Source organism: Trematomus bernacchii, unplaced genomic scaffold (assembly GCF_902827165.1).
Source record: "Trematomus bernacchii unplaced genomic scaffold, fTreBer1.1, whole genome shotgun sequence".
Taxonomy (NCBI): domain Eukaryota; kingdom Metazoa; phylum Chordata; class Actinopteri; order Perciformes; family Nototheniidae; genus Trematomus; species Trematomus bernacchii.
The window spans coordinates 11348184-11420272 of record NW_022987851.1 but is presented as its reverse complement, the minus strand read 5'-3'; the positions used below and the strand labels follow the sequence as shown (position 1 = coordinate 11420272).

General features: G+C 41.4%; 4 protein-coding genes and 1 pseudogene across 4 annotated transcripts; 3 read left to right on the top strand and 2 right to left on the bottom strand.

The window, feature by feature from the left end:
• Window positions 1-10475: 10475 nt before the first annotated feature.
• On the bottom strand, window positions 10476-15575 carry LOC117468915 (extracellular calcium-sensing receptor-like). The gene is made up of 8 exons (XM_034113287.1): window positions 15532-15575; window positions 14771-15065; window positions 14394-14683; window positions 13868-14163; window positions 12511-12716; window positions 12169-12390; window positions 11538-11661; window positions 10476-11461 (listed from the first exon to the last, which is right to left on the bottom strand). Exons 1-8 carry the CDS (start codon window positions 15558-15560, stop codon window positions 10560-10562), a joined length of 2364 nt encoding a protein of 787 aa, XP_033969178.1. The 5' UTR covers window positions 15561-15575; the 3' UTR covers window positions 10476-10559.
• Window positions 15576-18152: 2577 nt separating this feature from the next.
• On the bottom strand, window positions 18153-32656 carry LOC117469035 (annotated as a pseudogene).
• Window positions 32657-38215: 5559 nt separating this feature from the next.
• Window positions 38216-45913, top strand: LOC117468885 (extracellular calcium-sensing receptor-like). The gene is given in 10 exon segments (XM_034113252.1): window positions 38216-38340; window positions 38432-38726; window positions 38958-39044; window positions 39248-39517; window positions 39676-39778; window positions 39781-39883; window positions 39968-40238; window positions 40587-40814; window positions 40923-41046; window positions 45213-45913. Coding segments are annotated over 10 exon segments (2292 nt in total). The 5' UTR covers window positions 38216-38230.
• Window positions 45914-54574: 8661 nt separating this feature from the next.
• On the top strand, window positions 54575-60870 carry LOC117469034 (extracellular calcium-sensing receptor-like). The gene is made up of 12 exons (XM_034113427.1): window positions 54575-54776; window positions 54862-55118; window positions 55442-55606; window positions 56888-57051; window positions 57143-57437; window positions 57669-57755; window positions 57958-58227; window positions 58395-58595; window positions 58683-58958; window positions 59316-59543; window positions 59652-59775; window positions 59951-60870. The coding sequence occupies exons 1-12, from the start codon at window positions 54575-54577 to the stop codon at window positions 60868-60870; spliced, it is 3189 nt and encodes a 1062-aa protein (XP_033969318.1).
• Window positions 60871-65191: 4321 nt separating this feature from the next.
• On the top strand, window positions 65192-70763 carry LOC117469033 (extracellular calcium-sensing receptor-like). The gene is made up of 10 exons (XM_034113426.1): window positions 65192-65209; window positions 66491-66672; window positions 66945-67239; window positions 67383-67469; window positions 67694-67963; window positions 68401-68607; window positions 68694-68969; window positions 69321-69545; window positions 69630-69753; window positions 69844-70763. The coding sequence occupies exons 2-10, from the start codon at window positions 66563-66565 to the stop codon at window positions 70761-70763; spliced, it is 2514 nt and encodes an 837-aa protein (XP_033969317.1). The 5' UTR covers window positions 65192-65209; window positions 66491-66562.
• Window positions 70764-72089: the final 1326 nt, after the last annotated feature.

The following is a 72089-nucleotide window of genomic DNA, read 5'->3' as shown; positions in this document are numbered from 1 at the left end:
CCTGTGGGAGGCCATTTTGGAGTAGAAAGAACTCTCACACGCCTGCAAACCAGATATTTCTGGTATAACATGAAGGACGATGTCACACTCTGGTGCCGCACCTGCCCCAGCTGTGCTGCTAAAGCTCGCCCGAAGAAAACTCCTCGAGCGGCTATGGGCACGGTGCGAGTCGGTGCCCCCATGGAGAGGATTGCAGTTGATGTGATGGGCCCTTTAAATGAAACAGAGAGACACAATAGCTACATACTAGTAGTGCAAGACTACTTCAGTAAGTGGGTAGAAGCCTATCCAATCCCAGACCAGCAAGCATCCACGGTGGCAGAAAAGATCGCCTCTTGAGTGGGTGTGTAGGTACGGAGCTCCCCAGTGCTTGCACAGTGACCAGGGCACAAATTTCGAGTCAGCTGTTTTCCAGGGGATGTGCGAGCTGCTGGGGATTGACAAGACTCGAACTACCCCATTTCACCCACAGTCTGATGGACAGGTAGAGCGCTTTAATGCCACTCTGCAGAAAATCCTGGCTACTACTGCAGACAGATGTCACTGGGACTGGGATCTCATGATGCCTTATGCACTCATGGCTTATAGAGCAACTCGACACAGCTCCACCGGATTGACACCAAATATGATGCTTTTTGGAAAAGAAGTCACTGAGCCAGTCGACCTGGTCGCTGGTTTGCCACCTGACAATGACAATATCGACACTAACACCCCCCCTCAATATGTCATGAAACTGAGAGAACGTCTGGAGCTGTCTCACCAGCTAGCACGAGAAGCTCTTGGGAAATCTGTTGAGCGAGCTAAAAAACAGTATGACAAAAACATTTGTCAAACCCAACACAAAGTGGGAGATGCAGTCTGGCACCTGATTAAAGGCACCAAAAGGGTTAAAAACAAGGTACGAAAGTTTCTGCCATCCTACGAGGGCCCTTACTTCATTGTAGGCATGTTGGATGACCTGATCTATAGACTCAAAAAGAGCCCCAGAGCTAAAGTCAAAGTTGTCCACCATGACAAGCTCAAGCCTTATTATTCCAGGACCCCATTAGACAACAGCTGGGTGTTCAAAGACACAGAAGCCTGGGCGCCTGTCGAGGTGCCGCCCCCTCAGCCAGACCTCAACTCATCTGACACAGTCATCGGGCCTCTCCACCTGTGGGACCCCCCATCAGACGCAGAGGATTCAGCTGTGGAGGCCCTCGAGGACCCAGGTTCTTCACTGCCAGTTACGCCGAGCAGCAGCTGGCTTCATGACAGACTTCCTCGGACTCAGCGCCCTTCCAGGGCCCCGGCCAGTGATCCCCTACGGATTTCCACCCCTCTACAGAGACCCCAGCGAGTCCGCAGAGTTCCTGACATGTTAGGTGACTGGGTCAGTCACTAGGGTTTGTTATAGTTTAACCTGAGTCAGGGTGTCAGCAGGTTTGTTCCTAACTCAGTAAAGGAAAAAAAAAGTTCCAGAGTAATTCTATGCTCTTAAGCTAAAGTTATTTAATTATATTGTTATACATCCACAGTTTGTGGCTCTATTTAATTTAGTTGCCTGTGGTAATGAGTAATGTGGATACTGTTTTACTGCTTTGACACTTGATGCAGGATGTAACTGGTTAGAGAAACCAAACAGATGGTACAATTGTAATGCCTAAGAGCCACATCATATATAGAGTGAAGTCACACAGTGTTGAATTTAACTGGGTTGATTAACTACATCACAGTATGTTATGTACATGTCAGCATGTGTGTTTATACACCTTTGAAACGTTAAAAAAAAAGGATCTATGCAGTATGCTTCGTGGACATTTTTATGGACATTGCCTCATGATTCAAGCTGTTTCCACAGCAAGGAAGACGCCTTCAAGGACTGTGGGAAATGGGGATTATTGTGGGGAATGTGTTGCCATTAATGTTTCATGCTTTCCTTTTATAATGTTTACATGCTGGAGTGATGTTAAGGGTTGTTTTATCATCATCCAGAGTGGGGGTAGTGTTACAGGCTTGGCCTGTCACTTTAAGAGTAGCAGCCGCAAGGGGTTGTGGGTTTTTGGAAGTCCGGTGTGTGTAAAATGTGATGGCCAAGGCGAAGTGCGGAGGTATGAAGAGAGACGAAAGTATAGAGAAAGTGGTCAGAAAAGGAGTATAGTGTCTAGTTTGTATGTATTCAATTCAGTGTCCATGTAAATAAACGGAGGTTCTTCCCACGGCACCCGAACGCATCGTCTTCATCCTTTTTCCCCTCGAAATATCTGGACAGCTAGTTACCGGCTGACAACGAGCCAAGTCAGAAACCACCGGTGTGTATCCGAAACTACGGTTTCGGTGCCGAGATACCGTCAGTATAAAAGGTAACACTGTAATATGACTTGATAGCTTTACACTCTGCACACTGAGCTCTGATTGGTCATCAGGCGGTGCTTTCACTGAGTTGGGGTCCTTCTCAGGTCGATTAAATGGCATCCTTGCGTCCCTCACTTACGTGGTTTCCCTGCGTTTAGTCCCTCCTGTCACCAGGGAAGCATGGAGAGACGCAAGGAAACCACGAGAAGCAGGGAAATGAGTTTTAAGAGCAATGGGACGTCCTTTCCTCCGGAGCGTCACGTGAAGCGACGTCCGTTTGTGATGACGCCGCACAGCTGTTCGTCTGACAGCAGCTCTGTCCCCGTTATTTTCACAAACACCCCCGCCTCTGTTAGTACACATTACTGACACAAACATTTGTATCATCTGTTGTAGACCCAAAGACATTAAATAAAATAAGAACTCATTCTCAAAAAAGATGAACGCCATTCTTAAAATGTATAAACGAACAATAGTTGGATTAATATTGATTAGAGTGCACAATAGAAATAAAATAATTCAGAGAAGAAAAAGACATATGTTATCTATCAAAACCCAGTTAGATTAACATTCATTAATCATTGGATTGCACACGTTGTTTGTGTGGATATGTAGCACATTAACATGTTAAATAGCACTTAATGACTGACTGAATGGAAATGACAATAAATGAAAATGTAAAACGAAAAAGTGATCATGAAAATGTTTCCAATAAATGAATAAAATAATTTTTGACCACTTTGTTGTTCAGATATATCACATATTTGTAACTGAATGATGCATTAGAAACAAAACACAGTATAAACTGAGGAGTGAGTCCCGTGAGTTTCATGTGTTTTCTTCACTCCGCTGGGAAAGTGCTAATGCTAACCTGAAGTTGACTGCGAAAACCGGAAGTTGAGTGTGTGAACATCCGGTTTTCAGAATAAAGCAGCTTTCAATTTGAACAGTGTATTCATTTAACTCCACATAACTCAATTGCAAATGCTCCAAACGGCCCCAAACTTCACATGTGTACAGCCCTAAAGACATATTTGTGTCAGTTTTGAGATTTAGTCAAATGTCGTTGCTATGGTAACAAAATGGTCGCCGTGAAACACGGTTTTCTCATAACTCCAGTTAACATGCTCCAAACGGCCCAAAACTTCACAGGTTTGATACCGATGCAGCCCTCAACACATCTAGGCGTATTATGGGGTGTCATCAAATTCTGTTTCTATGGCGACAGATCCCTCGCCTTGAAACACAGTGTTGTCATAACTCGATGGAAAATGGTCCAAACGGCACCAGACTTCAGATGATGACTAATGGTCCGGCCCTGAACAGCTCTACGCCAATTATGGGATGTCATCATATGCCGTTGCCATGGCGACAGATCCCTCGCCATGAAACACAGTGTTGTCATAACTCCATGGAAAATGGTCCAAACTGCACCAGACTTCAGATGACAGTTAATGGTCCGGCCCTCAACAGCTCTACGCCAATTATGGGATGTCATCATATGCCGTTGCCATGGCAACGCATCCCTCACCAAAAAACACAATGTTGTCTTAACTCAATGGAAAAGGTTCCAAACTGCACCAGACTTCAGATGACAGTTAATGGTCCGGCCCTCAACAGCTCGAGACACCTACACACACACCTCGACGTGCGGACAACAGCCTGCGGAGCGTCGAAGACCCGCTCAACGCTGCTTGCAGCTTTAATTTTATTTGTATTCATAATAATTTTTATTTTTCTTCAGAATGTATTATGGTGCATTATTCACCAATGTTTGTTCTCAAAAAACAATGTATTGTGTGTAATACAACTGTGATTTTTATTAAATTAGTTCGTTTTTAAGGAAGGCCAGAGCTTCAGCTGTGTCAAAGAGATTGTTCCCTTTAGTTAACGTTATTTAAAAGATAATTATATTCCTATTTGATTAAGTACCCTTTATTGTATTATGGACCCAAAGAGCTGAGCGTCCATTCCCATTGGATAACGGAGCATTTTACACCCGGAAGTAAGTATTCTCCTTACTGTCCATTGATTTTATTTACAGTGATATCTGCACTACTCATCAACTCAAAAACACCAGATTATCCTTGTTAATTACACAACATTGATTGGTTTAAATTGTGTACAATGCTTTTGTATTTTCCCCTTTCGATTCGGAGAAACAAATATGTTTTCGGAGTGTGTGGATGGTAGAAGACACTACACTACCCAGAATCCTCAGCTATTGTTCCGCTTTGCCTCAAGCTCTGTGATTGGTTGACCTCCAACTGCATTCCAATGAAAAAAACGTTTCGTCAAAGATCAAATCATACTTTATTCAGCAGTGCTTGCTTTACTCTTTGAAAGTCATCACATGAATGCATTGTAATGAATGGTTTGGCTGCATTAAACATTACACATCTGTCGTAGTTCTTTATTTATCTACAGAGATCGGGCCTCAGAATGGACCGGAAACTATTCTTTTACCGTTCTATTTTAATTTCACAATAAAGTTAGTAGTAATAATTTGTTTTGATATTATTGTTTTTTATTAACTACTAGACCGCTGGGTCATGTTAAGACCATCTTTTCTGTGTTGCTGTGGGTTTTTTACATCGCTTTTGTGTTACAAATATCAAAACAATAACAGAATATATCCGTCGTAAACTAAACCAGAAACAGCAGTATATTTTATTTTGTTAACACTGTAAACTTGACAGCTTTTTAACCCGCACCTCCTACTGGTTAAAGCACGTTATTACACGTTTAGAGTAATGCAATGCAGGTAGATTGGGTTGCTTTTTATTGACTGTTTTAAAATGCCTTTTTCTTAATGTCTTTCATTTTTGTAAAGCACTTTTGAATGTGTTATATTTGATGAAAACATTTAAATATTAAGAGTACATACTCTTAATATAGTGGGAAAGTGGAAGGTCAATGATATAAATAATATAGAATAGAAAATATCAAGAAGATACTGTAAGTGATCTCTACAATAAAACAGTTTAGTGCCTGATAGGAGGATGTGCAAAACAGACAAACTAATAAGGCTTTATTTAAACATTAAAGAATACTTTAGGTTAAGGTCTTCTTTTAAATAAGAAAAAAGCTTTTGGGGTATCTACAGATATTAAGCCTGACAAAGTACTTAACGTCTAATATATTGCATGGTTTGTTTTGGAACTTGACAATCAACTTTCCTTCAATGTTAACTATGTTGAAGCACTTATTTTAACTGATATTATACATATTAATTATACTCTTATAAGATGTATGTAGATAGTATAAGAAATGTGCAGAATATGTTTAATGGTGGAGGTACACAGATATCGATAGATGTCTTGTGATGCACTGTTGATGAACCTGTGACCCAAGTGTTTCATTCATTGCATAACTACACCGTAGTTGTGTATATGATATGTCAATAAACCTTAGAAAATCTTGAAATCTTGAAAGGGATGTGCAAAATAGCCATTATATACAGTTTTTAATTAACTATTAGTAGAGAATAACGAGTAATGAATATGCTTTAGGGATCTGCAGATAAATATTTAGTCTTCTCAAGCACCCACTACCAAATATCTCGCCTGATTGTTGGCTGAATTCACTGAATTTTACTCAGGTGTAACTAAAGTCTGATTTAAGGGTTGTTTATATTTCACATCATTAATCCAAATCTGTAAAGTAACTAAAATAAATGTAGTGGAGTAAAAATACCAGGTTAACCTTAAAGAAAGCCCTCAGGATTATAAAAGACCCCCATCACCCCACAAACTGTTCTGTCTGCTGCCGTCTGGCAGGCGGTACCGCAGCATCCGGACTAAAACCACCAGACTCAGGGACAGTTTCATCCCACAGGCCATAAGACTATTAACCTGTTTCACGCCTTCCCCCCGGTACCGGGCGGATAAACGCGTCATTTGCAGGAAACAACGTCTAAGGAATCTTAATATTGAATAAAACTATGAATGTGTTATATCCATGTAACGGGAAGAAACTCAGCTAACTGATCTTTTTAATTTTTTTTTTCAAAAAAAACCCACAATGCTAGCACTCAGCCTCTGAATTAGCCTCGATCGAAAAAACGGGACCGACAAAGGCACATAAACTCACTCAGAACTCCCTTATTACTTATCCTAGATGCACAACCAAACACTATTTTTTGGTGTCCTGGAGACACTGAATCTAACGGTGCCCACCTCAACACTCAGTGATAAACATTCGCGACGCTATCAACGAAAGCGTACATCATCACATGTGGAGCCAAGAAGCTAAACATGTAAATATGGCTCACCTTGGTCAAAAGTGGTCTTCAATGGCATTAAAACGATAAAAAAACGATGCTGCAGTTAATCCATAGGTTCATCCTATGTGTCTGTGCCTTCTTTGAAATTATTTCTGATAATCCATAAGCAATACAACTGCGTTTTAGTTTCCAAACTCCAGAAGGAGACATTCCTCCAGTTTAGTTTCGCTTTCCACACGCGAAGCGGCAACATTTTTTCTTTACAATGTGTGTCTATGTGAGTATCCTCCTTCGATTCTATTGGCTCTAACGGTCACAAGGGTATGTCAACCAACCAGATCGAGCAAGGGGGGCCAGAGATAGGTCAAATCCACCCAAATGACCCCAGATGGCCCAGTTTTTGGCTAAATCTCTCTAAAAAGGTCAAATTTCACTTGTTTTGCATCAATCTTGATACAGGGTACTTATTATATGTTGTACTTTGGATTCCTAAAGCTTTTAGTCTACTAACCCATCATCCAAGGGTAGTTTTCACTATCTGTAAAAAATAATTTTTGGACGGACACTATAATTTACAGTTTTTTACTATGTAAAATCTGAATTTTCTTTAAAATAAAAAACATTTATATTGATTCTGACACTTCTACATCCAACTCACAGGTTTATCATTACTTTGAGAAAAGATTATTAATTTAACCCTTTTAGAAGGGAAGATATGGTCATTTGTTCTGGGAATGTCATTTTCGAGCCTGAGACCTGAAAAACAGGCTCAGAGTGGAACAGGTTAAACACCTGAACTTAGAAACAACATCCATAACATTCATCTGGCTGCTACTTAGAAATTATTTATCTAATATATCATATTCCAATCACTTGTATATAGACTCGTATTGCACTATTTCACTTTTTACTATTTTACTATTTTTCTTTTTGTATTTACTTGCACTATTTGTTCTGTGTAGCCTATCTGTTTTATTGTGTTGCACTGTTGGACGAGCCTGTGACCTAAGGGGGGGGGGGGGGCTTAGACACGTTCTAAGCACATGGTGTAGTCCCATAGCTGAGGATTCTGGGTAGTGTAGTGCCTTCTGCCATCCACACACTACGAACAAATATTTGTTTCTCCGAATCGAAAGGGGAAAATACAAAAGCATTGTACACAATTTAAACCAATCAATGTTGTGTAATTAACAAGGATAATCTGGTGTTTTTGAGTTGATGAGTAGTGCAGATATCACTGTAAATAAAATCAATGGACAGTAAGGAGAATACTTACTTCCGGGTGTAAAATGCTCCGTTATCCAATGGGAATGGACGCTCAGCTCTTTGGGTCCGTAATACAATAAAGGGTACTTAATCAAATAGGAATATAATTATCTTTTAAATAACGTTAACTAAAGGGAACAATCTCTTTGACACAGCTGAAGCTCTGGCCTTCCTTAAAAACGAACTAATTTAATAAAAATCACAGTTGTATTACACACAATGCATTGTTTTTTGAGAACAAACATTGGTGAATAATGCACCATAATACATTCTGACGAAAAATAAAAATTATTATGAATACAAATAAAATAAAAGAAGCCTCCTGTGAGTTACTACAAGCTATAAAGTAGATTTTAAAAACGTTTTATAGAATAAAAGCTCACTGCTGGACGTTGTAGAAATGCGTGTGTGCACCACGACAAAGGAACCTCATTCACTTTACATTGGGGTTCTTTGCGTGGTGCAGACACGTAAATGTAGCAAAGTTTGTGACTCCACCACGCAATGCGGTGTTAAGGAGTCGTGGTGGAGTCACGCATTCTGGTGAGACCAGGTTGGATAGCAATTAATATCTTAAGTGCTTTGACAAAAAATCCATAAAAAAAATGTCATGCTGTTTGGATGGATGCCCAAATACCCTAATCTAAAGCCATCACAGCAGAACTTCCCCTGAAAAGCCAGACATGTCCTTAAATGGCCAATATACTGTACATGTTTTATGTTTTTCTAGGATCAGTATATGATTTTCAGAAAAGGAGGTGGGTGGATGATTAGAAATAATCTTGTTTTGCTCATTGTTCCCCATCTTTTTAAGCTTTGTGGGCTTTTTTTTTTTTTTTTAAAGCAAACATCTTGGCTGAGATTCTTGTGACTATTGCTTAGTGGTTTCAGAACAACGCTGTTTGTTGTGCTGTGCAGACCCTCTGAAACAGTGAAGGCTTTTCAGCAGCACCTTTATAGTTTTCATAAGTTGCCCCTTTAACAGAGGTTGTTTTACCTAAAAGAGGCCTGAACAAGGACAAATAATTGTTTTTAGAGTCTGATTTGTAACCAAAACCATCAACAGGGGCCTGTATAAGATATCATCAGTATCCTCACACTTACCCACTGAGCTGGGGTTTGCTGTGGTAGCTGTTCTGCGGCTTAGGAGCCACAAAATGCAGAGGGAACAGCCCTCCAATCACAACATCCCCTCCCGACTGCAGGGCCAAAGGCTCACTGTCTGCCAGTTTCACACACTGAGGTAAGATAGATGCAACACCTCTCACTTGATCGACAGTATTCCCAAAATCCTTTGTTTCTCCGCTACAGTCTCTTCTTAATTCGACACACCTCTCTCTTAACATAGTTATTTACTTCCCATCACACTTTTGGGAACATTAAAAACAACTGGAAAAACCAGGCTAAATAAGAAACAAATAAGCAGCCGTGCAGGACCTCCGGCAAGGACAAATTGTAGTATACATAATGACCCCAAGGCCAATGAATATTTGGTTTAACCAATCACAACGAAAAACAATTGCATAGGTGAAGACTACGGACGGCTCGTGTGAAATGTGTTTGGAGATTGACTAATAATGTGATTAATTATTAAATTAATTTAAACAATACTATTAAAAGGTTTTTAAGTGTCTATTACTAAGACTGGAACATATCCAGGTTACTTTTGAGAATATACATTAAAGGATGATACAAAATGTACTTAATGAAATTCCATTTGAACAATTGCATTTTATTTTAATTGTTGCCTTTTAAAGGTGGGGTAGGTAAGTTTGAGAAACCGGCTCGAGATACACTTTTTGTTATATTCCATGGAATGCTCTTAACATCCCGATAGCAATTAATATCTTAAGTGCTTTGACAAAAAATCCATAAAAAAAATGTCATCTGTGGAAGCCGTAATACTGTAAAAAGTACGACCAATCATTTTAGCCGGCCCGGCTAAAATAACTGGATGGCCTAGCTGCCTGTCAGCCTTCCATCTGTGCACAAACTTATCTCGTGCCCTCATTGGTCATGTGCGCGTTTGTGTGTTTGAGGAGGGGCTCTATAAGGAAGTGGCAGATTTTCTCCGGTTGTGTATTTTCAAATTCTAGCGATCTCGAGCCGGTTTCTCAAACTTACCTACCCTACCTTTAAGACTCAGATGATTCAGAAATATCAGATTTATTTTAGACCAAACAAACCCAGACCTACCACCTACGGGTGGCTACATCATATTGTAAAGCTAATGAGCATTTTATAATGGTGCGTATGCTTATGGCTGACTCACAGCTGAGCATTGTATGTGTTTCAGTTGATGTGCTGTGTCCCAAAAGATGCAATATATGAAAATTGTTATATTTTAAATATAATAATAAGAATATTCAAAAAACAATGATCAACTTGTTGAAGGATTTGTGGACTATGGGATGTTGTATTTTCCTCTTTGGCAATAATGTTATAGCAATTCAGCCAGCTTTTCTTACGATTATGTATTTAATATTTTTTTGGAAATGTTTATCAAGTACCACACACGGTCTGAATGTTGACTTTATTTATTCATTTTATTTTATATTTTCAGCGACTGATCAAAATGTATTGTAAAATAGGGTATTATTAGTAAATTCACAAAATGACATTACAATTAGTAAAATATTGAGCATAAAAGAAACTCCAATATGAATATTTAAATCAACAAGGAAAGCATATTTGAATGTGCACAGTATAAGCTTTATAAAGCCATCTACACTTTTTACAAACCCCTGCTCATTAAATGTTTCTTGGTGTTTTTCTCTGGCTTAAATAAAATAATAAAACATTTTGGAGCGAATATACACATAGTTAGTCCAAAACTGGAGGCCAGAATGGCAAATATCTCCACAGCCACAGTATATTTCCCAGGAGAGCTGACATATGCTGGGATAAATGTGATCCAGACTGCACAGAATATCAACATGCTGAATGTGATAAGCTTGGCTTCATTAAAGTTATTAGGTAGTTTCCGAGCTAGGACAGCTAACACAAAGCAAAAGACAGCCAGTAAGCCTATATACCCGAGTACAGTCCAGAACCCCAAAGCTGATCCTAATGCACACTCCAGGATGATTCTCTCCTTGTATGTCGTGAGGTTTTTCATTGGAAAGGGGGGACTAAGAACTAACCAAATAGTACATATCAAAACTTGAATAAACGTGAAAGACACTACAGTCAATCTTTGCTGTGAAGGCCCAAACCATTTCATCAAATTACTACCTGGTAGTGTTGCTCTGAAGGCCGTCAGAACTACTATAGTTTTTCCAAGAACACAAGACATGCAGAGGACGAATGTGATCCCAAACGCTGTGTGGCGCAGCATGCAGGACCATTCCGAGGGTGCTCCAATGAACGTTAATGAACATAAGAAACATAGAGTCAGGGAGAAGAGCAGCAAGAAGCTCAGCTCAGAGTTGTTGGCCCTGACAATTGGTGAGCTCCTGTGACGATAGAACACAGCCGCTGTTATAATGGTGAGACAGGCACCACCGATTGAAAAAGCAGACAAGACGATTCCAAGGGGCTCGTTGAAGGAAAGAAACTCTACAGGTTTGGGAAGACATGTATCTCTCTCTGCATTAGGCCAGAATTCCTTGGGGCAAGGGAAACAATCAAAGGAATCTGAAAAAAAGAAAACAGCTTTAAGCAGTTGGAATTTATATTTTATGTTGTGGACATACATTAGAAAAACAAATACCTGTAGCATTGCTAATCTCTCCCTCGGGACACGGTGTACAGTCATAACAGCAGATGGGTTTTCCTTTCTGAAGCACTTTACGAGTTCCTGAAGGACAGCTGTCAGTGCACACTGACACAGGCACCTGTCACATATATACAAATTAACTCACATGTAGACAGGTGTGCTCTGAAGCTAAAATTATAAAAGGATAGGTTCATGTTTTTTTCTTCACAATGTTTTTCTTTGTGTCTTTTATATTTTTGTATTTTCAACCTCACTGCCAAGGCGATACAATCCAGTTTTTGTGAGAGAAAAAATCAGCTAAAGCTAAAGTGAGTTTCAGCAGTCTGAAAGTGATTATCTTATCTAGATAAAAGTATTTTATATAAAACCTTTAATTGTGTCACTTTACTCCACTCCATAAAAAGTAAGTAAACGCGTATTTTAAATAATAAACGTAACTTTTATACTAAAAATACTCTCTCATTATTTTGTAACATTGGAATTTGTATGAGGTGCCCTCATAATATTTATGGTCAGAATAAAACATTTCAGAGACCTTAAACTCTTTATAAAAATTAAAGACTCTATACCCTTTAAGATGATATGAAAATGTAAAATGTTAAATAATTGCTTTGGGGCTCCTCACCTGTGTGCCACCCTCCACCCAGGTGAGGTTCCTGTTGATAAATAACTCCTGGCCCACCGGCAGTGATGAATCGTATTGCCCCACAGTCACACACTCAATGCTGCCACTCTCATTTCTTTGCCAGTTTACCAGCTCATATGTGGCCACAGGATCCCCGTTGGTATCAAATGACACATCATAACCATTTTGGGAAAAATTAACTTTTTTCAACTGATTAAGAACCTAGGGATGAAGTAAAGGAAGATAGTGAAGGGGATAAAATAAATAATTTAAAAGTAAAATGAGCATTCATTTGATAACATAGACGTGCAGCTTGAAAAGAACATCATTATTTTTACTGACCTCTTTGGCCTCTAGTTTAGTGAACTTATCCCACTGTGTATTAGAATCAGTTTTCTGACACACTGCGTTATGAATGGCATGCGCTATTGCATAGACAGCCTTGTACACCATGTTAGTGCCTCGAAGTTGAGATGTGTCAGTGTATGAGCTCTGGAGCGTCTTTATATCTTCAGTTCCATCACACACACTCCTGTCCGTGGCTTCACCTAAAAACACAGAGACAGAGGAAGGTGTTTTTAGCCAAGACGATTACATTCATTCATTCTTATGTGTGTATTGTGTTATTTAACCTGCCAAACAAGCATTGCAGGATTTACATCACATTTCAAATCACTGTTTTGCGGACATGTCTTTCTGTTTTTTACGTTATTAGTTTATTTTAGCAGCTCATATTTACACAAATCAGTCATCAGACAAATACTTATTGTATAAGGCAAAATATGTATTCCTTTTATTTAATACTGACTTGCCCTGTTATAATGATGCATGATGGACACTAGAACCAGCAGTACAGGATCATCAGAGACCCTTATCACACTAGAAATACACTTTCTGCCCTCTGCTGTCTGGTAGACGGTAACACACTAACAGGCCTACACAGCTTGATTCAACACACAATAAGACTGCTGAACTCTTGAAGTCAGGACTTTGATACTGTCCCTCTAAATTTAAATACTTATACATTATGTATGTACACATACCGTATTTAAGTCGCTTTGGATAAAAGCGTCTAACAAGTAACATGTAATGTAATGTAATACCGTGTATATATTACTTCTCATGAAGCATACATTTACTACATTCCTTTTTAAAGTTCATCTTCTTTATTTTACAATGACTGTAACCTGTCAACAAATATATTCCACAATTTATATATATATTTTTTTTACATATATTTTAACTCTGCACTATATGTTTTGGATGAACATATTCTAGAGCGTGATTTTTTTTCAGCATTTACTTTATGACCATTTTTGAAGGGAGACTTTCCCTAAATTGTTGTGCATTGAGGAATAAATAGCTTTCATCTAAACAAATAAACAGTCTGGAATCACTGCATAATAGCCTATGTAGAATAATGTACATGTATGTTATTTACAATACATTAGACAGCATTGTTAATAAACATGACCTGAACATCACATTGTGAGATCATTCACCGAGATGCAACTTATGTCCGCCTCATGTATTTAATTAAAAATATTAGATTTTCCTTTCAGTCAAAATCTGGAGTTTGGTCTTTAACAGGCTGATCAATTCAGGGAGCTTCACTTAGACAGAAAATTAAAAAAAACTAACACAATCAAGACACTACCGTGAGTGTCATGTATGTTTAAAATTGGCACAACTTTCTCACTTTTTACCAGCCTGCAGTTGAATGCTTCCTCCCAGAACATGGTAAGCAATGGGGAGTCAGCCACTTTAGAGGGAGAGAGATCCAGCAAGAAGTCCCTCAGACCTGGGATGACAGATTTTTCAATGCCAAATCCGATGGCTCCAGCAAGGAAGCTGAACCTCATCATTTCTTGGTTAGTTACCCAGGCCTCACTACCTATCCACTGGCGAGGTGGGGAAGGCTTACGTGACAGCTCCTCCAGCAGAATCCTCATATCTCCATTGTTAATAAATGCCACAACAACCTTAGCCGTTGACCTGGAGGGACGTTCAATGAAATATACAAACAATAGTTATAATATAAGACTAATATTGCCTTTTATAAGTATGAAGAAAAACAAAACATGAGAGATGATAAACAGATATATTGGCACATTTCCTGTTGTAATAAAAACATGTTCCATCACTTAAATAACTTGTTTTGGTTTTTCTGTGCAGAAGGTCAGTGTCAGCACAGTGAACAAAAGGAGAATAAGTGATATAGAAACCTGCGGATAACGTCAGCTACTCTCTGGATCCGGCTACGTGGGTGGGTCCGAGAGAAAGACTCGGAGTATTCCACACAGATCCCCTCTTTACGTGCTGCATGCAGGAAAGATGCCATGCCATTGTTGCCATAGTCAGAATCCGACCGGACAGCACCTATCCAAGTCCAGCCAAAGTGTTTTACCAGCTTGGCCAGCGCGTCAGCCTGGAATTGATCACTCGGGATTGTTCTGAAGAAACTCGGGTACTGCTGCTTGTCAGACAGGCATGCACACGTGGCAAAGTAGCTCACCTAAAGAAAACAACAGTTATTTAACGGGACAGAGGCAAAACAAGTAATGGACTCAAACACAGTTTGCAATACATTCTTAATATTTACTTGAGGTATGTTGAAGGGCCTGATGATGCGCGACATACTGATGGAAGGCGTGGACCCAGACGCACCAACAACGGCCATCACCATACCAGACTTTGAGCATTTGTCGCGGGTGTTAAACACCGGGTCTAGTCCTCCTGAAAGCTGAAATGCAACATGCACCGCCACGGACACCGAGTCACATGAGTCATAGATCTCATAACCAAGCTTGATGCCCGGAAGTAGCTCCGTGCTGTTGTTAATCTGCTCGATGGCGAAGACCATTGCACGTGAGAAGCGCAGTCCCTGGGAGTTGACGCTGCACCAAGACATCGGTGTTAATGTTAAAACTTTAAGATTTTAAAATAATACGTGATAGACTACAAGATGACTGAAATTCAAAGATATGGTCTGGATAATAACTAATAGCATCTCTGTAGGCTTTATGGGAATTTCATCTGTCAAAAACCCAAAACATGATTAGATATATATCCAATATTCACAATAACTTTCCTGGATTGATTCAATGGTCAAATAAATCATAAAGTTTCACATTTCTCAATTCAACAAATGGTTAAGTATGTACAGTATACATCAGTTAAACTATTGCCTTTTATGAAATACAACAAATAAATCCACATTATGTAAAAAACTAAAATATTTATAAATGATTATTATTTTTAGAGTTGTTACATACAACACAGTACATTGCAACACAAATTCACAATATACACATCAATATACTGTATATGCCCACATTCTAGCCACAATCTCCCTGTACTAACCTCCCTGCGCAGCTTAGTGGCTCGGGCATGGTGGTGTAGTTATGCTTTACTGTGTGCATGTAATGGTGAATGGAGAAAACACCCCCAATGACATAGTCACCGTCCATAGAGAATGCAGGTTGACGAGTGGTACCTTGTAGCTTACATGTCACAGATGAAGCATTAGTGCTAAGCACAGCAGCAGTCCTATCCCCTGTAAGCCCAGCCGCTTGTTTCACACCATCCCCAAAACTATTCAGAACTGACTTCAGCTCACACAAAGCTATAGACAGTATCAGACCAATAAGAGACATCTCCATCATCAACTGTCGCCAATTGGGCAAACTGTACTGTGTGTTCTCACTGGTTTATAACGTTTTTCAGACGATTCCCTCCTTCTACCATACGTCACTTTGCTATTAGAGAGAGAGCATGCCCAGCACTGACAAGATGTATTTATTTTATTTTATATTTTATATGTAACTTTTCTTCAAATAATCATCATTGACAAAGTCATGCTGTTTGGATGGATGCCCAAATACCCTAATCTAAAGCCATCACAGCAGAACTTCCCCTGAAAAGCCAGACATGTCCTTAAATGGCCAATATACTGTACATGTTTTATGTTTTTCTAGGATCAGTATATGATTTTCAGAAAAGGAGGTGGGTGGATGATTAGAAATAATCTTGTTTTGCTCATTGTTCCCCATCTTTTTAAGCTTTGTGGGCTTTTTTTTTTTTTTTAAAGCAAACATCTTGGCTGAGATTCTTGTGACTATTGCTTAGTGGTTTCAGAACAACGCTGTTTGTTGTGCTGTGCAGACCCTCTGAAACAGTGAAGGCTTTTCAGCAGCACCTTTATAGTTTTCATAAGTTGCCCCTTTAACAGAGGTTGTTTTACCTAAAAGAGGCCTGAACAAGGACAAATAATTGTTTTTAGAGTCTGATTTGTAACCAAAACCATCAACAGGGGCCTGTATAAGATATCATCAGTATCCTCACACTTACCCACTGAGCTGGGGTTTGCTGTGGTAGCTGTTCTGCGGCTTAGGAGCCACAAAATGCAGAGGGAACAGCCCTCCAATCACAACATCCCCTCCCGACTGCAGGGCCAAAGGCTCACTGTCTGCCAGTTTCACACACTGAGGTAAGATAGATGCAACACCTCTCACTTGATCGACAGTATTCCCAAAATCCTTTGTTTCTCCGCTACAGTCTCTTCTTAATTCGACACACCTCTCTCTTAACATAGTTATTTACTTCCCATCACACTTTTGGGAACATTAAAAACAACTGGAAAAACCAGGCTAAATAAGAAACAAATAAGCAGCCGTGCAGGACCTCCGGCAAGGACAAATTGTAGTATACATAATGACCCCAAGGCCAATGAATATTTGGTTTAACCAATCACAACGAAAAACAATTGCATAGGTGAAGACTACGGACGGCTCGTGTGAAATGTGTTTGGAGATTGACTAATAATGTGATTAATTATTAAATTAATTTAAACAATACTATTAAAAGGTTTTTAAGTGTCTATTACTAAGACTGGAACATATCCAGGTTACTTTTGAGAATATACATTAAAGGATGATACAAAATGTACTTAATGAAATTCCATTTGAACAATTGCATTTTATTTTAATTGTTGCCTTTTAAAGGTGGGGTAGGTAAGTTTGAGAAACCGGCTCGAGATACACTTTTTGTTATATTCCATGGAATGCTCTTAACATCCCGATAGCAATTAATATCTTAAGTGCTTTGACAAAAAATCCATAAAAAAATGTCATCTGTGGAAGCCGTAATACTGTAAAAAGTACGACCAATCATTTTAGCCGGCCCGGCTAAAATAACTGGATGGCCTACCAGCCTGTCAGCCTTCCATCTGTGCACAAACTTATCTCGTGCCCTCATTGGTCATGTGCGCGTTCGTGTGTGTTTGAGGAGGGGCTCTATAAGGAAGTGGCAGATTTTCTCCGGTTGTGTATTTTCAAATTCTAGCGATCTCGAGCCGGTTTCTCAAACTTACCTACCCTACCTTTAAGACTCAGATGATTCAGAAATATCAGATTTATTTTAGACCAAACAAACCCAGACCTACCACCTACGGGTGGCTACATCATATTGTAAAGCTAATGAGCATTTTATAATGGTGTGTTTGCTTATGGCTGACTCACAGCTGAGCATTGTATGTGTTTCAGTTGGTGTGCTGTGTCCCAAAAGATGCAATCTTTGAAAATGGTTATATTTTAAATATAATAATAAGAATATAAAAAAAAAAATGATGAACTTGTTGAACGATTTGTGGACTATGGGATGTTGTATTTTCCTCTTTGGCAATAATGTTATAGCAATTCAGCCAGCTTTTCTTACGATTATGCAGTATTTAATATTTTTTTGGAAATGTTTATCAAGTACCACACACGGTCTGAATGTTGACTTTATTTATTCACTTTATTTTATATGTTCAGTAACTGATAAAAATGTATTATAAAATACGGTATTATTAGTAAATTCACAAAATGACATTACAATTAGTAAAATATTGAGCATAAAAGAAACTCCAATATGAATATTTAAATCAACAAGGAAAGCATATTTGAATGTGCACAGTATAAGCTTTATAAAGCCATCTATATTTTTTACAAACCCCTGCTCATTAAATGTTTCTTGGTGTTTTTCTCTGGCTTAAACAAAATAATAAAACATTTTGGAGCAAATATACACGTAATTAGTCCAAAACTGGAGGCCAGAATGGCAAATATCTCCACAGCCACAGTATATTTCCCAGGAGAGCTGACATATGCTGGGATAAATGTGATCCAGACTGCACAGAATATCAACATGCTGAATGTGATAAGCTTGGCTTCATTAAAGTTATTAGGTAGTTTCCGAGCTAGGACAGCTAACACAAAGCAAAAGACAGCCAGTAAGCCTATATACCCGAGTACAGCCCAGAACCCCAAAGCTGATCCTAATGCGCACTCCAGGATGATTCTCTCCTTGTATGTCGTGAGGTTTTTCATTGGAAAGGGGGGACTAAGAACTAACCAAATAGTACATATCAAAACTTGAATAAACGTGAAAGACGCTACAGTCAATCTTTGCTGTGAAGGCCCAAACCATTTCATCAAATTACTACCTGGTAGTGTTGCTCTGAAGGCCGTCAGAACTACTATAGTTTTTCCAAGAACACAAGACATGCAGAGGACGCTGTGTGGCGCAGCATGCAGGACCATTCCGAGGGTGCTCCAATGAACGTTAATGAACATAAGAAACATAGAGTCAGGGAGAAGAGCAGCAAGAAGCTCAGCTCAGAGTTGTTGGCCCTGACAATTGGTGAGCTCCTGTGACGATAGAACACAGCCGCTGTTATAATGGTGAGACAGGCACCACCGATTGAAAAAGCAGCTAATACGATTCCAAGGGGCTCGTTAAAGGAAAGAAACTCTACAGGTTTGGGAAGACACGTATCTCTCTCTGCATTAGGCCAGAATTCCTTGGGGCAAGGGAAACAATAGGGGCGTTCACACCAAGTACTTTTCCCACAGTAGTTCATGAGAACTTAAGTTCATGAGAGCTCTTTTAGTTCTGATTAACTAAAGCAGATCGCGTTCACAACAAAATGAGTTCCTGGGGGTGGATTAGGCAAATGAGCCGCTGACGTCACTTCTTCTTCTTCTGCTTTGGGTTTACTGGCAGGCCGCAAACAACTTCACGGCGAGTACAGTAGGTGGCGGTATGCACCTTAAAGTTGCAATTCGCCAAAAAACCGAGAGAAGAAGAAGAAAAAAAACTTCCGCTTCCGCTGTATGCTTCTGTTTACCTTCCAACCTCAGACACGGTATGGAGTTGACGTTTTAGTGGTCGTGTTATACAGCTTCGTAACTGAGTTATTTAAGACAATAACTCAGCCACAAATACAAATACAGATCGACCATTCAATTGCAATAGAAATGCTGAGTCGGAGGCGAAGGTGGTTAAGAAGCCTTAACAAAAGGATTGGACCACGAAAAGCACACGCTATGGACATGTTTCGCCGTAGGACAGCTGAGCATGATGACCGTTATCACGCCCAAAGAACAGCAATGGTACGTTCATTAAATCACATTAATACTATCTAATGTAGGATTTATGGAGTTATGTAGGGCTAATTTGTGTCTTTGTATGTGTTTCAGATATGCGAATACTACGGAACGCGTCGTGTCCCGCGCTCTCTCTGGCTGAACAATCCCTTACGCAAAGAAAATATATTTCCCCATATATTAACTGTCAATATATTGCATTATTTTGTTTTCTGATTTACTGGTTAATTGAAAAGATTTAATAAAGGAAATCTTGCTGTTGGCTACACCAAGTGATACTGATTAATAATCAACATGAAAAACATATTTATTCATATCTACAAAATATATTGAAAATATATTGAAGATATATAGAATAATATATCGTGTTAATATATTACAATAAATTGATATATTGAATAATATATTGTGATAATATATTGTAATATATGTGATAATACATCAGTAATTGCCGCTTTCCATATATTGAGTAATATATGTAAATATATATAATATATTGGTTGTGTATATATGTGAACATACATTTATTATATATTAACATTTATATGGGGACATGTACTATATATATTCACAAATATATGGGGACATGTATGTACTATATATATTCAGATTTATATGGGGACATGTATGTAGAATATATTCACAATTATATGGGGACATGTACTATATATATTCACAAATATATGGGGACATGTATGCGCTATATATTCAGATTTATATGGGGACATGTATGTAGAATATATTCACAATTATATGGGGACATGTACTATATATATTCACAATTATATGGGGACATGTATGCGCTATATATTCACAATTATATGGGGACATGTATGCACTATATATATTCAGATTTATAAAAGACCATGTACGTACCATATATTCTGAACATGAGTGCAATATATGTTCACAATGAGGAGAAATGCATGTTCTGATAAAAAAAATCTTTCATTTCATTTCAAACCTTTATTTATGCAGGTGAATCCCATTGAGATCATTGATCTCTTTTTCAAGGGTGACCTGCTGCAAGTAGGTTCCACATGAATACATATAAACATAACAGAAAAACAAAAAGGACATCATACAGCATATTTACAGTGACTACAGTTTACATAGCTAGTAACATTTACAGGTTCCAACAGTTTCCGATTGGATAGCATCTATCCTTGCTTTAAAAACATTTAGTGGAACCAAATTGCTCAGACTGTTCCAAGTTAGCGGAGCTGCGCATCTAAAAGCTATCTTCCCTAAGACAGTCCTAGCAGTTGGCACATTTAATAAAATCACAACATTCGATCTCAGGCAGTAGCCACTTACAATTCGCCGTGAGATCAGGGAGCAGATGTAGGAAGGAAGTTTCCCTAACATGGCTTTATATATAAAAATGTACCAGTGACTGAGCCTCCGTACAGTTAGTGAAGGCAGACCAGCCCTTGCATACAGGGTACAGTGATGACTTAATGCTTTACAGTTTGTCACAAATCTCAGTGCACTGTGATAGGCGGCATCTAACTTGATCAGGCAATGGGCAGGTGCATTCATATAAATCAGATCACCATAGTCCAGTACAGGTAAAAAGGTCACAGTGACTAGCCTTTTCCTGGCCTCAAGTGAGAAACAGGACTTGTTCCTGTAAAAGAAACCTAGCCTAACCCTCAGTTTTTTAAGCAGGTTATTGACATGAAGTTTAAAAGTGAGACAATCATCAAGCCAGATACCAAGGTATTTGTAACAGGTAACCACTTCAAGTTTTATTCCTTGTGTAATTACAATATCTAAAACAGGCTCTGGTGTCTTTTTTAGTTTTTGAAAAGAGCATTACCTTGGTTTTATCAACATTTAAAAGAAGCTTAAGCGCTGAGAGCTGAGTCTGAATAATGAGAAGCTTAATTTGTTTTTTTCTATCAATGTGTAACAGTTATCAAAATACTCATTAAAAGAAGGACAAGGAAAGAATAAAAGAAAAGGCCTATAAACAACACATTATGTAATGACTCAAGAACATTTTTATGTAATTATGTAATAAAACCCACATTTTGTAATAATCTGCTGCATTCTGTAACAGCCTGAACGCAATATAAAATAAATTTCCCTGCATTTTGTAATAAATTATTACATTTTGCAATGGTTATTACAAAATGCGTGAGTTGCCCTTTTAAAAAACTGTAATATTCATTATGTAACCATAACCAAACTGTAAATATATCCCAAAATTGATGTTGATATACATGTTGGCTAATGAATATGGTAACACTTGATCTAGTTTTGGCCAATGAAAGATATTCTACTGAAATATTTTTAAATTATGAGTAAGGATGATTCATGGTTGAATAAATAAATAAACAGTTGTAATGTTATTGTTTGCAACTCATTTTGTAATAACTACAGCAATATGTAATAATATATTTCAAAATGTGGCGACATGTATTACATATTTGCATTGAACTTGTTTACTACATAATGGGCAAATTATTACAAAAGGAGGTGTTATTACATAATGAAGGGAAAATGTATTACATTTTGTATAGGTATAGTTAATAAATGATGCATTGTTATTTCATACAGGGCCAAAAAGAGCAGTCTGTTATCCTATTTAACAATCTTGTTTTTTGTTTCACCTGGTGACAACTTTAAACATGAGCTGATCACTCATTAAAACAAGGTCCGGAACAGGGCCAAAAAAACAGTCTTGTACCCTATTTGATCGTCAATCTTGTTTTTTTCGTGCCTTTACTCACAAATCCTTGTGTTAATGGATGTTCTTATATCTGATGTCTTGGTCCCTGGATGGTGGTTTACTACAGCATCTGTGGAACAGAACAATTACAAATAATTAGAAGTTCACAAAAGACAGCAGGAATTATAACAATATCCATAATATCTATATTAAAGCATGGGCTGGCTTGGTGAATAATGTGGGAATACAAATAGTGGAAGAATAGGCTTTGTACATTTTCGTCTGAGTGTGGCGCTACTGGTTGGTATATTTTATGGAATTTGGACCAAGCATCTGCATCTGTAACAGTTCTGTTTAAAACTTTTTTAAATGTAATTGCATTCATCTTTAAAGGTGGGGTAGGTAAGTTTGAGAAACCGGCTCGAGATACACTTTTTGTTATATTCCATGGAATGCTCTTAACATCCCGATAGCAATGAATATCTGAAGTGCTTTGACAAAAAATCCATAAAAAAATATCATCTGTGGAAGCCGTGGTACTGTAAAAAGCACAACCAATTATTTTAGCCGGCCCGGCTGAAATGACTGGATGGCCTACCTGCCTGTCAGCCTTCCATCTGTGCACAAACTTATCTCGTGCCCTCATTGGTCATGTGCGCGTTCGTGTGTGTTGGAGGAGGGGCTCTGTAAGGAAGTGGCACATTTTTTCCGGCTGTGTATTTTCAAATTCTAGCGCACTCGAGCTGGTTTCTCCAAAATTACCTACCCCACCTTTAAAAGACTACTTTTATTGAATGAGAGTTTTACCTAGCACAATGAGCCTGGGGTGGTGGGAAGGGAGAACTGGGCCTCGGCATCGGCAGGAGTGGTAGTCGCCTATGAGTATTAGAATTTAGATTAACAAAGGCATAGAAAAACCCTGAAATATGTACTGACACAAAGCTACAACCCTCGATTTTGTAAGTAGTAGTAGTAAATACATACGTATATACAATATACAACAATACGCATAGTGCAATTAGCAGTACCAGTAATAAAATAGCTGAATAAATAGTAGTAGAACCTTTATTTAGCCAGGAAAATCAATTAAGAACAAATTCTTATTACAATGATGACCTGACAGGAGGCAAAAGGCGTCCTGAGGGGATGGGGTTTGGGAGGAAAAAAATAAAAAGACAGACTCCGGGCACTACAGAACCCAGGAGACAACACAATGACAAAGAGCAGAGATGACAGGCATAGCAGTTAAACATATAACATCTCTAAAACAATATTACTGTGGTTCAATCTGTCATTAAAATAATATAGAACATTCATCCATTCAATCATTCATTCCTTCATGGCAAGGATAACTAAGCTGAATAGTGAATAAAGTGATATGTGAAAAGTAAAATTACAGTGAAATTAAATGACAGTGCATTCCTTACCACTGCGATCTGGCTCCTCTGTCCTCGTGTATTTTGGGTCTGATTCCTCACTACTGATGTCTGCCTCTCTGCATGGGCCCTCTCTCCTTATTTATTCTGTCTCAGTCACCACTGCTATCTGGCTCCTCTGTCCTCTTGACTTGTGGTTCTGCAGGCTTAGTTCGACCTATGAATTTCAACAATGCTCCTGTAAAATATATAGATATATAGTATTATGGGTCAACATTAAAATAACATACACTGGAGAGCAAAATGTGAAATGCCATTGACTGTAGGCTACATATTATCCACACAATTGTCAGCAGGGGCAATAACAACTAAAATGTGAACTAACTTGAATGCATTAGTCCACAACACATAGCCTAACTAATGTTAGCCTACATAGTTACTAACATCAGAACACATAGTATTGGGGAATCTTATGTGTTTTGTGATGTTTGTGCTGCAGCCGTTTTATCCAAAACAGCACTCCGGTTAGAGAGTTGACACGGAGACAGGAAGTACAGTCTTTGGACTTTATATTAGCTTGGTTCTGATCATCAACACAGAATACATCATGCTTGATGTGGAATCACATACAGGATGTTGAATGGGTTGATGAGTATGATGATAATGATAACGTAGAGTAGAGAATGAATGAATGGTTTCTGCAAAATACACAGAAATAGAAATAAGGTTCAAATTACAATAACTAACCAGACTATGGTTATTAATAATAAGCAACAGCAATACTAATTGTTGCTAAAACACATTAGACACGTTGCAAACACACGGCTAATAAAAGCTAAGTTAGCATCTCATCCACACACTATCACTGAATAGCTTAACTTAGCTAACTAGCTAGCATTAGCTCAATTCCTGAACAACATAGCAACTAAAAACGGGACATCAAGACTCATTAACACACTGACTCAGCAGGACACTATGCATACAATCTTATAACATTACCAACACTAAAGATCTGCATATATTCTTCACGAACGCATTCTCTCTGTGACGATGGTAATTATGCATGTGACGATGCGCAATAATGTCCTGTCATGAACACACATGTGTAACCAGCTCGAGGACCCGTAGCTTCACTACTTTAGCTGTCCCTAAATGTGCCTGACTAAAACACGAACGATATAATGCAGATCAAGGAGAACAAGGGGAATTTACAACACATAGACTAAATGTGGTTACATTACTTAACTAGCTCATCATCGTGACCAATCAGAAAATGTCCGTTAGCCGTGGGGCTAGTTTTCGCTATGTTAAACTCCATTGACTTATGCTAAAATGTTAGCGATCTAAAGGTCCGCTATTTTTGGCTGTTTTGGGTCGACTTCAGTTGACTGTAACATCGAAAATCTTCGAAATTGAATGTTCACAAAGCTGCGGACCGGTTATACACTCATACACGAGGGAACTAACATAGCTAATTTAACTAACGTTAGCTAAAGTAGCTGGTGTAGTGCCGAGAGACGGGACATACGGATTAAGCAACTAGACTACTTGTAGTGTACATGCAGAATTATTTCAATTTAAAATAGTTTTAAATGCTCACACACATACCTGACTCTGGTGCTGTATTTTCCTCTCGTTTCTTTTTAATTTTCCGTTTCGAAGCACCTGATGAATGCTTTCTCTTTGACACTCAGCGACAGAATCAACAGACAGAGGCAGCAACGCAGATTTGAATCTGCCAATCAGATCAATCTATTGCTGGAGAGGGGGGGGGGGCTCCCCGAAATCAGCCGGAAGTGGCGCATTCGAATACTGTTTGGGCTGTCTGCTGTGGATGGGCTGCGTTCCACTCCAAATAGCCGGTCGGCCATAATATATGCATAGATATATATGCGTGCATATATGCATATATATATGCGTGCATATATGCATATATATATAAATATATATATGTGAATATATATATGCATATTTATATATATATATATGCGTGCATATATGCATATATATATGCGTGCATTTATGTGTGTGTCTATATATATTTATAAACTGTATATTATTTTCCATCATTCAATGGACAATTTGTACTTTTTTTATATATAGGCTACCATCAAACATATGTTCATATATAAAGTGGGTAACTATACAAAACGAAGTGAGATAACTGTTTATGAATATCTGTTCAATTTTATGTAAACTTGTGTAACTCATGAAAGATAAATGAGTGTTTCAATAAAACTATTACATTTAAATGTATAGTGCAGTTTTTGTTTTCATTGCAATATATTTTTTTTATATGTATCAATATATAGCCATACATGGTCCATGCATATATTTCAATATATTTAAAAATATAAGGACTACTTTCCCATATATGGAAATGTATGATCCAGTATATTGTATTATATTTACCAATATATTACAATATATTTTTGTTTCATAAGGGATAGAACACACGGCCTGGTGGGAGAAGGTGGTGCCAACGTACACCAATGTGCAGTGGATCAAAGATTTCCGAATGTCCAAGGGCTCTTTTCAACTCCTCTGTATTCGCCTGGAAGCAACGTTGGGGAGACGCAACCTAAAAAAATCGCCGCGGGGCAAGACACGCGCACAGCCCTTGAGGCATCTGAACAGCATGGAAATTGTAAATTGACAATAAAGCTGATCTTTTGTACAGTGCATTTGGTTCTCTCTTTTATTTACCACAGACACAATTACAATAGTGCAGACACACCTTAGTGCAAAGATGAAATGTCAGTATCAAAACAGTACTCATACTGTATATTTGTATATTAATATGAGTATATTATTATGTTAAATGTGTGTTAAAGACAATGGGATGAGGTTGAAAGCTCTTTAAAAAGCTTTTGTATACCATCTTTACTGTGATAAATACATACATGTTAAGCATACACACTTGAAGAACTACGTTACACACACACAGGTTAGTCTGTGTACCGCTGCACTGCTGCTGGTTTAAACAAAGACAGTCATGATGCTAGTGCCGTGCATGTAGGTTCTTTTATTTATCAGCAGCAGATCAATAAGTGTCAGTAGTATCAAAACAATATAATAACAGTGGCAATATATATATATATATATATATATATATATATATAATAACAATAGGTAGGCTCAACAGCAGACACACCTTAGTGCAAAGTTAGGTGTCAGTATTAATAACAGTGGCATATATATATAATCACAATAATACAAAATTAACTTTCCCAGGTGTAGGCAATTTGGGGTGAAGTGTCTTGCCCAGGGACACAACGACATCCTGACTGCAGTGGGGTTTGAACCTCTGCTCCCCTGATCCGAACACCAACGCACCAGACCACTGCACCACACGCCTCCCAACAAGTCATTGTACAGTTTATCAACGACGACAAGTTTTTCTTAATTTTTGTATTGAAGGCCTGTTGGATTTAATCAGCTCGCTTAGCACTGCCAGAAGCCCAGTCTGAAAGGTATTTTGTTGCTCCACCTCGATTCCTGGGCCTTGTGTGAATGCAGCAGCCGTTCGTCGTGCATCTCCTTGGCACGCAGGTCCTCATTCTCCTTGCTGACCATGGCACGGCGGTCCATCGCCATGATGGTGTCAAGGAAGCTGTCATCGCGTGCCCACTTTCCTAAGGTGAAATATGCAAGATACAAGATCAGTTTAATCGCAACAACGAGACAACATTGTCCAACATTGGACATGGTGCAGGCAGGGACAGTGTACAACATGTATTGTTTTGTGCTTAATGTATGTTTGAACTTTGTTTTATAGGGATTAGTGGACATCAGTTAGATGTGTAACCTTCTTTCAAGGCCAGAGTAGTTACAGTGTAAGTGGATTGACATCTAACATAACATGGCTGAGTACAATTAGAACAATCAATAAAAAAAAGGAAAAATAAATAGAATTTCAATTACATTTCTACTTAAATGTGCAAAAATATTAGAACATCAGTCTTTGTGGCATGCAGGTAATCAACTGTTTAAGCTTTTACCATTAACATGTAGAATGAATGTTGCAAATGACTTGAAATTATAACAACTACAACGTATTGTTAGAGGTAGCATTATGTCCAGCTAGCATGCTAATTGCTAAAGTTATATTATCGTTTTATCCCGGAGGGGAAAACTAGTTTCTAATCCTGAGAGAAACACCTCGCCTGAAATACACGATTAGTGCCATGAGTTAGTGAAGCAAATTACAGAACATTGCACACTTATTCACAAGTCAAAACGTGTTCATAGCGGGGACGGCTGAGAATAGCTAGCTAGCTAGCTAGATGTTGTTAGCCAGCTTGGACCTATTATAGCAAGTTCTAGCATGGCTAGCTCGATCTACTGAGCAAATAAAAGTACATCTAAGACCAGTATTGTGCAGATTAAAACAGTGCAGTGCATGTATTTTATTTTACCTTCGTAGTCGTCCCGACATGACTTTGCAAGGTCTGCTAACTTTGCTGAGCCACGGAAACTGCATTCAGTAGAAGCTTCTGAATGCGGCACTTCGCGTCCTCCGAGTAAATCGCCAGAAGCGCAGACACATCCTCATCACTCCACCGCTCCGACGATTTATTTAGTGTTGCTATAATAACTGCTTTCACAAAAGTAATCTCTTCGGGTGCGCTGCCCAAAGCGAGCAAATACAATGGCTGCTTACAAAAAAAAATTCAGAGTCAAACGGGCGTGGTTTGCATTCTGCACAGCCAATCAGACGTACAAACTATTTTCTCCCACAACAGTCCCTGCTCTCTAGCAGGGACTGAAAAGCGGGTCGGACGAACTAATTTGAGCTACTTTAGTTCCTGGGGCTTTTTGGTGTGAACGCAAATATATCGTAGTTCTGATGAACTATTGTGGGAAAAGTACTCCAAAGTACTCCGGTGTGAACGCGCCTATTCAAAGGAATCTGAAAAAAAGAAAAGAGCTTTAAGCAGTTAGAATTTATATTTTATGTTGTAAACATACATTAGAAAAACAAATACCTGTAGCATTGCTAATCTCTCCCTCGAAACACGGTGTACAGTCATAACAGCAGATGGGTTTTCCTTTCTGAAGCACTTTATGAGTGCCTGAAGGACAGCTGTCAGTGCACACTGACACAGGCACCTGTCACATATATACAAATTAACTCACATGTCGACAAGTGTGCTCTGAAGCTAAAATTAAAAAAGGATAAATTCATGTTTTTTTCTTCACAATGTTTTTCTTTGTGTCTTTTACATTTCTGTTTTGTAATTTTCTTTTTTAAAGTAAGTAAACGTGTATTTTAAACAATAAAACGTAACATTTCATGTTAAAAATAGTCTCTCATTATTCGTAACATCGGAATTTTCACGAGGTACCGAGGTATGATACATCATACCCCTTGAGATGATATGAAAATGTGATATGTTAAATTATTGCTTTGGGGCTCCTCACCTGTGTGCCACCCGCCACCCAGGTGAGGTTCCTGTTGATAAGGAACTCCTGGCCCACCGGCAGTGATGAATCGTATTGCCCCACAGTCACCAACTCAATGCTGCCACTCTCATTTCTTTGCCAGTTTACCAGCTCATATGTGGCCACAGGATCCCCGTTGGCATCAAATGACACATCATAACCATTTTGGGAAAAATTTACTTTTTTCAGCTGATTAAGAACCTAGGGATGAAGTAAAGGAAGATAGTGAAGGGGATAAAAGAGATCATAAAAAATAAATAAAATGAGTATTCATTTGATAACATAGACGTGCAGCTTAAAAGAACATCATTATTTTTACTGACCTCTTTGGCCTCTAGCTTAGTGAACATATCACACTGTGTAGTAGAATCAGTTTTCTGACACACTGCGTTATGAATGGCATGCGCTATTGCATAGACAGCCTTGTACGCCATGTTAGTGATTCGAAGTTGAGATGTGTCAGTGTATGAGCTCTGGAGCGTCTTTATATCTTCAGTTCCATCACACACACTCCTGTCCGTGGCTTCACCTAAAAACACAGAGACAGAGGGAGGTGTTTTTAGCCATGACAATTACATTCATTCATTCTTACGTGTGTATTGTGTTATTTAACCTGACAAACAAGCTTTGCAAAAAAAATATGTCTTTAGTGTTGAGATTTAATCTTATAACATGCTTACTTTACATCAAATTTCACACAAGCCGACATGTCTATCTGTTTTTTACGTTATTTATTTATTTTCAGTAATACTGACTTGTATATTTTAATGATGCATGATGGACACTAGAACCAGCAGTACAGGATAATCAGAGACCCTTATCACACTAGAAATACACTTTCTGCCCTCTGCTGTCTGGTAGACGGTAACACACTAACAGGCCTACACAGCTTGATTCAACATGCAATAAGACTGCTGAACTCTTGAAGTCAGGACTTTGATACTGTCCCTCTACATTTAAATACTTGTACTTCAACTCACCTACATTATGTATGTGCATATACCGTGTATACATTACTTCTCATAAAGCATACATTTACTAAATTCCTGTTTACAGTTCATCTTCCTTATTTTACAATTACTGAAAACCTGTCAACAAATATATTCCACATTTTATATGTGTTTTATTTTACATATATTTTAACTCTGCACTATATGTTTTACATTAGCAGGATTAGCAAACAGGGTTTTGTGGCTGATCAATTCAGGGAGCTTCACTTATATAATACTTATATTATAATAATAATACTATATTAAAACGTATATATCTTCCAGTTTGTGTGTACAGACAGAGACATTAAAGTTGACTTTGACTTTGATATAAAAACACAATCAAGACACTACCGTGAGTGTCATGAATGTTTAAAATTGGCACAACCTTCTCACTTTTTACCAGCCTGCAGTTGAATGCTTCCTCCCAGAACATGGTAAGCAATGGGGAGTCAGCCACTTTGTTTCCCAGCATTTATTTTATGACAATTTTTGAACGAAGACTTTTCCTAAATTGTTGTGCATTGAGGAATAAATAGCTTTCAACTAAACAAATAAACAGTCTGGAATCACTGCATAATAGCCTAAGTAGAATAATGTACATGTATGTTATTTACAATATATTAGACAGCATTGTTAATAAACATGACCTGAACATCACATTGTGAGATCATTCACCGAGATGCACCTTATGTCCGCCTCATGTATTTCATTACAAATATTAGATTTCCCTTTCAGTCAAAATCTGGGGTTTGGTCTTTAACAGGCTGATAAATTCAGGGAGTTTCACTTTGACAGAAAATAAAAAAACTAACACAATCAAGACACTTCCGTGAGTGTCATGTATGGTTACATTGGCACAACTTTCTCACTTTTTACCAGCCTGCAGTTGAAAGCTTCCTCTCAGAACATGGTGAGCAATGGGGAGTCAGCCACTTTAGAGGGAGAGAGACCCAGCAAGAAGTCCCTCAGACCTGGGATGACAGATTTTTTAATGCCAAATCCGATGGCTCCAGCAAGGAAGCTGAACCTCAGCATGTCTCGGTCGGTTACCCAGGCCTCACTACCTATCCACTGGCGAGGTGGGGAAGGCTTGCGGGACAGCTCCTCCAGCAGAATCCTCATATCTCCAGGGGAAGTAAATGCCAGAACAACCTTAGCCGTTGACCTGGAGGGACGTTCAATGACATATACAAACAATAGTTACAATATATGAGTATAATTGTATTTTATAACAATACAAGTCATAAGTATGAAGAAAAACAAAACATAAGAGATGAGCAACAGATATATTGGCACATTTCCTGTTGTAGTAAAAACATGTTCCATCACTTATAGAACTTGTTTTGGTTTTCTGTGCAGAAGGTCAGTGTCAGCACAGTGAACTAAAGGAGAATCAGTGATATAGAAACCTGCAGATAACGTCAGCTACTCTCTGGATCCGGCTACGTGGGTGGGTCCGAAAGATAGACTCAGAGTATTCCACACAGATCCCCTCTTTACGTGCTGCATGCAGGAAAGACGCCATGCCATTGTTGCCATAGTCAGAATCCGACCGGACAGCACCTATCCAAGTCCAGCCAAAGTGTTTTACCAGCTTGGCCAGCGCGTCAGCCTGGAATTGATCACTCGGGATTGTTCTGAAGAAACTCGGGTACTGCTGCTTATCAGACAGGCATGCACACGTGGCAAAGTGGCTCACCTAAAGAAAACAACAGTTATTTAACGGGACAGAGGCAAAACAAGTAATGGACTCAAACACAGTTTGCAATAAATTCTTAATATTTACTTGAGGTATGTTGAAGGGCCCGATGACGCGCAACATACTGATGGAAGGCGTGGACCCAGACTCACCAACGACGGCCATCACCATACCAGACTGCGAGCATTTGTCGCCGGTGTTAAACACCGGGTCCATTCCCCCTGAAAGCTGAAATGCAACATGCACCGCCACGGACACCGAGGCACCTGAGTCATAGATCTCATAACCAAGCTTGATCCCCGGAAGCAGCTCCGTGCTGTTGTTAATCTGCTCGATGGCGAAGACCATTGCACTAGAGGAGCGCAGTTCACGGGAGTCGATACTGCACACAGACATCGGTGTTAATGTTAAAACTTTAAGATTTTAAAATAATACGTGATAGACTGGATGACTGCAATTCAAATATATGGTCTGGATAATAACGAACAGCTTCTCTTTAGGCAAAATCCAAAACACTTGATATCCAAAAATCACAATAACTTGGCTGAATGGTCAATTTAATCCTAAATTCCACATATCTCTCTTTAAAAATTGTGAAATGTATATAAATCAGTTAAACTATACATTTTTATGAAAGAGAAAACAAATCCACATTTTGTTACATACAACTACATGGCAACACAAATTCACAATATAAACATCAATATACTGTATATCCCCACAATTTAGCCAAAATCTTCCTGTACTAACCTCCCTGTGCAGCTTAGTGGCTCGGGCATGGTGGTGTAGTTATGCTTCACTGTGTGCATGTAATAGTGAATGGAGAAAACACCCCCAATGACATAGTCACCGTCCATAGAGAATGCAGGTTGACGAGTGGTACCTTTTAGCTTACATGTAACAGATGAAGCTTCAGAACCATCCCCATAACTATTCAAAACAACAGCTGAGTTGAGCTCACACAAACTTATAGACAGTATCAGACCAATAAGAGACATCTCCATCATCAACTGTCGTCAAGGTGGCAAACTGTACTGTGTGTTCTCAATGGTTTATAATGATTTCCAGACTATGCTTCCCTCCTACCATACGTCACTGTGCTGCCATGCCCAGCGCTGACAAGATGTATTTCTTCTATTCTATATTTTATATGTAACTTTTCTTCAAATAATCATCAGTCATGCTGTTTGGATGGATGCCCAAATACCCTGATATAAAGCCATCACAGCAGAACTGGCCCTGACAAGCCAGACATGTCATTAAATGGCCAATATACTGTACATGTTTTATATTTTTTCTAGGTTCAGTATTTGATTTTCAGAAAAGGAGGTGGGGGGAATATTAGAAATAGTCTTGTTTCATGTATGTTTTTTTGCTCATTGCTCCCCATCTTTTTTAGGCTTTATGTATCTTCTAAAAAGAAAGCAAAAATGACAAAACAAGTCTTGTGTGAGGATCCACAGTGCGGCCTTCCTCTTTTTCCTCTGTTGTTGTCTGTCTTCCTGGCTGGGCGTGGCTGACCTACATTTGGATTTCCGTCTCCACACCGCTCCAGCTGTTCATCATCTCGCTGATTGCCACCACTCACCTGCACCTGCTTAAAACATTAGAACCGCCAGAGGTTTTTGTATACCTAAAACCACCACCTGGGTCACTATTAGAATGTACTGATTTTCAAGGTAAAATGATCTTTTATTGAACAGTGAGTTTTGATCGCACAGGGATGAAACGCCGGGTTACGTATTGTAACCCTTGTTATATAAACACAGGCGGAGCCCTCTACTGGACTCTATGGGTACTACCTTATCCCGCGTGCATTCTCCCACTGAGACTTCTATAGACGTAGCCGGCCCAGGGCGGGCCTACCTGAATGCACGCGCATCACACTGTATAAAAGGAGGCCTCGCCTCCTGACTGCTATCCTATACCTCTCTTCAGCGAGCGGAACAGGACAGACAGTGCCCTGAGTAGAGGGCTCCGCCTGTGTTTATATAACAAGGGTTACAATACGTAACCCGGCGTTATATCTCTCACAGGCTCCGCCCTCTACTGGACTCTATGGGTACAGTGGGTGGAGCCCTGATGTATACGCGCACTGTCGTCCAACAACAATCCACCCTACTGCCCCTGACCGGCTTTTCTGGTCAGCAGCTGCTGCCCCCCCCTCTTCTTTAACCCGGTTGTGACCGAGGAGAAATCTGGGCTGCGGCTGACAGAGCACACCCTGCTGCGCTTGCCTCGCAGAAAGTGTGCTCAAAAAACAGTGCCGGGGGACCCTCCCCCCCCCGCCCCTAGACGGATAGGGATAGCCCCCTTGGCACCGTATGGGCTTACTACGCACCTGCCTTCCTGAATCCCTAAGGATAACAAGGAGAGCGCCAGCGCCCAAGCCTCACACTCAAGCACTGACCCCCTGCAGAGTGTGAGAGGACTAAAAATGTGGGGGGCTATCCTCCCCCTGCCTCTCGGCAGGAGGGGGGCAGCCCCTCCGCCCGTAACGGGCCAGCGCGCCTCTTGCCTATCCCGGGACCCTCAGAGGGCCCAGGAAAGGTGAAGGCGCATCACGTCCGGGGAGGGGGTCGGATGCCAACTGACCCACAACCCCCCCCTCCCCTGCAAATCCTGTGTTGCCCCAGCAAGCACAGACGAGGAGAAAGAGCCAGACATGTCCAAGAGATAAAACCTTATAAAGGGGCCTGGCGTCGACCAAGACTCAAATATGAGTGATGTGTGATTATTATTCATGCTCTATACTGATATAGGGCTAAGTAAGCAATCAATCCTGCAAATTAACCCTTAGTTGTTCAATATATTTATTCAGACAATGTGAGTAGAAATACAGAAATTCTGCTCCCACCTAAGGCCAACGTTGCAATATTACAACATTTCCCTAAAAACTTACCAAAAACGTAAACATTTTTAAAACTCTTTCATTTCTGCTCCAGAGGCCAGGGGTTAAATTGGGATTTGATATGTGGGGGGGGGCTCTGTTAGAAGGTGCGACGGGGGGGGGGGAGAGAGTTAGACGCTCGTGAATTGTCAACGGGGGGGAAGGAACACACATTCACTAAGCCGAAAAAACTATATCCGGTCACAGTGATCTGCTATTTTAAGTAAATTCAACACATATCGACCCTAAATATAGCATATATTAAGAACGAGAAAGTGTTAACATCGTTTTTTGTAAACATATGACAAATGTGCGAGGGTGATGACATCAGAGCATCGTCCTATGGGCTTAGCCCCGGACAAGTACAACAGGTATTCACTCAGAGGGGGGTAGGTACTAAATGCCACCCATTTACATGTAGGCAAACAGTCAAAAATCAACATACAGTAGGGGGGTGGGGGATGGTGAACGGTATGTGGGTATGTGGGACACTGAAAAGTCTAGGTTAAAAAGCCTCAGTCACCTTAATTCATGTAATTCTTCTGTTTATTCAACGTGGTGGGGGCCGAGGGAACCAGGCAGAGTTTTTCGCCGGTCAACGTGTGTGAAAGTTTAAATCTTCCTTATTGAGCTTTAAAACAAATGAATAACGACTATATATAATAATAAAATAAACACCGGCTGTTGTTATGCCTGCTGTAACGTTAAATTACTCCGTTCTCCGCTTAAGTAATTATGCCGTTACAAGCTTCATAGTTGTATTTATCATCAAAAATCGTACATCCAAACGGAATAAATATAATTAATTATTATTAATACGTTAAGTCTTGTTCATTGTTTTTCACTTTTATGAAATGTTTGATATTTCCGGCACAGACCCTTTCATACCGGCAATGCGCGATAGAAACAACAGGAACTGCGACAGCATAAATATAAGAACACAAACCTACAGACTGCTGGAGAAGAGATATCACAGGGGGGGGTTGGGACACACACATTCTGATGGCCAATTAGTTTTAAACAAAGAGTATATTCAACATAGGGGGGTGGGGGCTGGTGAAAGGTATGGTCAATGTTTGTAAACACTGTGACATTTTGACTTTATTTGATCATTTCAGTTAAAAACTAACGTTCATATTTCTCTTTTTGAGAAGAGAAATATGAATATGTTAGTGGCTGACCCAGCCCCATGGTCTGTCACAGTAGTGCGGGAAAGAGAAGTGCACTGTTTTGCCTGGCTGGACCTGTAATTTACCATGGAAACCAAACAATGGTGTTGCTGTATTGAAGTCCGAGTGGAAACAGTCATATTTGGAGCGTTATGTTAGAATGAAACAGCCAGGTCGTGACTCACAAAAAAAAAGTGTTACTTCACTAACTGTAAGCTTGTCACTCAGAGTAACCTACAGTTAACTTAACTGTTGGAAAAGAAAGATCAGGGGGGGAGAGAGCTGTGACTGATGGGCAGAGATGGGGTCGTTACTAAAAAAAAGTAATATATTACATATTACATATTACTTTAAAAAAAAGTAATATATTACACTACTTCGTTACTCTCTACATAAAGTAACTCGTTACTTTACTCGTTACTTTACTCGTTACTTTACTCGCAGGGCCGGCCCGCCCCTCCCTACAGGCAGATCATGCAGACTGCTAAAGTTTCAAATGTTCTCTTTAGTTCAGTTTCCATTGTCGCATAAGACTGATCCAGATAGCTCTGACCATGGCTGTCCTCTGTCTCCTGCTATCTGTATTTTGCGCAGTATATCTCTGAACGATGCGATGGTGATTCCACTGTGCAAATGAGCAACATTACCTCTACTATGAAGGATGCTACAAGCCTGTCCATCTCTGCTTTGGTTACCGGTCCTCCAAATTCTACTTTGTGCCGCTTCGGAGTCGGCGGCGGCGACTCACAACATCCTCACTCTGGGTTCGGGGGTCCGGTCCTTAGCTATTAGCTTCACCTTAGCATGTGTTCTTTGCAGGTGTTTGTTGAGGTTTGACGTGGTGTTTGCAGCAGTGTATAACAGCTTCTGGCCTGGACACAGTTTGCACCTCACCGTCACATTCCTGTCTATTCTTCGGACGAACTCAAAATAATGGGCATACCTCCACCCCTCGAAAGTTATCGCTGACTCTGCCATGTTTATGCAGCACTGCAGGAGATGTGGACGCGCAAGTCGCGCAGATTACGTACATATAAACCTGCGGCGGAAACCCCTCTTGTCTGTCAGTGTGATTATGACTGATTTTATAAAAGTAACGAAGTAACGCGTGTCGGGGCAATGTTAGTAACTGTAGTGTGATTACTGAATTATAAAAGTAACGCGTTACACTACTCCGTTACCGACAAAAGTAATACCGCGTTACACCCAACTCTGCTGATGGGCCATTAGGTGTGTAAACACACAGCTGAGAGCTGCCGTTTCATTCTGACTGTTTAAAAAAACCGCAACAACGGACTATTTTTCTTAGCGGATGCATGTCAATTTAAATCAATACATACAACTATTTTTTAAATCAATAAAAACATTTTCTAAATCCATAAAAGCATTTCAATTAATATTGGGAGTCATGTCGTTACATTGTTGAGAATGTGGCCATGTAATAAGCAGGATAATTTGCAGCGACTTGGTCATTAGGGGGAAAAATAACACCCAGGGATCAAGATCCCTGCGCTACGCGTCGGGATCTTGATCTGCCTGACAAGGCTCCATTAAAATATAAATATTTTTAGTGAATTACTGAGTTTAGGCACGTTAATAACATTTTAATGAAGTTGAATACAGTATATTCATATTTGTCAGTGATTTCATGTCAATTCGGCGAACATAAACATAAATGATCGTGGTGAAGATGATGATTAAATTAGGATTAAAAATCGAGAGCCGGCTGCATTTCCCCTCGTTCGTTTTTTTCAACTAAACAACATTATTTTGTTAAATAACAACATGGTGATGTTTTGTAAATGCTTACATGTCTTATTTAGCACAGACTATGATCCTATCCGTGACATATGAATCTTAACAAAGATCCGCTATACATTAGTTCCAGACATACTGTCCATCCAGTTTACTGTATCGAAGTTGATTTCACATGAGCTCCAGTGTGGAACCCCACTGCACCCCCTGGTGGATCAATGATCCATTGCAGCTGGCTTCACAATAATTAAATGTATTTATCACCGGGGCGGTATCAAGTCAGACTGCGGGCCGGCTCTTCATCACGAACCGATCACGGGCCGATCACGGACCAATCACGGACCAATCACGACCCTCGCGTTTCAAACTGTCTGAAATAAGATGCTCCATCTGTATGCCCTGCCCTTACACTACTGCATGTGCCCCGATGGGCGGTGTGAAACTATGACGAAAACCAGCAAAGGACATGACTTAGCCCTACTTATAAAATTAGGTAACATTGCATGAAGCCAGGAAGGAGGGCCATTATGGGGGCATTTCTAGACACATTTCTCTTCTTGATTTGTTTCTTGTCTGAGTCTTCCTCTCTTTTCTCTTCCTGTAAATTAAGGAAACAGTTTGATTTTAATGAGATGCACAAGGCTGGTGATGTGATCCTCGGTGGTCTGTTTAACGTCCACGACACCTCTGTCTTCCATGAGCCGACGTTCACGTCAGAGCCAAATCAGGTCAGCTGCCAAGGGTAAGTTTCAAACACATGAAGTAGACAACATTTGCTGATCATTATATATTGATTTTTCAATCTGTGGTTAATCTAGAACATTTTTTGTTAGTTTTGACCCTCCAGGGTTTAGACATGCCATGACCATGGCCTATGCTATTGATGAGATCAACAAAAACCCCAACCTGCTACAGAATGTGTCTCTGGGATACAGTCTTTATGACAACTGTGCCACACTTGTAATTGGATTCAGTGCTGCATTGTCACTAGCCAGCGGTCGAGAGGAGCAGTTTCTGCTTCAAGAGACCTGTTTAGGGACCCCCCCAGTCCTTGGGATTGTGGGAGATTCCTTTTCAACATTTTCTATCGCCACATCTGATGTGATAGGTTTATTCAAATTGCCCATGGTAAGTTTGAGCTGTTCTTTTGATGCACCAAATGTGTATATACTTCACATTTTAAAGTGAAAGGATGGTAAATATTACATTAAATCTCAGGCTTTATTTGGTAGAAGTTATCTTTTTAATGCATATTTTAAAACAGTTCATTTATAAAAGCTGAAATTATTTATTTATTTACCCTGAATTGAATTAATTTTTTAAAAGTCACACTTGTGTGAATACTGTATGTATTTATAGGTGAGTTACTTTGCCACATGTTCCTGCCTGAGTGATAGGCGGAGGTTTCCATCTTTCTTCAGAACAATCCCAAGTGATGCTTTCCAGGTGAAACAAACTATGTTCTAGAAATGCAATGCATATGTTTTACACAGAGTTTACTGAGCTGTAATTTTGTGTAAATGTACTGTGTTTGCGTTGTGTGTCCTTAATGAAACTACGTTGATATAGAAAATAAGTGTAGTGGTAAAATCGACTCTTATTTTATTGTGAGACATAAACAGGTATCCCTGTACTCTATTTTCATTTAGGTGCGTGCTATGATTCAGATTCTGAAACACTTTGGCTGGACTTGGGCCGGTCTGCTGGTCAGTGATGATGATTATGGCCGCAATGTTGCCCGATCCTTCCAATCTGACTTAACTGAGTCTATTGGAAGTTGTCTGGCCTACTCTGAGATGTTGCCCTGGGGTGACAACCCAGCTGAATTTAAGAGGATTGTCAATTTAATGAAGAAATCAACCGCTCGTGTGGTCATTGTGTTTGCACATCAGATCCACATGATTCAACTAATGGAAGAGGTATTTACAGTATCAATCTATATCTATTTATAATCTACCCATCTAAAATATCGGTTTTAAATATAATGTGTAATAGTTTAAGTATTCATTCCTAGTAAGTAAATTATGTTATTTATACATCAGTCTGAAAAATTAGATTAAATGAGAGCAAATTACAGGTGGTGAGGCAGAATATGACAGGCCTGCAGTGGATGGCCAGTGAAGCCTGGACTACAGCAACTGGGCTCCAGACCCCCCGCTTCATGCCGTACCTGGGTGGCACCCTGGCATTGCCATCCGTCGAGGAGAAATATTTGGGCTTAAGGATTTTCTACTTAAAACAAGTCCAGACAAGTCCAATAATCATAGAAATAGAATGGTAAGAGTGTAACCTTACAATCATTTCTGTAAATTCCATAATTATAATTGCTATTTCTGTTAATTCTTTGTTTTAATTACATTTCAGGTAAGTCAGTTTTGGGAATACATATTTTGGTGTAAATTTTCCCCACCTCCAGCAGGTTGGGTGGAAGCTGGGGGAGCTCTATGCACTGGGCAGGAAGATCTAGCAAGTGTGGAGACTGAGTTTTTGGATGTTTCAAACCTCAGGCCAGAATACAATATCTACATGGCTGTGTATGCCCTGGCATATGCCCTTGATGATATGCTGCGCTGTGTGCCAGGGAGAGGGCCTTTCAGTGTGCACAGCTGTGCTGATTTGCAAACACTGGAGCCATGGCAGGTGTGATATCAGTTTGCACTACACCTGTTTAGTTTTTTTAATCTCCTGCTTCATCTTGAGTTACTTAATGAAATAGATTTGGGGAAAAGAAGACATACTCTCCTGATTGTCTTTGAGTAGAGGACGACATCTTCATAGAAGTTACAAGAACAAATACAATTCCCTTTTTTTCTTGTGACAAACTTAATTATTTAATGGCAACAGTGGTTGATATTTTTGACTATAATAATTGAAAAATAAATCCACAATATATCATACAGAACATCACAATACTTATGCAAAATCAACAACAGTAAATGTTTTGTCTCACCTTCTCAAATTGTATGTCTGTATTGTATCCCTGTGTAGCTTATACATTACTTGGAAAAGGTCAACTTTACAACAACATTTGGGGATCAAGTATCATTTAATGAGAATGGTGATGCCTTACCAATATATGACATCATGAACTGGCAGTGGCTCCCTGATGGAAAAATAAATGTTCAGAAGGTGGGTGTTGTTAAGAAGTCTGCCTCCAAAGGTGAAGAACTCACACTTGATGAAGAAAACATCTCCTGGAGCTTTGTCTTCAAACAGGTTAATCCTGTTTATTGTGTTTTCTTTTTATCTTGGTACTTTATGACACACAATAACACAATCAAAAAGTGTTGAATAACTGTTCTATAACATTTACAATCCTGACAGCCACCCCAGTCCGTGTGCAGTGAGAGCTGTTCGCCAGGTAGCCGCATGACCAGAAAAAAGGGACAGCCTGTCTGCTGTTATGACTGTGTCGCTTGTTCTGAGGGAAAGTACAGCAATGAAACTGGTTGGTATCATTATAAAACGACATCCTAAACCAGCGATTATACATTTGTGTCTTTCTTGATGCCCAGGTGTAAAAAAAGCATATGTCCATCACTAGATACATAGCGAGCAATAACGGAGGCCCATGCCTCACACTCAAGCACTGACCCCGTGCAGAATGTGAGAGGACTAAAAAATGTGGGGGGGCAGCCCCTCCGCCCGTAACGGGCCAGCGCGCCCCTTGCCTATCCCGGGACCCTCAGAGGGCCCAGGAAAGGTGAAGGCGCATCACGTCCGGGGAGGGGGTCAGATGCCAACTGACCCACAATCCCCCCCCCCCCCCCCTACAAATACTGTGTTGCCCCAGCAAGCACAGACGAGGAGAAAGAGCCAGACATGTCCAAGAGATAAAACCTTATAAAGGGGCCTGGCGTCGACCAAGACGCCGCTGTGCATAAATCCTCCACACTGTTGAATAAGGCTGTTGACACAGCTACAGCCCGTGTGGAGTGCGCACGAATCCCCGTGGGGCAGGCTCTCCCTGCCTGTCCGTAGGCATGTGCAATGCACTCGCAGAGCCAGCCTGCCAGGCGTTTCTTGGACAGAGCTTTCCTGATCACCCCGCCCCCGAAGCACACGAACAGCTGTTCGGTGCGTCTAAGGGCAGCCGTGTGCTCCACATAACATGCTAGCGCACGCACCGGGCAGAGGAGGTGCAGTTTAGCCTCCCTGGCCCCCCATGGGGGGGAGACTAAAACCCCCTAACTGAATAGCCCTCGACCTGAATGCACTCCTTAGGTCTTGAGGTACAAAGGAGGGGTTCGGTCTAAGTGTCGCGCCGCTCCGGCCACCCCGAACTAGTAAACAACTCGGGTGCACCGACAGAGCAGTTAACTCGGACACTCTTTTGGCTGACGTTAAGGCAAGAAGCAAAGCTGTTTTCCACGACAATGCTTTCAGAGGGGAGAGCTCCAGAGGCTCAATGGTCCCGAGGCCAGAGCCTCGAGCACTAGGGGCAGGTCCCACTGCGGGGTGGAGACGTGCACTACAGGGCGCAGTCTCCTAACCCCCTGTAAAAACCGCGACATCAGTGGTTGATTAAAGGCTGACCTGCCACCAAAATCCCTCATGACAGGACGAGATGGCTGCTGCATACACTTTCACCGTGGAATGCGCCATCCCTCTGTCCACCAGTAAGTGTAAGAAGGATAAAATAGTGCCCAACTCACAAGATAGGGGCTCTATTCCCCGTTCCTCACACCAATGCTGGAATCTCAGCCACTTTGGCCTGTAACAGGCTGTGGTGGATTCTGCTCTAGCTGCCTGGACAGACTGAATAACGCTGTCAGACAATCCACCCTGTCTCAGCCTGTCCCTCTCAGGAGCCAAGCCTGAAGAGGACGGCCCAGAGTGTCTAACGCCCCGATTGCACCTGCCCCTTGAGACATCGCCCCCCAGAACTGGGGGATCGCCCAGGGCTGGCCCACCTTCATCTGTGTCATTTCTGAGTACCACGGAGCCCCGACGCGATTCGGTGCTACCAGAATGACTGCCAGACGTTCTCGCCTCACTCTCCCCAGGAGAGGGAGAATGAGACGCAGCGGTGGAAAGGCGTATAGCAGCTTCCTTGGCCATGGCTCGTGTGCAAACGCGTCCACCCCCAAGGGTGGGTCGTCGCTCAGGGCCATGGAGAACCACAGGGCACAGTGGCTGTTGCACCGGCTGGCGAACAGGTCCACTTCTGCTCTCCCGAACTGGGCCCAGACCTGCTTCACCACCTCCGGGTGAAGCACTCGCCTGGCAGGGGGCCGCCCCTCGACCTGAGGTCGGCCCCTCTGTTCTCCAGTCCCGGGACATGGAGGGCTCTCAGAGATAACACCACCTCTGAGGCCCATAACCACAGCTCCTCCGCTGTGGTCAACAAGGAGGCGGAGCGGACTCCGCCCTGCCTGTTGATATAAGCCACTGTGGTGCTGTTGTCGCTCCTGACCATTACATGTCTCCCCTGAATTAGGGGCATGAAATGCCGGAGGACTAACACTACTGCCCGTACCTCTAGGAGGTTGCTGTGTCGAAACTCTGTCAGAGCCCAGCGCCCACCTATAGCTCTCTTCAGGCAGGTCCCTCCCCATCCTATTCCGGACGCGTCCGTGAACACTGTGATGTAGGAGGTCACCCGTCCCAGTGGAGACCCCCTCGGCCCCTGAACGCACCGCCACGCGCCTCTTTACAAGTGCGGGCGTTGCTATAATGCAGCCCCTATCACTATAGTAAACAGCATTATTTGGAGTCTTAGCTTCAGGCATAGAATGTTTTCTAACAGAAAAACGTCGGCCATAATGTCCCTGTACCCGCACGGCACTATAACAGTGCTGCCTGCGGTTTATCACTCTCATCTGCGCACTCCCACTAGCCTCCTCCCTAACGGGAGCTATAGCTGCGGCGGCGAGTGGGGAATTTGTACAGTCATCAACATGTGCAAGTGTATTGTGGAAACAAAGGACACTCAGACTTGGATACAGATCAACACCATCTTTATTTTAAAAGTTTTGACAGAGATCTGGGCATTAAATAGGCAGATAACTCCGCGAAGATGGAGCTCCCCACCCGGGTGCTCTGCTGTTGCGGAGCCTGCCTCGGTCGGGCAGCCCTTCCCCGTGATTGCCGGTATGCCGGTGCCACAGGGTGGGCCGTAGAGGTGGAGGGCGCTGCAGCTACGGGACCCCCGTGCCGGCGCCTCTCCCTACGCTTCACTGTCGTACTACGCTCCCTCCCTTGCATGGCAACGCGAGGGGGGCACGTAGCGGGGCCTGAGGAGGAGCCAGCGATAGCATGCGGCTAAACTGGACTCTCTCCTCCTCTAGGCGGCTGAAGCGCTGGGTGACCGAGGAGACCGACCCAAAGAGCCCCTCCGTGGACACGGGGGCTCCGAGGAGATCTTCTCGGTCCTTCTTAGATAGGGCCGTGAGCCCTGGCCACACGTGACGAGACGCCACTGTGGCCAGGGAAATCATCCGCCCTGCTGCGGTGGCCACGCCATAAATCAGATTACTCATCTGACTAACAGCGTGGTCCGAATAATCGCTCTCGTCCTGAGACGGGAGGGCGGGGGCGTCTGCCTGAGGGTGATCAGGAAGACGCCAACACGCCAAGATTATCGGCCGCAGCCGCCATCTGCGTACCGAGCTTGAACAATTTATCCAGATATTCCAGGTGTGTCGGTCCCGGGGCAGCGGGGCAGAGGACGTTTACCCTCCGCCCAACCAGCCGCAGAAGCCGATGGGCCGCCAGACTCTCATCGAGGGGGGGGGGGCACACCTGGACATGTCGTGTCCGAGCGATCCACCACCTTAACGATACCCGCCATGGCGGCTATCGGGGCCTTCGTTTTAAATGTCTGCTGCCATGTCGCCTCCACACACAGCCATACCTCTGGCAGCTGGGGCGAAACGAAGGTCGGCTGCGCCGGACGCACCGGGCCGTAAATCTCAGGAGGTTTACAGGCCTCGGTGGCAGCGGTGGGGGGAGCGGTAAGCCTACACGCTCCGCCGCCAGAGTCATCACCGCCGGGAAATCAATCCGCGCAGACCTGAGAGTTGGACCTCCGGTCAGCGAGGCGTCCTCCTCGTCCCCCATCGGAAGAACCGGGAGACGTCACCTCGCTCCCCGAATCGCCTACGTCCACGACGTCGAGCTCCAGATCCACCGACTCCTCCTGCGGGGTAGCCCTCGCCAGGAAGTGCTGCCCACGATGCTCTCGTGTGAGCCGCGGGATCATCTGGCAGTCTGAGCATGTCAGCGTCGGGCCCATATTACCCACCGCGTGGTGAGGCCCCAAGGACGTGAAGCAGAAGGCTAATTAGATTCGGGCATTTCGGGTAGGTCCTACACTTTACTCTCTTTTTCTCAATCGTCTCGAAGCTCGTGGAATCACTTCCGCTGCTGAAGATAAAAAGGATGATAGTCAGGAGGCGAGGCCTCCTTTTATACGGTGTGATGCGCGCGCATTCAGGTAGGCCCGCCCTGGGCCGGCTACGTCTATAGAAGTCTCAGTGGGAGAATGCACGCGGGATAAGGTAGTACCCATAGAGTCCAGCAGAGGGCGGAGCCTGTGAGAGATATAACGTTTTGGGCATTAGTGGCCCATTCAACTTAACTTCAGTGTTCTCTTTTCCCTTATTTTAACAGACTCCATGGAGTGCAGCATTTGTCCAGAGGACTTCTGGTCCAGCCCCCAGCGTGACCACTGTCTTCCTAAAAAAACGGAGTTCCTCTCTTATCAAGAGCCTCTTGGTATCTGCTTGACAACCGCATCTTTACTCGGCACGTGTATCTGTGCTGTTGTCCTAGGAATCTTTATCCATCACCGTAGCACACCCATGGTACGCGCCAACAATTCAGAACTGAGTTTCCTGCTCTTAGCATCACTTAAGCTATGTTTCCTGTGTTCACTGCTGTTTATCGGCCATCCCAGACTTTGGACATGTCAATTGAGACATGCAGCATTTGGGATAAGCTTTGTACTTTGTATCTCTTGTATTCTTGTTAAAACCATGGTGGTTCTGGCTGTGTTCAAGGCCTCCAAGCCAGGAGGTGGAGCCAGCCTGAAGTGGTTTGGTGCTGGAAAGCAGAGAGGGACAGTTTTGCTTCTTACATCCATTCAGGCAGTGATTTGTACTGCTTGGCTTGTCTCTTCCTCACCAGTGCCTCAAAAAAACACTCAATACTACAATGACAAAATAGTGTATGAGTGTGTAGTCGGGTCCACAGTTGGATTTGCAGTGTTAATGGGTTATATTGGATTACTTGCTATACTTAGTTTCCTGTTAGCATTTATGGCAAGGAATCTTCCAGATAGCTTCAATGAGGCCAAACTCATCACTTTTTAATGTTTAATTTCCTTTGTCCAAATAGAAGTCCTGTTCACACAAGCACTTTAAAAGTCACATCACAATGAGGTGGTATTTGAGGCCAATGGGAAGGTTTGACAACACAACGGGTCAAAAACCAAACAGGTCAATAACCAATGGCATTGGCAGCCACATTTGTGTACTTACAAGCCAAAAACTCTGTTCTCCCTGTCCACACATTCACATGTGAAAAATTAAGTTCCTGAACATCGTCACCTTGGTAGTTTTACATAAGCTTAAAGGGCCCATATCATGCTTTTCCGGTTATTACCCATCCCCTTGTGTGTTATGAAGGTTTTTATGCATGTGAACGGTCTGCAGAGTAAAAAACCCTCAAAGTACACCCTGTAGCGAGTAAAACTCTAACACAGTCTATGCTGCCCCAAAACGCCTCGTTGGAGATTTATCATTTTCCATTGTTTGCTTCCTGGGTACTGTGACGTGTGAATACCCAAATCAACAACAAATGACCGGATTGGCCCAAATGGACCCATCCGCGGAGCACCTCACACACCAGGATCCCTTGGCTAACTAACAGGGAGTCCCCATTGACTTGCATAGAGCTCCCTGAACGCTGGTAATAGACGAGTTGGGATCGCGGAGAAATGCTCTCCGCAAACCCATTCTCACAGCGTTATAAACCTTTTTCTTACTCAATATCAAGCCACACTTATTGTTTTTACTTCGGCTGTGAGTGTTTGTGTGTGCTCAGGATGAGTTTCGCTTGTTCTCGCTGTATCGCCGACCCGGAAATCTGTCCGCTCCTCGCAGCAGCTCGCAGCAACAAGCTTGCAACGTCCCGACCAATCAGAGCACACTGGGCTCACAGGGAGGGGGGGGGGGGCAGGAGCTCCAACAAGCCGTTTAGGACAGAGAGTGAATACACATACTATACAGAGATGCTGTATGAGAAACCAATGCAATTTTGGAAAATTGCACAATTGAAATCTATTCTAGTAGACCTCAGCAATGGAAATATGATCAGTAGAAATGGCCATGACATGGGACCTTTAATGTTCAATGAACTTAGAAGCTGTTTGGGTGTGGACCAAAGACCATAGTAATTGGTATGTTATTGAAAATACCCATGTTCATAAATAATTAAATGTCTGGGTAAAACTGATTATTCCTTTATTATTCCCTTCATTCCCTGTGTTTTAATGCAATAACACAAGCAAATATATGACAGTTTGATGTAAAGATACCATTGTCTAAGTAAAGAATCATAACTCAGCCTAGGTTGCTCTTACTTTACCATCTGAATTGTACACCTTTCCTTTATCATATTTAGCATTTTTGCATTTGAGACGAACAGATCAAATATCATGTGCATATACACGAATGGATTGTTCAACTATTATTCCTAGATTGAAACCCTTTATATTATTGCATGTTCTAGCTTCTCCATGTTGCTTTCATAAAAAAAACACTGATATTGGTGTGTTCATTATTCCATGAAGAAAACTTAAGAATACAAAATAAAATATATGGTTATAGACTTATTTGCTGAAACAAATAATGTATTTGCTGATATGACATAGCATTTATTGTAAAGTTTACTTTATTAAACTAACGTAATTAATTAAAAGGTGTACTTTGTCCTGCCCCCAGCCTGTTCCCTGATGGGTGGCACAACATACAATATCCTTGCCTATAAAATTAAGTAATCTTATATGAAGAATAGAATCAGATGTGAGCGGGGAGGCCATTAGACACATCATTTTCATGTGTATCTACCTTGTCTTTTTGTTCTCCTTTTTCTTTGTTGTCCCTCATCCTTAATCTTAATGAAATGCAAAAACCTTGTTATGTGGTTATAGTAGGGCTGTTTTAGGTGCACGACACATATCTGTCTTTCCTCTGCAGACATTATCCAGAGCCACAACAGCTCAGCTGAAAAGGGTACGTTTCACACATCTGTACAAATGATGCGTTATTTATACTGAGGAAGAAAATCTTACTGTGCAGAATGTAAACATAAGAAATAATCTTTCATGAAATTCTAAAGATACTTTTGAATTATGAAATACATGTTAAAAATCGTTAGTATTGTTATAATGTGTATTTGAAATGATATAATTCTTTGTTAAAATGTAAAAATATTTTCAACTTGTCTGATTAGTCAAATAAATATGCTCTTAACATATATATACTGTATATAAATTAACTATTTACATTGTGTAACATGCAATGTATACTTTATATCAAGTTTTATTTATATAGCACATTTATAAACGATTTTTGGTCCAGCCAAAGTGCTGCACAAATAATAAAAATACCCTACAGTAAAGACATTTTACAGCTAATACAACAGCACAGTTTGTTCAGAATATCAGTAAGAGAAAAACGACACCCTCTGTCCTTAGACCCTCACATCGTACAAGGAAAAACTTCCGGAGAAAAACCCACAGTTTAAAGGGAAAAAATGGGAGAAACCTCGGAGAGAGCAACAGAGGCAACACACTCTCACTCCCTAAGCGTCCAGGAGCGACGCTTGGTCAGGGTCCCGTGGCGTCCAGTTGTGACGCGCCGAGGCTCCTTCAGCTTCATAAACTTAGGGATACACGGCATTCGTTTGTGTCGGAGGCTGTTAAAGGCAATGTGAGCGTCCATTCCAATTGGATAACGGAGAATTGTACACCCGGAAGTAAGTATTCCCCTTACTGTCGATTGATTTGACAGTGATATCTCCACTACTCATCAACTCAAAAATACCAGATTATCCTTGTTAATTAAACGACATTGATAGGTTTTAGTGTGTGTACAATGCTTTTGTCACGTTTTCCCTTTCAATTCTGAGAAACAAGTCATTTTCTATGAGTTTTGGATGGCCGAAGACATTACATTACCCACAATCCTCTGTAGCAACCATAGACTGTATACACAAATTAAATAATACATTATTCCGAGTGTGCTTGCTTTTCTCTTCAAAAACACCAGATTATCCTTGTTAATGAAACGACATTGATAGGTTTTAGTGTGTGTACAATGCTTTTGTCACGTTTTCCCCTTCAATTCTGAGAAACAAGTCGTTTTCTATGAGTTTTGGATGGCCGAAGACATTACATTACCCACAATCCTCTGTAGCAACCATAGACTGTATACAAAAATTAAATAATACATTATTCCGAGTGTGCTTGCTTTTCTCTTCAAAAACACCAGATTATCCTTGTTAATTAAACGACATTGACAGGTTTTAGTGTGTGTACAATGCTTTTGTCACGTTTTCCCCTTCAATTCTGAGAAACAAGTCGTTTTCTATGAGTTTTGGATGGCCGAAGACATTACTTTACCCACAATCCTCTGTAGCAACCATAGACTGTATACAAAAATTAAATAATACATTATTCCGAGTGTGCTTGCTTTTCTCTTTGAAAGTCATCACATAACGGCATTGTAATTCACGTTTCGGCTGCATTAAATATGACATATCTGCCGTAGTTAACTCTATTTATAGAGCCCTGATGACAAGACTTCTAGACAAACAGGAACTGCCGCCAAAACTGAAAACTTGACGTGGATCTTAAATATATAAGCAATTAAACAACATCTTACATTTCTTTTCACACAATACGTCTCCTTGCAGTATCAACACTAATTCGGCTGACTTTTATATTTGATCCAATTGGTAGATAGGCTGTATTTACGCCATAACGGTGCACAGCTGATAAAAAGGGACACCTACTGGTTAAAGCATGTTATTGCATTTTATAATTTGTTCTTATTCAAAAGAAGACCTTAACCTAAAGTATTCTTTAATGTTTAAATAAAGCCTTATTAGTTTGTCTGTTTTGCACATCCTCCTATTAATATCTAATAATAAAATTATAAAATGCAATAAGGTGCTTTAACCAGTAGGTGTCCCTTTCTATCAGCTGTGCACCGTTATGGCGTAAATACAGCCTATCTACCAATTGGATCAAATATAAAAGTCAGCCGAATTAGTGTTGATACTGCAAGGAGACGTATTGTGTGAAAAGAAATGTAAGATGTTGTTTAATTGCTTATTTATTTAAGATCCACGTCAAGTTTTCAGTTTTGGCAGCAGTTCCTGTTTGTCTAGAAGTCTTGTCATCAGGGCTCTATAAATAGAGTTAACTACGGCAGATATGTCATATTTAATGCAGCCGAAACGTGTATTACAATGCCGTTATGTGATGACTTTCAAAGAGAAAACGTGACAAAAGCATTGTACACACACTAAAACCTATCAATGTCGTTTAATTAACAAGGATAATCTGGTGTTTTTGAAGAGAAAAGCAAGCACACTCGGAATAATGTATTATTTAATTTTTTTATACAGTCTATGATTGCTACAGAGGATTGTGGGTAATGTAATGTCTTCGGCCATCCAAAACTCATAGAAAACGACTTGTTTCTCAGAATTGAAGGGGAAAACGTGACAAAAGCAATGTACACACACTCAAACCTATCAATGTCGTTTAATTAACAAGGATAATCTGGTGTTTTGGAGTTGATGAGTAGTGGAGATATCACTGTCAAATCAATCGACAGTAAGGGGAATACTTACTTCCGGGTGTACAATTCTCCGTTATCCAATGGGAATGGACAGCCTCCGACACAAACGAATGCCGTGCTTCCCTAAGCGTCAAATACCGCCGCCGATGGGAATACATTGCAATCAGTTGAAAGCTCATTGCGTCCGTTTATGAAGCTGAAGGAGCCTCGGCGCGTCACAACTGGACGCCACGGGACCCTGACCAAGCGTCGCTCCTGGACGCTTAGGGAGTGAGAGTGTGTTGACAGAGGAGGGATCCCTCTCCCAGGACGGACATACGTGCAATAGATGCCGTGTGTAAATCGAAGAGATAATACGTTTTACAGCGTAGGTAGACCGAATGTTAGGAAATGCATGTGTCTATAATAAGAAGATGAATCCACGAGGATGTCAACAACAATCCTGTGGGAGCCTTCAGGGAAGCAGCATGACGAGAGCCAGGCAGGACCGCAGAGACAGGCCCAGCCACGACCCCAAGTCCACGACTTAATCCAGAACTCAGGATAGAGGATCCAGGACACGGGACCACAGCAAGAGGATCAGCCTCGACTCCGGATCCCGGCGTCGATATAGACACAAAAGAAGAAATATTTGGCTGGGTTAATCGGAACATGAGAGTACACAGACACAGACAGACAGAAGGAAGAACAAGCACTCCCTTAGGATAGGTTAAGGGAAAAGGGTAGCAAGTAAGAGAGTAAGAAACAGGTGGAGAGGCACACGCAGGGAACAAAGTCCCCACTGGAGCCTTAGTTGGAAATTGGTGAGAGATAGGGAGGTACGCTGTGTCTAGGAATCGTAACACTCCCCGGCCTGCCTAAGCCACACTGCAAACCTGTTTCCCTCTAATAAAACCTCGAGAGGTTAGAGAGGAAAAAGGTTTTGGATAAAGAGAGGATAGAAAGAATCGATTACAGGAGTAGAGAGAATGAGAAGTAGAGAGAGACAAGATTTAGAAGAATGAGTAGTAGTAATAACCTTATTTTTCAATATACGATCCAAGTTTTTAGGATTTAAGTGAAAGAGCAAGGACCCAAATATAGGTGAAGATGCACAGCATATCTACGTCAATGCAGTCTTATTAGATGATTATATCAGCTATAAGCTTTATCAAAAAGGAAGGTCGTAAGTGTACCAATAAAACGGATAGGCTATCGGCCACCCGAACACAAACCGCGAGCTGCTGCGAATGCTTGGTGCCCTCGGGTTTTAAGCCTGGTCTTAGGCACTATCAGCAGCAGCTGGTCAGCCGACCTTAAGGCTCTGGCTGGGGCGTAGCGATGGAGGAGTTCGGCTATATAGGCCGGAGCCAGCCCATTTAGGGCTTTGAAAACAAATAAAAGGAGTTTAAAATCTATTCTGAACCGAACTGGAAGCCAGTGCAATAAGGCCAGAATTGGGGTGATGTGGTCACGCTTTTTATGGCCAGTGAGAAGACGTGCAGCTGCGTTCTGAACTAGCTGCAGGCGTCTAATTGAGGCCTGGTCCATACCCACATACAGAGCATTGCAGTAATCCAGTCTCGAGGTAACAAAGGCTTAATGTTAATAACCCTTTCTTGGTCTTTAAAAGATAAAAACGACTTGGTCTTAGCCAACAGTCGTATTTAAAAAAAGCAGGTCTTGACTACGGTGCTGACCTGCTTATCAAATTTAAAAGCGCTATTGAAGATCACTCCAAGGTTCATGACAGAGGAGACGATTGTTCATTTGTTAAAGACTATAGCAGTTGACAGATTAGAACAAACTCGGAACAGCACCAAAGTTTCCCAGCAGCGAGGCTCCGGTGTTATGCCGTGTTATGCATGCCGGCCAAAAAGGAAATGATACCGTTTCCAAACCTAACTTTCCCGTACACATCATTGAAATGTCTGCAAGTTTTTTGCTTTACGCTGTGCGCGCTCCCGCGAGGTGCAGTGGGCATGCATAACACGGCGCTAACAGTTCACTAGCATGCTCTCCCCCCCCCCCCGGTTGACAGTTCACGAGCGTGCTCTCTCTTCCCCCCCCCCCCCCCTCGTCAGAGTTGTGTAAAGGCCGACGGGTAATACTGGATTTTGACGGAAATTGTACGATCCTGTCCGTCAAAATGACGGGCAGCAAAATAGTCTAGCGCAACCTCTGGTCTCACGTATACACAGGTCGAGTATTTATGTAAACAAAATCACGTGTGACCTCGCATGACCCCGGAAAAGCATAAGTTCCGGTGTTGTCAACGAGTTCAGTCCTTTTTCATCTTCTCGCTGCGCAGGCTACTACTCTAAGAGCAGTAGCCAAGCTAAGCTATCAATATTTGGTTATTCAAAGCTCATTGCTATCTGTAGCCTTATGATCGCGTCGGTCGGAGCTTCGGGTTAAACGCGACTCGCCATCCAAAAGGCTGCGACGAGCTGGCATGTTATGTAGAGCGCACGGCTGCCATTAGGCGCACTGAACAGCTGCTTGTGTGCTCTGGGGATGGTGTGGCTGGAAAAGCTCTCTCCAAGAGGCGCCTGACAGGTTGGCTCTGCGAGTGCATTACACATGTCTATGGACGGGCGGGGAGAGCCCTCCCCACTGGGGTCCATGCACACTCTACGCGGGCTATGGCTGTGTCAACAGCCTTATTCAACGGCGTGAGTGTGGAGGATATATGCACGGCGGTGTCTTGGTCTACGCCAGGCCCCTTCATAACGTTTTATCTCTTGGACATGTCTGGCTCCTTCTCGTCGTCTGTGCTTGCCGGGGCAACACATGACTGGTGAGAGGGGGGGGGGGGGCTGTGGGTCAGTAGGTGGCTGACCCCCCCCTGGGATAGAGTGCACTTATGTTTTTTCCATGCTCCTTAGGGACCTGGGGAACATGATGCGCAGTAAGCTCCATACAGAGTCTTCCGCACTATTTTTTCCATGCATACTCTACACGAGGTAAGCGTGTGTGAGTGTGCCTTATCCAAGCTGCAGCCCCGACTTCTCCACGGTCACAACCGGATGGGAGGAAGTGGGGTTGCGGTGGCTGTTAACCAAAGGCCGGTCAGGGGCAGTGTGATGGGTTGATGTTGTTGGACGACAGGGCGTTTATACATCGGGCTCCACCCACTGTACCCATAGAGTCCAGTAGAGGGCGGAGCCTGTGTGATTTATAACGGGGGGTTACGTATTGTAACCCTAGTTATATAAGCACAGGCGGAGCCCTCTACCTGGGGGCCCTGTCTTTCCTATGCTTCTCGCTGAAGAGGGTGTAGGATGACAGACTGACAGTCGGGAGGCATAGCCCCCTTATATACTGTGGGCCTGCGAGCGCATTCAGGTAGGCTCGCCCCGATTGGCCGGCTACGTTTATGCAACTCAGTAGGTGAATGCCCGCATAGCATGATAGAGAGTAGTACCCATAGAGTCCAGTAGAGGGCTCCGCCTGTGCTTATATAACTAGGGTTACAATACGTAACCCACTGTTTCATATAAACCAGCGGTGTCAACAAGTGTGAGGCGCGCCTCCCCTGGGGGGGCGCGCCTCACACTTTGAAAACCGCTGGGCTTCAGGGGAGACGCAGCGTGAGAAAAAAACAACGAGAAACAGTGAAATCTAAAAAACGCACTAAAGCTTTAGATCTTAATAAGTTTGTGAGGCGTTTTGCTGAACAAGATGGTAATCGCCGCATTCAGCTGTTATAGGCATGCCAACTTGATGCTCTGCTCACGGATGACTCGATGAGCATAAAGAACTGTTAAGATGATGACCTTACGTGTGTAAATATATTTTTTTCTTTGTGGGGGTCTGCCCCCAAAAAACAGTTTTAAGTCCTGAGAAAGTCAAATAAGACAGTGTGTAAAACTACACTGCCCAGCCATTTGACTAGTAGGTAAGGGCATTCCACTGGATAATAATACCCCTGCATTATAGCAACAACAACAATAGGTCTTCGCACACTTCGTGCTCAGGCCCTAATAATAATAATAAAAGCAATAATAATTGGGAGGGGGGGTGCGGCTGTTCTTATGTTCTCTGAGGGGAGGCTCACCTTCCCACACTTTGAAAACCCCTGATATAAACCATCAGGGGGGCACAAAATCTGCACACTTGCTAGTGGTGTCCCAGACTCTCCTGACCTGGGCAGCCCCTTGTCTGGCCAGCCTACGAGCAATGTATCTACAAGGAGAGCAGAACCAAGTCGCTAACTTCCTCTCCCGTAACCAGCCTCCACCGGGGGAGTGGCTGCTTCATCCAGAGGTGGTGCACAGCATCTGGGGTGTCTTCTGCAGGGCAGAGGTAGATCTCTTTGCCTCGAGGATATCGATCCACTGTCCCCTATGGTTCTCCTTGACGGAGAAGACCAGCCCTTTGGGTCAGGACGCCCTGGCTCATTTATGGCCAAGGTGTCTTCTCTATGCCTATCCACCCCTTCCTCTGATCCTACCAACACTTCTCAGAGTGCCTCAACGAGCCACAGGCTTCTTCTGGTGATCCCCTTCTGACCAGCCAGGACTTGGTTCTCCCTGCTGCACAGACTCTGTTGCGGGACGCCTTGGCGTCTCCCCAACAGGAAGGACCTCTTGTCTCAGCTGGAGGGTCGGATGTGGCATCCCAACCCCTGTCACCTTCAGCTGTGGGTCTGGCCACTGGAGGGCCCGACCCACTGCTGAGCGACTGCATAGAGCCTGTCAAGAGGACTATTCTCAATGCCAGGGCACTGTCTGCTCGTATACAGTACAAAAACAGGTGGAAACTATTTTTTGGCTGGTGCCAAGAGCAAAACGAGGACCCAGTACATTGCTCGGTGCCTACTATCCTTGAGTTCCTACAGTCCCTCCTGAACAACGGCCAGTGTCCCGCTACCGTTAGGGTGTATGTGGCTGCTATATCATCACAGTGGGGAGCCACAGGCTGGTAACCCTCTTCTTAAGGGGAGCTCTGAGGCTGCGCCCCCCGAACGTCCCAAGGGATCCTACATGGGACCTGCCCTTGGTACTGGACACCCTATGCTCGCCTCCCTTTGAACCCTTGACACAGGCAGAACTGGAGTGGCTCTCAGCCAAGACTGCTTTCCTTCTTGCCATCACTTCAGCAAAGCGTGTAAGCGAGCTACAGGCCTTGTCCGTGAACAGCTCGTGTCTGAGGTGGAACTCAGATGGCTCGGGTGTCACTTTATGGCCGAATACAGCGTTCCTCCCTAAGGTGCTGGCACACTCTCATCTCAATCGGCCGGCTGTGCCGCGCCCCCATGGGCATCTCGAGCACATTCGCCAGATACCACAGAGGGAATGTTGCCGCCCCTCACCCGTTGGGTGTGGTCCTCCTGCAGAGTCCACCTAGTCCATCCCTATATAGTGGGTACTCAGGTTTCCTCGTGACTCTGTTGATATAAGTCATCCATTGCTAAACACTGCCTCTGGCGGTCAGTAAGGATGTAATAGAACGAAAGTTAACGTATGTAACTACGGTTCTATGAATCCTGGATGACCGCCAGAGATCTTAGTCACTCGGAATCTCGTGTTCCCGCGAGAAGATTCCATAAGACTGAACTCGTTGACAGCACCGGAACTTATGCTTTCCGGGGTCATGCGAGGTCACACGTGACTTTGTAATATATACAGAAATATATCAATATTGTATGTTTTGGCAATACATTTTAAATGTAGATTTGTAACACTTACGGCAGTTCTATCTCACTTCAGGCCTAGGGAAATTGTTTCAGAGCTATGAATGCCCTGGTATATATAGGAAGACCCCCTTTCACCATGGTCACAGCTTTTACTGCTGTTACTTTGCACCTGGTTGTTTTTGGTGTTTGTATATAAAACTTGTGGCCCCAATTCCAAACAACCCGAGCTATCCAAAGACTAAAAGATAGAGATAAAATCAGATATTCATCAACACCATAGCCTGAATGGAATGAGTGTCTGTTTCAAAACCATATTTTCCTACTCTTGCTATAAAACAACAGAGTAACTGCCAGACAAATCCGTCACATTAACATCCAATCCTTGAGTAATCGACTATTCTGGGTTGATCCGGAGCTGGAAAATAATTGCTATCTCTGTTATATTTATTTGTTCTTGTTTACTTTTCTTTTCCTCTTTATGTATTTGAGTTAGAAAGATGATTTATTCCAATCAGCAACATTTTACAGAGTTTAAGGTTGCACTCCAATTTCAAATTAACAAACAAATTAAGTACCCCGGACAAAGAAATTAACAGAAAATACAGCAAATAAATAATGTCATCATCACATTGCCTGTAAATCTGGTTTGATATGTATGCCCTGCCCTTACACTACTGCCTGTGCCCCGATGGGCGGTGTGAAACTATGACGAAAACCAGCATGACCAAAGACATGACTTAGCCCTACTTATAAAATTAGGTAACATTGCATGAAGCCAAATGGGTGTAGGAAGGAGGGCCATTATGGGGGCATTTCTAGAGACATTTCTGTTCTTGATTTGGTTCTTGTCTGAGTCTTCCTCTCTTTTCTCCTCCTGTAAATTAAGGAAACAGTTTAATTTTAACGAGATGCACAAGGCTGGTGATGTGATCCTCGGTGGTCTGTTTGAGGTCCACTACACCTCTGTCTTCCATGAGCCGACGTTCACGTCAGAGCCAAATCAGCTCAGCTGCCAAGGGTAAGTTTCAAACACATGAAGTAGACAACATTTGCTGATCATTATATATTGATTTTTCAATCTGTGGTTAATCTAGAAATGTTTTTGTTAGTTTTGACCCTCCAGGGTTTAGGCATGCCATGACCATGGCCTATGCTATTGATGAGATCAACAAAAACCCCAACCTGCTACAGAATGTGTCTCTGGGATACAGTCTTTATGACAACTGTGCCACACTTGTAATTGGATTCAGTGCTGCATTGTCACTAGCCAGTGGTCGAGAGGAGCAGTTTCTGCTTCAAGAGACCTGTTTAGGGACCCCCCCAGTCCTTGGGATTGTGGGAGATTCCTTTTCAACATTTTCTATCGCCACATCTGATGTGATAGGTTTATTCAAATTGCCCATGGTAAGTTTGAGCTGTTCTTTTGATGCACCAAATTTGTATATACTTCACATTTTAAAATGAAAGGATGGGAAATATTACATTGAATCTCAGGCTTTATTTGGTAGAAGTTATCTTTTTAATGCATATTTTAAAACAGTTCATTTGTAATAGCTGAAATTATTTATTTATTTACCCTGATTTGAAGTAATTTTTTAAAAGTCACACTTGTGTGAATACTGTATGTCTTTATAGGTGAGTTACTTTGCCACATGTTCCTGCCTGAGTGATAGGCGGAGGTTTCCATCCTTCTTCAGAACAATCCCAAGTGATGCTTTCCAGGTGAAACAAACTATGTTCTAGAAATGCAATACATATGTTTTACACAGAGTTTACTGAGCTGTAATTTTGTGTAAATGTACTGTGTTGGCGTTGTGTATCCTTAATATAACTACGTTGATATAGAAAATAATTGTAGTGGTAAAAATCTTCTTCTTTTATTGTGAGACATGAACAGGTATCACTGTGCTCTATTTTTATTCAGGTAGGTGCTATGATTCAGATTCTGAAACACTTTGGCTGGACTTGGGCCGGTCTGCTGGTCAGTGATGATGATTATGGCCGCCATGTTGCCCGATCCTTCCAATCTGACTTAACTGAGTCTATTGGAGGTTGTCTGGCCTACTCTGAGATTTTGCCCTGGGGTGACAACCCAGCTGAACTTAAGAGGATTGTCCATTTAATTAAGAAATCAACCGCTCGTGTGGTCATTGTGTTTGCACATCAGATCCACATGATTCAACTAATGGAAGAGGTATTTACAGTATCAATCTATATCCCTATCTATTTATAATCTACCCATCTAAAATATCTGTTTTAAATGTAATTTGTAGTAGTTTAAGTATTAATTCCTATTAAGTAAGCTATGTTATTTATACATCAGTCTGAAAAATTAGATTAAATAAGATATATATATTACAGGTGGTGAGGCAGAATATGACAGGCCTGCAGTGGATGGCCAGTGAAGCCTGGACTACAGCAGCTGTGCTCCAGACCCCCCGCCTCATGCCGTACCTGGGTGGCACCCTGGGCATTGCCATCCGTCGAGGAGAAATATCAGGTTTCAGGGATTTTCTATTAAAAACAAGTCCTGACAAGTCAAACAATCATAGGAATAGAATGGTAAGAGTGTTACCTTACAATCATTTCTGTAAATTGAATAATTATAATTGCTATTTCTGTTAATACTTTGTTTTTATTACATTTCAGGTAAGTCAGTTTTGGGAATACACATTTCGGTGTAAATTTGCACCACCTCCAGCAGGTTGGGTGGAAGCTGGGGGAGCTCTATGCACTGGGCAGGAAGATCTAGCAAGTGTGGAGACTGAGTTTTTGGATGTTTCAAACCTCAGGCCAGAATACAATATCTACAAGGCTGTGTATTCCCTGGCATATGCCCTTGATGATATGCTGAGCTGTGTGCCAGGGAGAGGGCCTTTCAGTGGGCACAGTTGTGCTGCTTTGCAAACACTGGAGCCATGGCAGGTGTGATATCAGTTTGCACTACACCTGTTTAGTTTTTTTAATCTCCTGCTTCATCTTGAGTTACTTAATGAAATAGATTTGCGGGAAAGAAGACATACTCTCCAGATTGTCTTTGAGTAAAAGACAACATATTTAATCATAGAAGTTACAAGACAAAATAAAGCTCTATTTCTTATGACAAACGTAATTATTTAATCGCAAAAGTGGTTGATGTTTTTGACTATAATACTTGTAGAACAGCATGACTAAATCCACAATATATCATACAGAACATCACAATACTTATGCAAAATCAACAACAGTAAATATTTGTTCTCACCTTGTCAAATTGTATATCTATGTTGTATCCCTGTGTAGCTTATACATTACTTGGAAAAGGTCAACTTTACAACAACATTTGGGGATCAAGTATCATTTGATGAGAATGGTGATGCCTTACCAATATATGACATCATGAACTGGCAGTGGCTCCCTGATGGAAAAATAAATGTTCAGAATGTGGGTGTTGTTAAGAAGTCTGCCTCCAAAGGTGAAGAACTGACACTTGATGAAGAAAACATCTTCTGGAGCTTTGTCTTCAAACAGGTTAATCCTGTTTATTGTTTTTTCTTTTTATCTTGGTACTTTATGACACACAATAACACAATCAAAAAGTGTTGAATAACTGTTCTATAACATTTACAATCCTGACAGCCACCCCAGTCCAAGTGCAGTGAGAGCTGTTCTCCAGGTAGCCGGATGACCAGAAAAAAGGGACAGCCTGTCTGCTGTTATGACTGTGTCGCTTGTTCTGAGGGAAAGTACAGCAATGAAACTGGTTGGTATCATTATAAAACGACATCCTAAACCAGCGATTGTACATTTGTGTCTTTCTTGATGCCCAGGTGTAAAAAAAGCACATGTCCACCACTGCATGGCGAGCAATAAAGTTTTGGGCATTAGTGGCCCATTGAACTTAACTGTCAGGGTTCTCTTTTCCCTTATTCTAACAGACTCCATGGAGTGCAGCATTTGTCCAGAGGACTTCTGGTCCAGCCCCCAGCGTGACCACTGTGTTCCTAAAAAAACAGAGTTCCTCACTTATGAAGAGCCTCTTGGTATCTGCTTGACAACCGCCTCTTTACTCGGCACATTTATCTGTGCTGTTGTCGTAGGAATCTTTTTCCATCACCGTAGCACACCCATGGTACGCGCCAACAATTCAGAACTGAGTTTCCTGCTCTTAGCATCACTTAAGCTATGTTTCCTGTGTTCACTGCTGTTTATCGGCCATCCCAGACTGTGGACATGTCAATTGAGACATGCAGCATTTGGGATAAGCTTTGTACTTTGTATCTCTTGTATTCTTGTTAAAACCATGGTGGTTCTGGCTGTGTTCAACGCCTCCAAGCCAGGAGGTGGAGCCAGTCTGAAGTGGTTTGGTGCTGGACAGCAGAGAGGGACAGTTTTGCTTCTTACATCCATTCAGGCAGTGATTTGTACTGCTTGGCTTGTCTCTTCCTCACCAGTGCCTCAAAAAAACACTCAATACTACAATGACAAAATAGTGTATGAGTGTGTAGTCGGGTCCACAGTTGGATTTGCAGTGTTAATGGGTTATATTGGATTACTTGCTATACTTAGTTTCCTGTTAGCATTTATGGCAAGGAATCTTCCAGATAGCTTCAATGAGGCCAAACTCATCACTTTTAGCATGCTGATCTTCTGTGCTGTGTGGGTGGCCTTTGTTCCTGCTTACATAAACTCTCCAGGCAAATATGCAGATGCCGTAGAAGTATTTGCCATCCTGGCCTCCAGTTTTGGCCTCTTGATGGCACTGTTTGGTCCCAAATGTTACATTATACTACTGAAACCAGAGAGGAACACAAAGAAAGCCATCATGGGTCGTGGATTAACCAAGATGGAAATGTAGCACAAACAATAAATATATAAAATGGTCTGGCTTACATATAAACAGGTTTAACGTTTTCTTTCCTTTGTCGAAAAAGAAATCTTGTTCACACAAGCACTTTAAAAGTGACAACACAATGAAGCGGTAATTATGGTTTGACAACACAACGGGTCAAAAACACAACGGGTCAATAACCAATGGCGTTGGCAGCCACATTTGTGTACTGGCCATGTGACATCAGTGTACAATGTATCAGTGACCCCACTGTTTCTCAATTGTATTGGAATAGATACTGTGCATTTATGTGTTGACATGTTAAAAAATAACAATGTTAGAACCAGCTCTATTATGGCTTTATCAGCTATTAGATTAAATGCCGCCTCCTTTGTGACACCTCAAAGGAGGCAATAAATGACATTACAAGCCAAAAACTCTGTTCTCCCTGTCCACACATTCACATTGAAAATGAAGATCCTGAAAACCTGAGTTTTACATAAGCTTAATGTTCAATGAACTTAGAAGCTGTTTAGGTGTGGACCAAAGGCCATATTAATTGGTAAGTTATTGAAAATACCCATGTAGTGTTGCCTGAGGTCTTCCATATTTAATAAGTATAGATTCATGTTGATTTCTATTTCTAGAAGAAATAATGAAATGTCTGGCTAAAACAGATTATTCCTTTATTATTCCCTTTTTTCCCTGCGTTTTAATACAATAACACTAGCAAACATATGACAGTTTGATGTGAAGATGCTATTGTCTAAGCAAATAATCATAACTCAGCCTAGGTTGCTCTTACTGAATTGTACATCTTTAATCATATTTTGCATTTGAGAAAACATAATAAATATCATGTGCATATACACAAATGTTTTTTTTTCTTATTATTCCTACATTGATACCCTATATATTATTGCGTGTTCTAGCTTCTCTATGTGGCTTTCATAAACATAAACTTGGTGTGTTCATTATTCCAATGAGAAAATGTAAGAAATCAATATATGGTTATAGACTTATTTACTGAAGCAAATAATGTATTTGCTGATATGACCTAGCATTTATTCTATAGTTTACAATTTTAAACTAACATAATTAATTAAAATGTGTACTTTGTCCTGCCCCCAGTCTGTTCCCTGATGGGTGGCACAACATACAATATCCCTGCCTATACAATTAAGTAATCTTATACAGTATGAAGAATAGAATCAGATGTACAAATGATGCGTTATTTATACTGAGGAAGAAAATATTACTGTGCTGAATGTAAACACAAGAAATAACCTTTCATGAAATTCTAAAGATTCTGTTTAATTATGAAATACATCTTAAAAAGTGTTAGTATTGTTATATTGTGTATTTGAAAAGATATAATTCTTAAAGTAAAACTTTGTTAAAATATGAAAATATTTTGAACTTGTCTGATTAGTCAAAGAAATATGTTCTTAACATATTTATACGGTATATAAATTAACTATTTGCATTGTGTAACATGCAATGTATACTTTATATATTCACAAGGATTGTTCATTATTTAAAGACTATAACAGCTGTGGTCGGGATGTTTGCACACAAGTTCCACGTGATTCAACGGGTCAAGAGCAGTTGTACTTGCGGTCATGTGTCTGTTTTAGATATAATTGATGTGTGCTTCAAAACAACATGGAACAGAAGTTTGCAGAAATATATAAATATTGTGTGTTTTGGGAATACATGTTAAAGGGCCCATGTCATGGCCATTTCCACTGATCATAATTACATTGTTGAGGTATACTAAAATAGATTTATACTGTGCAATTTTCCAAACTCACATTGGTTTCGCATACAGCATCTCTGTCAAGCATGTGTATTCAGCAGTATTCACTTTCTCCACTAAACGACTCGTTGGAGCTCTTGCCCCCCCCTCCCTGTGAGCCTAGTGTGCTCCGATTGGTCAGCTCGGCCACTCGTTCTGATTAGTCAACCACCAGAGAGGCTGCGCCCATGTCAGTGCTTTTCCCGGCTGCTCTGAGCGTAACATCAGTCTTATCATGGCGTCGGTACAGCGGTATATTTTATATACATATATATTTTTAACTGTTGTTATAGAAGAGTGTGACGGCCCCAGGGCCTTTGTCTTACGATGGGGTGGAGCTGAAGAAGCTAATCAGCACGATCACGGACACCTCCGGACACTACGGCCCCAGTCTCTCTCCAAAGCGGCTGCAGGAAGACTAACTCTGCGATCCTCTCAACCACCTATCTTTGCATTTACCACAATAAATGTGCCGTGGTTTTGTAAACTCGTGTATGTCTCCTTGTCTTTCCGTTGTGGCCTACGAGCTACTCTCATAACAAAGAGTAAGTTATTTTTACCCGTTATAAACTACTACTGTTTGATGAGAAATCAAATCATGGTTTGCTATATATGAATTCAGGGAAGAAAGGATAGGCCTACTAAGTATTTCCATTAAACTTTATTTTTAGAAATGTACAAAATGAACATAAATATACATATATACACGGTATATCATCCATTCCTCCTCCTCTTGCCTGCGCACAGCCGGTGCGGTGCGGTGCCTTTTAGCACGAGGCCTCAGTAGTAGTAGAATCCCTTCCCCGTCATGGATTGTCCGCCAGGATCTGGCTGGACGAAATCAAATGCAAATCACAAAATATTAGAGAAACTTAGTTGTTTTAGATTCGTTAGTAGTAGTTGTGTAATGAACAGCTTGCCTGCTAATATGCTAACCTAGCTTTGTTTACCTTGGTAGCTAACACGATATGAACGTTAGCTTGGAGGAAAGGCAACTATAATGCAGTGTAATAAAACTACTATGAACAAAAGCTAGTGGTTCATATTAGGCTAGCAATAACGTGTTTATAATTGCAATCGTATATGGGTATTCTGCTACCATACAATGTAACTTGCATGAATACATTGTTTTGCGCTAGCATACAGCTAGCCTCGTTAGCTACATGCAGTATATGTACGGTCACAATGTACGGTAAACCGGAGTATACTGTATGAGTATTCCGTGTGTGTGACTGCAGACATTCTCCTGCCATGACAAACATGTAAGGCCATCTGCTGACATTGTAGTTGATATATTTAAACGCTAGCAACGTAGCATCACAAAAATGTTTTTCTGACCAAAACTAGCTCAAGCTCCGTGTGTTAGATCGCTACGCCAGCTATAATGTAATTACGTTTCGCGACTGACCGGCAAATCACCCGCAGTATACTGTCAATAGGTATTTTGTGTGTGAATGCAGACATTCTCCTGCTATGAGATACATGTATGCAAGGCCATCTGCTGATATTAGAGTTGATATATGGAAACTCTAGCAACTTAGTTAGCACAGTTAGCACTGTGTCAATGGCTTAGCAGTCCAACACAGTTTACACATTTAAACAGTCTTGTTTGATAAATACACAAATAACAATGCAAACTTACAGGTTGTATACCCAGATCTTCCCCTGCTCCAAACGGTCCAAACAAGCTGTGCATATCCGGCCTCAAACTGGGCAATGTTTTTGGAAGCTTTCGTCTGTGAAATGCCGGTTCTTCGAACCTCTGGAGGAGGAACACGCCGCTGCTGGTGTGGCCATAGCTCTTCGGGATTGGTCCATTTCGTTCCGGGTACCGCATGACATCAGGCGGTACCCGGAACTAAATGGAAGACTCAAATGGGCAGTGAGGTATCTCCAACGAGGCGTTTTGGGGAGGTATTTTCTGTGTTAGAGTTTTACTCGCTACAGGGTGTACTTTGAGGGTTTTGACTCTGCACACCGTTTACATGCATAAAAACCTTCATAACACACAAGGGGACGGGTAATAACCGGAAAAGCATGACATGGGAGCTTTAAGTGTAGATTTGTAACACTTTCAGGCCTAGGGAAAACATTTCAGAGGGTTGCTGGACCCGAAAACACTTTTTCCCATTGACTTACATTGGGAAAGAGTGGTCTGTAAATCGTTGGATAATTTTTTTTAAATTAAATAAACTACCCAGTATGAACATTTGTATAGCCCTTATTAAAAACATTCGGTCCTCAAGTTGTAAAATGTGCTAATAACGTTATTTCCCTTGCATTATGAACGCGCATCTGAGAGTGGGAGCTCGGGGGGCGGGGCTTAAGGAGCGCATGCTCTGTGAGCGCACATACGGGTACTTCTGCTCTGAAAGCCAGGCATGCCGAGTCATCTGTGACGTTTCGCTCTCTCAAAAGTTGGGCCATTTTGTCCTCATGCGCCAATGAGCAGCTCTCATAGGAAAGAACGAGACCCCGCCTCCCACGCTGTATCCAGTTCTTATTATACATCCATGCAATGGATGGAGCAAGCTCGGCCGGGCTATCCATTTGCAAATTCATTGTATCATTGTACCATTGTTTTATTAAACGCTGTTAACTTGTAAATAAACTTCCTGGACTCTTTTCAGCTAATCCTAAACTCAGATCGTAGAAACTCCAACAGTACTGATACCAGAAAAATACATACTTAAGTACAGTAACAAATAATTTTTACTCTACTACTTCCCACCTTTGGAATTACAACATATTTTGCACCGCTATTAGATGCTTTCTTGGGTTTGGGCCAGAACAAGTCAAATCATTAACCAGATGTGGGAGAGGTACTCAGATCTTGTACTTGGGTAAAAGTAGAAGTACCAGAATGTATGAATATTCTGTTACTGTCTGTACAAGTAAAAATCCTATATTCAAAATGTTACTCAAGTAAAAGTACAAAAGTGTTAGCATCAAAATATACTTAAAGTACTACAAGTAAAACTAAAGTCTTATTTAAGTATTGATTATATTTCACATTATTGATCCAAATCTGTAGAGTAACTAAAGGTACAGAATAAATGTAGTGGAGTAAAAGTAAACGATTTACCTCTGGATTGTAGTGGAGTAAAAGTACAAAGTAGCAGTATCTCAAAATTGTACTTAAGTACAGTACTTGAGTAAATGTACTTAGTTACTTCCCACCTGTGCCGATAACAATACAAATTGTACAGACAGTTTCAATAGGGATACCTGTCGTACACTTGATTCTGCAAAACTGATCATGAACCTGTCAAGTTCTTATGGGTGCCATCCAGATATAATAACCCTCCATTTAACAAACACAGTGCAAGGTAAAATTTCACTAAATATCTTGGTGTGATGGTACCATCTAGTGGACATTCCTGAGGCTGATTTGAGCTTTTGATGAGTGTAATTTGGTATGCGTATCAACACAAATGTGGGATTATACACAGTATGAAGTAGCTCTTCTGATACATACAATATACACACATTATTACTGATGTCAAGCTGCAGAGCTGTCTGGAAGAAATGTTGACTTTTACAGGAAGGCAAGTAGATGTTTTTTTGGAAGGCATCAATCCACATTTTCACTTTAATATATATCGACGGCAAACAATTATGACATAACAATTCTAATAAAAAATGAATCTAAAATCAAATGTATGTTAGGCCCTGCCCCTACCTTTGCTTATGCTCTGATGGGTGGTGTGCAATATTAAACAATAGTGCAAGTCAATAAAAACGGTTGACATAGAAATAACACTTTATGACCTGGCTCAGAGAAGGAGGAAAGTCATGTTGCCTTTTTCAGATTTCAAGTTACTTGTGCATTTCATGTTTTATTTCTACTTTTCTTCAGCTTTGGACTCCCCTCTTTATTCAACCACCTGCCACTTACAGGGACAATTCCGACTAAATGGGATGCACAAGGCTGGGGATGTGGTTCTGGGTGGTCTGTTTGAGATCCACTTCTTTTCTGTTTTTCCTGACCTGTCTTTTACCTCAAAGCCACAACAACCTATCTGCCATGGGTAAGTGTGTCAGGGATACGACAAAAAGCAGAAACATGGGGATAGCAATCTCATTATTACATTGTAATACTAAGAGATTACTGTAATTTACGACATTGTTTATTCATGCCATTGTAGACATGTCACTCTATTGTATACTTTTATTCAATTTCGTTTTCAAGTATTGTTGCAACTGTTGCTATTCAACTGGCTTAACTGTTTGTGAAAAGTATATGTAGTTATGCAAAAAGGTTTCAGGCTGTACTTTCCAAAAGTGTTTTTTTTTGTCTCAGTTTTGATGTTCTAGGATTTAGGCAGGCCCAGGCCATGGCCTTTGCTGTTGATGAGATCAACAGAAACTCTGACCTGCTGCCTAATGTGACACTGGGATACAGTCTTTATGACAACTGTGTCAAACTAGGAATTGGGTTTCGTGCAGCTTTATCACTAGCCAGTGGTCAAGAGGAGCAGTTCATGTTAAACGAGACCTGTGTAGGAAACCCTCCAGTCATAGGCATTGTCGGGGATTCTTCCTCTACACGTTCTATTGCCATCTCCGCCGTCTTAGGTTTGTACAGAGTACCTATGGTAAGTTTTCCACCATAATAACCTTTAATCATTTTGTTTTCATTTCAATTGAATGTGAATTGTGACTATGTAATAATAAACCTTTAAACAGCTGAGAGAGCTTGTAAAGGCTTGTATTTAGAATGTACATGTGTCTTTTACAGGTGAGTTATTTTGCCACATGTTCGTGCCTGAGTAACCGGCAAAAGTTTCCGTCCTTTTTTAGGACGATCCCAAGTGATGCTTTCCAGGTAAACATCAATTAGCAAAAAAGGAAATGTATACTAAAGCATCTGCACACAGAAATACATTTCTCGCTAAAAATATATTCCTTTTGTGTAATACCTGTCAAATTCTTTTTTTGCCATAGATATAGCTGTTTGGTTTTAGGAGATTATTTAACACAGTCTATTGTGAAACATTTAGCAGATCATACCAGTTTATGCAATAATCCCTTTACTGTGTATTTACCTAGGTGCGTGCTATGATTCAGATTCTCAGGCGCTTTGGATGGACTTGGACCGGTCTGCTGGTCAGTGATGATGATTATGGACTCCACGCTGCCCGATCCTTCCAATCTGACCTGGCTCAGTCTGGTGGAGGTTGTCTGGCCTACTTGGAGGTTCTGCCCTGGGGCAATAATCCATTTGAACTAAAAAGGATTGTGGATGTGATGAAGAAATCTACTGCTCGTGTGGTCATTGTGTTTGCACATGAGAGTCACATGATACATCTGATGGAAGAGGTTCGGTTTGAATAACTTAATTATACTGTTATATAGTTGTGTGTGTGTGTGTGTGTGTGTGTGTGTGTGTGTGTGTGTGTGTGTGTGTGTGTGTGTGTGTGTGTGTGTGTGTGTGAATATGTGGGCTTTGGTGAGGGGGAAATGTAGGTTAACAAAATAATATATATGTAATCATGCAATTCGATGTTTTAATTGTGAAACATTGTTTGTAACAAATAGATTGAAGTGATTTTATCACACAATTTATATGTTAAAAGCACTGTGAGTAGTTTTTTAGCATGAGGTCTTTAACTCAAACAACACTAACCCATAGTTATGAAATAGGAATCACTTTGGTGACAAGTGCAAAACACTGGATTTCACGTATGTATGAATTAGTAGGACATCAACTCTGTCATGCTAGTAAATGTATCTATTATAAATAATGCAATGCACAGGTGGTTAGGCAGAATATGACAGGTCTGCAGTGGATGGCCAGTGAAGCCTGGACTGCAGCAACTGTGCTCCAGACGCCCCAATTCATGCCGTACCTGGGTGGCACCCTGGGCATTGCCATCCGTCGAGGAGAAATACCAGGGTTCAGGGACTTCCTGTTACAAATACGTCCTGACCTAAACCACAAAAACAGCTATGGAAATAACATGGTAAGTCTAACATTGCAATCAGATCTGGTATTTGTAAGGAAAATCAAGTATGTTGACATTATTTATAACACATGTATATGTTTCAGGTAAATCAGTTTTGGGAATACACATTTCACTGTAGATTTGCACCACCTCCAGCAGGTTGGGTGGAAGCTGGGGGAGCACTATGCACTGGGCAGGAATATCTAACAAGTGTGGAGACTGAGTTTTTGGATGTTTTAAACTTAAGACCAGAGTATAACGTGTATAAGGCTGTGTATGCCCTGGTGTATGCTCTTGATAACATGCTGCAGTGTGAGCCTGGGAGAGGGCCTTTCAGCGGGCACAGCTGTGGAAATTTGCAAAGAATGGAGCCATGGCAGGTGTGATATCAGTTTACACTCCACTTCTTTATGTGACTAATATGCTTCAGTATTTCTTGCACAGAGCGTTAAGGGTATAGGATTACATACAAAGCTATTCAATTCCTAATAATAAAGGTCACAGCAGAAAGCTGACTAGTCTTTCTTTACCGGTAGACACTAAAGGATAATTTTGTAAATTCAGAGCCAAACATGTCTTAAAACTGTCCATTTCTATTGATTGAACTGCATCCCGGTATGTTAATATCTTGACATATACATAGGTGTAAAATGCAGTTTGATTATTGAATATGAGGTACAGCTGCGTTTACCATGGTAATATAGAATTTCCTCTCCCTGTTTCTGATACAGCTTGTGAATTACTTGCAAAAGGTCAACTTCACCACACCATTTGGGGATCAAGTGTCATTTGATGAGAATGGTGATGCCTTACCAATATATGATATCATGAACTGGCAGTGGCTCACAAATGGAAAAACTAAAGTTCAGAGTGTGGGTGAAGTCAAAGAGTCAGACAGAGGTGGAGAACTCACACTTGATGAAGAAAAAATCTTCTGGAACTTTGAAGCAAAACAGGTTACTTTTGAATTTGATATATTTTTGTGTCCCATAGATACAGTGTAAAGAAAAAATAACAGATATGTGTGTTGCTCCCTCCAGCCACCCCAGTCAGTGTGCAGTGAGAGCTGTCCTCCAGGAACCCGGATGGTAAGGAAGAAGGGGGAACCTGAGTGCTGTTTTGACTGCATCCCTTGTTCTGAGGGAAAGATCAGTAATAACACTGGTTGGTATTTTGCTTAAAACATTGCACTTTGGAGATACAATTTTAGCATGTTCTGTACACCTATCTTATCACTTTCCGTTATTTTTACAGACTCCATGGAGTGCAGCAGTTGTGCAGAGGACTTCTGGTCCAGCCCCCAGCGTGACCACTGTGTTCCTAAAAGAACGGAGTTCCTCTCTTATGAAGAGCCACTGGGTATCTGTTTGACAACCACGTCTTTACTCGGCACATGTATCTGTGCTATTGTCCTAGGAATTTTCATATACCATCGTAGCACACCCATGGTACGCGCCAACAATTCAGAACTAAGTTTCCTGCTCTTAGCATCACTTAAGCTATGTTTCCTGTGTTCACTGCTATTCATCGGCCGTCCCAGACTTTGGACATGTCAATTGAGACATGCAGCATTTGGGATAAGCTTTGTACTTTGTGTCTCTTGTATTCTTGTTAAAACCATGGTGGTTCTGGCTGTGTTCAACGCCTCCAAGCCAGGAGGTGGAGCCAGTCTGAAGTGGTTTGGTATTTTGCAGCAGAGAGGGACAGTTGTGCTTCTTACATCCATTCAGGCAGTGATTTGTACTGCTTGGCTTGTCTCTTCCTCACCTGCTCCTCATAAAAACACTCAATACCACAATGACAAAATAGTGTATGAGTGTGTAGTCGGGTCCACAGTTGGATTTGCAGTGTTAATGGGTTATATTGGCTTACTGGCTATACTTAGTTTCCTGTTAGCATTTCTGGCAAGAAATCTTCCAGATAGCTTCAATGAGGCCAAACTCATCACGTTTAGCATGCTGATCTTCTGTGCTGTGTGGGTGGCATTTGTCCCTGCTTATATCAGTTCCCCAGGCAAATATGCAGATGTTGTTGAGGTATTTGCCATCCTGGCTTCTAGTTTTGGCCTCTTGATGGCACTGTTTGGTCCCAAATGTTACATTATACTGCTGAGACCAGAGAGGAACACAAAGAAAGCTATCATGGGTCGTGGAATAACCAAGATGGAAATGTAGCTCAAACAATAAATATATAAAATGGTCTGAAGCCTGGCTAACATATAAACAGGTTTTTTTTTTATGTTTTCTTTCCTTTGTCCAAAAAGAAATATTGTTCACACAAGCACTTTAAAAGTGACAACACAATGAAGCGGTAATTAGGGCCAATGGGCAGGTTTGACAACACAACGGGTCAAAAACACAACGGTTCAATTACCAATGGCGTTGGCAGCCACCTTTGTGTACTGGCCATGTGACATCCGTGTACAATGTATCAGTGACCCCACTGTTTCTCAATGTATTGGAATAGACACTGTGCATTGATGTGTTAACATGTAAAAAAATAACAAGGTTAGAACCAGCTCTATTATGGCTTTATCAGCTATAACATGAAATGCCGCCTCCTTTGTGACACCTCGAAGGAGGCAATAAATGACATTACAAGCCAAAAACTCTGTTCTCCCTGTCCACACATTCACATTGAAAATGAAGTTCCTGAAAATCGTCACCTTGGTATAGTTTTACATAAGCTTAATGTTCAATGAACTTAGAAGCTGTTTGGGTGTGGACCAAAGGCCATAGTTCACTAGCAAGAACCACGCCACAACAGTGTGATGTTTGTACGTTTATTGAAGTAACATGTGAAGGATATGAGGGGGGTGAAGAGATGATCTGGGAGGACGAGCTATGGTCCGTGCAGTGGGAGACTCAGAGTGGGGGTTCCGTCTCCGGCATGATCTGCGTGGGCTGATTACGGTCCCCCAGACGATACCTTGAATTTAATGTTAGTATACGCAGTATATAGATATGCACCGTTTAGATATAAATGGTGATGGGCAGAGGATGTTGGGATGAAGGGATGGAGGGATGAGGGATGAGGGATGGAAGGATGAGGGATGTAGGGATGAGGGATGAGGGATGAGGGATGTAGGGATGGAGGGATGAGGGATGTAGGGATGAGGGATGAGGGATGTAGGGATGAGGGATGAAGGGATGAGGGATGAAGGGATGTAGGGATGAGGGATGAATGTATCGCTCGGTGTGAGTCGGAAGGGAAACTGTATGGGTAGAAGGGTGAGGGAGGGTGGGTTGAAAGATGAGACAAGCGGTGGCCGGAAGCTTTTGCCGGATATAAATAGGGGTGGCCGTGGTTTGAGGCGGAGTTTTAGGCGTGGCCATGCTCCTGAACCTATGTTAACATTTTAACCTCATTTCACTAGCAAGAACCACGCCACAACAGTGTGATGTTTGTACGTTTATTGAAGTAACATGTGAAGGATATGAGGGGGGTGAAGAGATGATCTGGGAGGACGAGCTATGGTCCGTGCAGTGGGAGACTCAGAG

Excerpts from the sequence above, each read along its gene's own strand:
- LOC117469033 (XM_034113426.1), top strand. The coding sequence starts at position 66,563 with ATGCACAAGGCTGGGGATGTGGTTCTGGGTGGTCTGTTTGAGATCCAC. Across the intron at positions 68,608-68,693 it reads ACAGCTATGGAAATAACATG|GTAAATCAGTTTTGGGAATA; the intron begins GTAAGTCTAACA and ends TATATGTTTCAG. Across the intron at positions 69,754-69,843 it reads AAAGATCAGTAATAACACTG|ACTCCATGGAGTGCAGCAGT; the intron begins GTTGGTATTTTG and ends TTATTTTTACAG.
- LOC117468915 (XM_034113287.1), bottom strand. The coding sequence starts at position 15,560 with ATGCCCGAGCCACTAAGCTGCGCAGGGAG. Across the intron at positions 14,684-14,770 it reads GGCCCTTCAACATACCTCAA|GTGAGCTACTTTGCCACGTG; the intron begins GTAAATATTAAG and ends TGTTTTCTTTAG. Across the intron at positions 11,662-12,168 it reads GGGTGGAGGGTGGCACACAG|GTGCCTGTGTCAGTGTGCAC; the intron begins GTGAGGAGCCCC and ends TATATGTGACAG.
- LOC117469034 (XM_034113427.1), top strand. The coding sequence starts at position 54,575 with ATGTATCTACAAGGAGAGCAGAACCAAGTCGCTAACTTCCTCTCCCGT. Across the intron at positions 58,959-59,315 it reads AAACACTGGAGCCATGGCAG|CTTATACATTACTTGGAAAA; the intron begins GTGTGATATCAG and ends ATCCCTGTGTAG. Across the intron at positions 59,544-59,651 it reads GGAGCTTTGTCTTCAAACAG|CCACCCCAGTCCAAGTGCAG; the intron begins GTTAATCCTGTT and ends CAATCCTGACAG.